We start from the raw sequence: 72,089 nt of genomic DNA, 5'->3' as shown, positions 1-72,089 counted from the left end.
CCTTTTCTAACGTAATTATTAAACCTAAACATTTCCATTCTCCTCACCAACCATAGGCAAGAAGGAGAGCTGCATCTGTGAGCTGTCCCAGGATGCTCACTGTGAACAAGCTGCAATGCTGGAACCCCAGACTCTAGGGTCAACCATTGCAATATTTCCATTCCTAGATAATCAAGGTCCTGTCTGATCTTAGTTTTTTTACTTTATGTATACCATGTGTCTGGAACTGTTTGGAAGCTTTTCTCAACTGTACATGAGCTTTAAGCTCTGGTCCTGAGTAGCAGAACATACTTACCAACATACTTAGGAATAGCTTTGATTCTGCTGTGTTCAATCATAGCAAAAAAGTATGAGAAAGGTTTTTATATATTTGTTAAGAATTACTCCATGCAATATGCCAGTTTCAAATTCCTCTTTTTAGTATATTTTCCAAATTTTTGTTAAATTTGGTTTTAATTGCCTGTTCACAAAAGAATTACCTTGAGAAATACTGAAGTATGGTGGAGATAACTTCATGCTTTTTCTTCCTTTGTATACATAACGTACCACATAATAACTGAATACATAACGTACCACATAAAGTATAGTTCTGGTATAGGTAACTTTTGAGAGAACTGTGCACTTTTTGTAAGAGACATACCTAAACAAAACTTTGATTCCTGCCCTAAAATTCAATAAGCATTACTTCAATGACAGCTCCTAAGAACCTGCCTATCTTTTGTATTCTGAGAATAGTTGCTTTGTTATCTTTTGTTCACTCCCTCTTCCTGAATTATAAGACACAAGTTAGTTTTTGAAACTGCATTAACCAATGAGATATGTCAGCTAAACTCTATGTAGCTAGAAATTTTGGAGCTACTTTGTCTGTTTCATGTGGAAATGTTTTGAATTTGATGGGCTTCATTAGTGTTACAAAATGTTCATTATGGTTCATTCCTCTCCAGTTAGATATATGAAGAACGTCATATGAGATATGTGAGATGTGAGAGTTCTTCTTCCAGTTTGGTGACTAAACTTTACCAGAATTTAATCTAGGTAAAGTTTGTGAAAGATTGAGTACAAAATCTGTACTTAGTATTGCAGGAATAGTATTTTTTTGTATAATAATTCTTGTGTATTTTGGACATATTGAAGATGACCAGGACTATCTTCTCTTAAATTAGTAAAATTATTTCTTATTACTTCTTTCAGATGGGATTTAAGCTTTCCAGAAAATTTCACTTTTCATGGTTTTGTTGTTGTTTGAAATGGTGATTCCTTGGGCATTAACAGCAAAATCTCAGTTTTGAATATATGGTACTTTTAATGACATTTCAGGTTTGGCACATATGCACACACACCCCGCAAGCAAACTACCCTTCTGCCCCTAAAGAAGAGAAAAGCTAAGGAAGTCTTTCAGCATTTGCAGAATGGAATATTTTGGTATGCTTTTGCTTTACTACTTATAATTTTGATGTTTAATTATAGAAAACTGGAACGTGACACTTTCACTGTTTTGATACAAATAGAAAAACCTTCATACAAACTATTTCAACCAAAATTTTAAAAAATAGTCATTTGTAGGAAGTGTCACATTTAATTTTTTATCTTGAGAAAACTAACACATTCATAGAAATGTTTCAGGAAAACACTGGAAAATTCTTCGTGGCTCTACTGCTTTTCAGTGGGATAGTGACAACTTCCAACCACTGAGAATCATTCTCATTCCTCTTATTTAGTGTCGTGTAATCTGACGATTATCCAGCTACAAATTTCCCTTCCATTTGTAGCGTCAAAGAATGTTCCTTTCCGCATGGAAGAAAGGGAGTGAGCCAATTCCCTAGTACACCTTTCTTTGGACCAGGTCCACAATAGCAATTGTACAAAAATCATGTAGGAAGCAAATTTCGGTATGTGCCTCCACCCTTCTGATTATTTCTAGTTGTTCTGATATAGGTATTGACATGCATTCCTCAGGATTGTATTCTGTTGTGAGTGCTACTTTCCCTCGCTGCTCCTCTTGATGTTTAATACTTTGCTATTCACCAAAGCATACAACTCTTCTGCCACTACTGAGATTTTAACGTATACCTTTGAATCTCAAAAATGCAATAGATTTTCAACACTAACAAATTAGTGATCAGGATACAGAATCTTTCTGTCTTTCTCATTTTCATATGATTTTCTGACATCAATCCTTTCACTGACTTCACCAGTTTGTTCATTACATGACTTAGACTTAAGGAGTGAACAAGTCTAACCTTAAACTTTCTCATCTTCATTGATAGGACTGATATTCTCATTTGATTTTTTACCGATTAGTTTTGTTAAGTGCAGCTTTCCACAGAGCGTTCCTCCTCATCCCCTATGCTGTAAGTTGTAACCAGATTCAATCTATCAATTTTGAATTATTCCAGAAGCAGATGACATTGGTCTTCTGTATCATATGATTCTTGCTCATGTTACTGGTCATATTTCTCCCATGAAAACTCTCTTGATAATTCTTCTCATTAGTCAACCTGGTAAACAAATTACTGCAGGAAGCTTAAAAGCTTGGGTTGAAAGCCAGAACAGAAGCAAAAGATATCTTGTTTGAAAGTCACTATTTTCTCTTGAAAATATCTGCTCTTCTATCAGGTTGTCATTTGAGGCTGCTAGAAGTTTTTATTACTCAGGGTTAATTGCCTCTGGCACAATAATCTCAGATTTCTCCTGAGAATTACTGATAGCACACTCTTTCCTTCGGAAATAAAATTATTTTCCTGTCATGAGAAATGTGGCAACTTTTTAACATTTCTTTAAAAAAATAAAATAAATGGCATCAGGACCCATATTGCTCTGCCTCCTAGTTCTGTTTTTTCACCTCTCCTAATGATATTGTTTTTCTGTTACTTAGGTAAACCTTCTCCAGTTTGACATGCCAGTTGAAACTGTCATACATTAGTCCAATAAATATAGCTAGATCCTTTCTTGGGAGACTAGTCTTCAGCCCTTGTGTATGTGAACGTTGCACTGCAAAAAGACCTTGAGGTATTTTTAGTTCATCTGTTTGCGCAGTTCAGACATAGACTGTCTTTCTGAATACTCACGGAATCAGGAATGCTGTTTTGATGTAAGTCTGTATCCTGTAGTGTCTTTCTCATAGTATATTCGTTCACCAAAAGTCTCTGGGAAGTAGGCTGCTGAAAATCCATGGTCCTGTGTAACTGCTTGCAAATCTTTCCAAATAGTTAATGTATTTTAAATATATTACTGTAATATGACAGGTAAGGATAACATAATATATCAGGGTAACTAAGTTTTGTTTCTGGAAATACCCTTCCCAAAAGGAATGCTCCAGAAGGTGATATTTTTGTCAGTCAGTGACTCTTACATCAGCTGTGATGCAATTCTGGAATTTCAACTTCTGTGTTCATCCATGGAAGGGAAATGTGAGAATATCACGGTCCCAGGGCTGGCAGCGGTAAGACTGATACGTGTTTTGATTGACCATGGCTTCTGCCAGAGCCCTGTGTTCACAATTCCAGAGTATGTGGAGGACAGGATTGAGTTGTCACTGACAACCCCATCCTATTTGCAATTAGTAAACATGTTTCTTGTGCATTCCAATGATTTAGGAAAGGGAAAATGTATTTTGCCTTTGAACAAAATCCACTGAAGATTTTTCTGAAAAATGCTTGATTGGAAGTGTGACAAAGTGAAGACATTTGGAATTTTTCTGAAGAGATTTTCAGATGTTGGGCAGATGTTATTGTTTGCTGACCTAGGACTTTGCAGAACGACAGAAAATAATTTGATGCTCTAACAAAACATTGATTACACACACTAAATAGCGCTGGTAAAGTATTTCCCTTATGGCTTGCACTTCCAGGGTTATGGTTAAATGAGCACCCCATGTCATCAAACATACAGAAGGTGCCTTTGCCACTCTGAGGGGATGATCCCAGCATTTAAATAATGATTTACTGCTGCTTTTATTAGAACAATTATTGGTTATTTCAGACTTGAAATGGGCAGATTAAGCTCTGTGAACCTCAGCTGAACAGCTGAAACCTCACAACACTGGCAATTTTCAGTGATTAAAGTAATTTACTTTATCTATAAAATGTAAAGATATTTCATAATAGCCATACAGCAAGTACAGGGAGGTGTAGTTTTCCTGGAGATAATCAGACCTCAGGGGATAAAGGGTCCTGGCTGCACCTCATGCATTGCAAGACCCAGAGGGCTTTATTATCTGATGATTACCACACCCCCATTTCCATGTCTTTTTGCTTAATTAATCACAGTAACATTATTGCCCAACTTCAGACAACAAAAATAATGAGAGAGGCTTTAAAAGATTCAAAGACTAGAGGAAAAACAAGAGATCCCATAGGAAAGTACCCATAGTGAAACTGAGGTTTACAAATCACTGAGATCTATTAAAAATGATGCTTACATTTTGTAAAGTGCCTTCTTTAATATAAATATAATTATGTTTTAAATATTGTAAATGTGTATAGACAATATAAAACATATACTTGTTTTGATCAGAGGAGATGAGGTTTTATTTTTAGGAAAAAAAAAAATGTTAAAATATCCCAGCCATAACATTGAAAGTTATAGCCACTTGCTGTTTTATTTGGAAAGCTTGCCATATCCACTGTGTTGTTCTTTATTTGGTCCAAGTACAGTTCCACGTACATTCTTATTTCTTTTCTGCCTTTCTAAATGATCAACCAGTCATCCAGTTTATGGGCACATATCTAGAGTAAAGTCTTCAGGTATTACCTGTCAGAACTCACTTCTTCAGAAATCTGCACAGGCACATACGATTAAACTTGTACTATAATCTAATCTCTCCTATTAGTATATCCTTCTCTGCCACAATTGACAGTTGTTCTTACTGTACCTCAGTATAATTGTCTGTAAAATAGGTGCCTGATTTTTAAAAAGCTGTGTGAAACATAATCAGTTTACATGCTGATGCCCTTCCTTACACTTAGTAACATTAGCTTAGACTGTGGGCAGAAGTCTTTTATTGTATATCCAGTCCTATCAGAGAAGGTATTAACGCAAGATGCATATCACTGATCTGCTCCTGATTCTGCATTTAACAAACTCGTTGCTTTTCATAAGATTCATAAATATTTCTAATATTTTAGGTGAAATGGGGCCAACCTTTTAATAACCACAAGCTACTCATTTTGAAGTCATAAAACATGCAAGTCAAGGAGACAAGATTTTCTTGAGCTTTGAGATTTCCGGATTTTTTTTTTCTATTAGTCAAGATATACCCAATCTGCACAGCACAGCCACTGTAGCTGTATGCTTTCCAAAATGGAAGCTGATACAGGTAGAGGATTATGCTTCCAAACCTCTTTCAGAATTTCGGTTGTCAATGCTGAGGCATAGATAGTCTAAATGAGAAGACAAAATGAGTTTTGAAATGGCGCTTTCACCTTTTCACTCAAACGTAAGTATGTTTAGGTGCATATGTGTGGCTGGTCAACTCCTGGGGAGGCCTTGAGTTTGAGTAGAGCATGTGTTGACCTGCCTCATTTAGGGACCCAACAGTGTTCAACTAAGATGTGGTGGTCAGGAGGTAGGCTAGATTGTTTCTGATAACCATTCTTACAAACAACTAATTTTAAGTGGAGGCAGAGCCTTCTGTTTTGTAATTTACTGTGGTAATAGCAACTCCTTTCCTCTCATGGCAATGTTAAAACTGGCCTGTAATCCCATCAATGGAAGAATGCGTAAGGAGATTAGAAAATCTTTGTGTGCACTACAACAATATCCCTTTCTTTAGAAGTCTCTCATACAGTGTATTTAAAACTTCTGACCAATGTGTTTGAATTGTGCTCATTAATTTATCATCTTTGAGAGAAATAAAAGCCATACTTTGTTAGGGCAGTGGTCAGTAAGTATACCTATGGTGTTTATGATTCCTCTGCTGACAGATGGTTTCCTAATTTAAAACTCTGTGGTTTTTGGTGCCAAGGATCTCAGCAGTAGAAGCGAAAGATAAATAACATAGTAGGTATTTGATACTTAGTTCAAGTTGAGTCTTCCTTTAGTCTTCCCTGTTCGTTATTTGATATGTAGCAAGGAAAATATCCATCCACAGGAGAGATTTTGCAACGTTCTTGGCTCTGAAACCTGGTCTATGACATGATAACCCTTTCCCAGGCAAAGGTATCTGTGACTGTCTTAAGCTCTGTAATCAGAAAGGCGAGTTCTTGTTTTTAAGTCAGTTATATTGTTATGCTGGAGAGCAGCATGAACGAGGTAAGCCAAAATGAATGTCTAGCCATGAAAATCTGTAAGTGGTCCATCAGATCCTCTAACATCTACATATATTGTGTTGCATTTTGTAATTTTATCTCAAATCTAGATTTGATGGGCATCTAGAATTAAAAAAATCAATGAAGAAATGAACTAAATCAGAAGAATACTGCACACCTGTTTGAACTAGTAACTTTTAATCTTGCAGAAAAAAGGAAAAACTCCAAATTGCATACAAATAATGTTGTCAGAAGCTTTAATGTGTGCTGTAGAAAGCATGAAAAGCTTTGTAAGCTACTCGCATTAGACAGCTAGTGGATTCCAGTGTGTCATGGTTTAACCCCAGCCAGCACCACACAGCCGCCCACTTGCTCCCCGCCACCCAGTTGGATGGGGGAGAGAATCAGGGGGAAAAAAAGTAAAACTTGTGGGTTGAGATAAGAACAGTTTAATAGGACAGAAAGGAAGAAAATAATAATGATGATAATAATGACAATAATAACAATAAAACAATTGGAATATACAAAACAAGTGATGAAGAATGCAATTGCTCACCACTCACCAACTGATGCCTAGTTAGCTCCCGAGCAGCGATCCGCCCCACCCCTGGCCAACTCCCCTGTCCTGGGTTCGGCTGGGATAGAGTTCATTTTCACAGGAACCTGGGAGGGGGCACAGCCAGGACAGCTGACCTGAACTAGCCAAGGGGATATTCCATACCATGTGACATCATGCTCAGTATATAACTGGGGAGCGGGCTGGGGGGAGCTCTCGGCTCTCAGTGGGGGAAGCGGCAGAGTGTCGGGTTCCGGGTGATGAGCAGTTGCACTGTGCATCACTCATTTTGTATATTCTTTTATTAGTACCATTGTTGTTGTTGTAATTTCTCTTTTTGTGTTGTCCCAGTAAAGTGTCCTTATCTCAACTCACAACATTCCGTTTTTTTTCTTTTCTCCTTTCTGATTCTCCTTCCCATACCACTGGAGGGGGGTAGGAAGGAGTGAGCGAGCAGCTGTGGGGTTCTTTGTCACCGGCTGGGCTGAAACCGCGACATCCCCCCAGTTTATATACTGGGCATGACATCACATGGTACGGGATACCCCTTTGGCCAGTTTGGGTCAGCTGTCCTGGCTGTGTCTCCTCCCAACTTCTTGTGCCCCTCCAGCCTTCTTGCAGGCTGGGCATGAGAAGCTGAAAAATCCTTGACTTGTTGCTAGGTAGTGTTTAGACTAACTGAAAACATCAGTGTGTTATCACCATTCTTCTCATACTGAATCTAAAACATAACGCTGTACCAGCTACTAGGAAGAAAATGAACTCTATCCCAGCTGAAACGAGGACACAGTGAATACTACTGATTCAGTCTGTTAGAATAGAATCAAAAATTAAAAATAGAACAACAACAACAAAAAGCAACCAAAAAAAAACCCCAAAGGAAGGGAGAAGTTACAGTTTTGAGAAATACATGTACTAGTATTTTCAATGTCAAGTTCTTATACCATTCTTGTCTCAGTAACTTTCAAATGACTATAGTTTCTGACTTATACTTTCTAGTGATGTTTTTATTTTGAAATTTACTATCATTCGACTCCAGAACAAAACAATTTTCTTTAATTTCTCTTATTTCTGCAACAAATGTGTTCATTTTGAAATGTGACTTTTAAAATTTAAAATATTTATATATATTTTCACTGTGGAATATACCTCCCTGAACCCCTAAACCCACCAAGTTTATAGTTTTTCCATAGGAAACAGTATATAATTAAAATAATTTTGCCCCAAACAGCATTTTTGCATGGAAACAATTCCAGTTAAAGCTTTTTAAACACCTCTGATTTATGTGTTTAAGATCTATAGTTAATTTCCCAAGAGATCACCGATTTCTGAATCCTTGGTTCAGACGCAAACTATATGGGCATTTTTGCATTCCTCCCTCTGCAGGTGTCATTATGTCCCAAAACCTCTTTCAGAAAGCTCAAAGCACAGCTGGTACAAATCCTTTTCCCTTTCAAACTCTTTTAGTGATAAAATGTACTGAAGTCAGTATCTGAAAAAGTTCTGGGGTCCTAGGGAGAACATCTACAATGTTTTCTGTTTTCAGACAGGAAAATTGTTGATCTTGCACTGTAAGCCAGTATAATGGTCTGATAATGATATAATGCATTTGAAGAATTTCACATGGATTTTTTTCTCAAGTGATTGCTGAGCTGATGTTGAAAATATTAGGCATTTTCTAAAACTCCATCTGGATGGTCTCAAATGCTTGCTTGCTTAGCATTCAAAACCACAACTGAACATGTCCCACAGCTAAAGCTCCTACAGTCTTTCCCAATGCCTAGACATTGCTTGTGGAATTTATTCTTGAAAGGAAAATTATTCCTCCTGACAGTCGGCTACATGTGGAAGCAGATCCAGGTTGTTTTTGTGAACATAGGTTTTCCAGCAAACACAACAGAGTGGGCCAGAAGTCAGGAATCTGGTAAGACCGCGGTGCTGCCTACCTACCTCCGTCTGTAGTTCAGAGAGTGTTATGGCTTAGTCAAGGGGTGATAATAGACCAAATTAATTTAGGGGGCAGGACATGGGTTCAGAAGTGGGAAATTGGTGGAATCTGGGGGAACAATGGGAAGAAAGTATTTTTCCCCATAAATTTACAGAAGTGGAACCTTTGCGAATGAAGCTCTTTCAGAAATGTTGACTGGGTATAAACTATACATAGAACCCAAGAGCCCTGAAGTCCCCCCCCCGCCTTTTTTTTTTTTTCTTGGAATATAATTGATAGACCCACATGTCCACTTTCAGTGTGATAATTTAAAACCTAGTATCAGAAAACAGAGATGGGAAATGTGTGGAAATTCATACAATCACTGTTGCCGCATCCTTTTATAAAAGAGAGCGCCATGAAAGATATGCAAATTGACCATAATTATACTTTTGGATGGTTACTTAAATACCTGTCTCTTTCACACTACAGGCGCAAAGTTAGTATACCTCAGATATGGTAATAAAAACAAATGTCTGTGGTTTCTGGCAAAATAAAAGCTCCAGTAGTTTGCTGTGTGTACTATATACAACTCTTAGGCAATGTCATGGTGCCTACTGAGACAAGCTTGGATAAAGCTGCTACACTATAAAGATTAAGGCTATTTTATATTCTTTGATTTTTATTTTAATGCTCCCTGCATTTAAATTACTGTATTACTAATTTTAGCTGATATATTAATACATGTGCCTCAGCTATTTATACATACAATATGAAACCCAAGTAAAATACCAAACAGTGTGTATGATTCTGTAACTTAGTAACATACTGTTGTGGTTTAACCCCAGCCAGCAACTAAGCACCATGCAGCCGCTCGCTCACCCCCCACCCAGTGGGAGAGAATCAGGAAAAAAAAAGTAAAACCTGTGGGTTGAGATAAGAACAGTTTAGTAGGACAGAAAGGAAGAAAATAATAATGATGATAATAATCAATTGACAATAATAACAATAAAAGAATTGGAATGTACAAAACAAGCTATGCACGATGCAATTGCTCACCTCTCGCTAACCAGTGCCCAGTTAGCTCCCGAGCAGTGATCCACCCCACCCCTGGCCAACTCCCCCCAGTTTATATACTGGGCATGACATCATATGGTATGGAATACCCCTTTGGGCAGTTTGGGTCAGCTGTCCTGGCTGTGTCCCCTCCCAACTTCTTGTGCCCCTCCAGCCTTCTTGCTGGCTGGGCATGAGAAGCTGAAAATTCCTTGACTTAGTATAAACACTACCTAGCAACAACTGAAAACATCAGTGTGTTATCAACATTATTCTCATACTAAATCCAAACTATAACATTATACCAGCTACTAGGAAGAAAATTAACTCTATCCCAGCCAAGACCAGGGAATATATAATGTCTTTTCTATATAGTAGGTTTGTTCACAGGAATCAATAGGATTTGCAAAATATTTAACTTAAGAACTGACTTTAGACATAAAAAATCTCCTTAATTAAAGGTGACAGTTAACGAGAGCCTAAAATTCCCTCTAAACTTCAGATTTTGTCTCTTAAATCCAAAGTGACTGCTGTGCCTTACATATCCCAACTACTTTCAGTAGCATTGCTGAGAAAACAGTTTTAAATCTCTCTGTATTAATGGTGATAGAATCTGACCCTCTGTAAAAGAGAAATGAATTTTCATAAAAATTCGCAGATGGCGAGGATGTGAGGATTTCTGCCTTTTTACTAGCTGGTTTTGTGAAAGTGCATAGGAAACCATCCCTTTGATTTCAGGATATTCCATCACCGATGTGTAAGGTACTTGGAACAAGTAGTGGATTACTGAATTCAGGATTGTAGATTGAGTTTGAGCCTGTGCTCCTTGCACTCTCCAGAGACCTGAAAAGTTCAGATTTGAGCTTTTGGTTTTGATCTAACTTGTAATTGACCCTCCAGCATATATAACTTACTTGCAGCACAATATACCTATATTTTCTCTTTAGCTATATTCTTATTCTTCTGAAAGTACTTTATTACATATTTTCTTCCTAATCAGACATTCATTTAGTATATTTCTTCTGTGTCTCTCATATCCCCACCTTCCTCAAATTAATCACAGATCAGATTAATTGTACGTGGTAACCTGACACTCTTTATCTTAATTATCTTATCATTAAACCTAGTGATCTGAGAGAAGGTTTACCACCAGGTTTTAAACCTTTCTTGTATAGTGCAGAGTAATTCAGTCATCAAAGCTATCATTACACTTTTAAGCATTTTAATAATGTTTTTCTCAGTCTATTCAACTCTTAGATGAATATTATATCTTTTACCTTCTGGGCCTGATGACCTTGGATAAAGAATAAAATGGATAGGGATAGTCAGTAAAACTGAGCGGCTGAGTTACTCTACCATCGGTATATAAGTACTTAGTGCTATTTGGCTATATGTCTACTACTATTTACTTGAGTTTTCTTATAGATATGTTTTAATAGTTTAAAGGAGGAGATGAATGAGTGCCAAATAATTATCGAGGATTGGTTAGTTTGGAAGGTTTCCCACAGGTTTTTAAGAGTGATAGCTCTTTGGTAATAAACAGAAGTGGGAGTCCTGTTTAGATTCTCATACATAGCACAAAGTCCCTTCCCTGTGCTCCCAATGGGATCTATGTATAACTCTGGGTTTTTTCCTCCTCGCTCGTGCTGAAAAGCAGAGAAAATATCTAAAGAGGCTCAGGTGAAATTTATACCGTAGGAGTAGATTCTTCTGGAGCCCAGAAGAGAGAGTGATTACTACCAGCAGGGAGAGACTTTTGCCCACCCAAATTAGTATCTCATTTTGTAAAAGAAAGAGAAGGGAAAGGACTTTTTAGAGGATGAATGTGTTTGGGTACTTCTGAGCAGAATATCTGATGCCTTCTTTATTATCTTCATCTTATCAGTTAGAACTACTCATACAAGTTTAAGTTCTTGTTACTCATAGAGCCGAAACTGTGGTCTTGCTCTGCTCTTTTCATTGCAGCTCATTTTAGCAGCCCTTCTCATATCATACAAAAATCAAGGAATACATTTTCTGTAGTAAGCACAAAAGAGTTCACGTGATGGGTTTCTGTAGTGGTGAAATCAGAGCGTAAATCCTTGGAACCCCAACATAGTTATTTCCTCTCCCTGGCTTGTCTGGCTAAAACTTACCTAACTCTTGAGATTTCTGAACAGATAGCTAGGTCTGTAAAGGCATTTTTCAGGCAAAGTTACAATAATACCCTTAGGCATGTCCTAAGTGCTAACAGCACTGAAAAAAAATACAGGAATCCACAAAGCTCTGGATGGTCTAAGAGTGCAATAGGGAAGGCTATTTGGCAGGTAAGGCATTCTTTGGTGAAAGTATAGAATGCTGAACTGCAATAGTTAGATAGGTCTCTGTGGGCCATCAAGAACACATAAAGACTGCCAACATCTCTTATAGATCTTTTCACAGATCCTCTTACAATTCACAGTAAAGGGATCCTCTACCTGTCTTTCCTGAGGGGTCCAATTAAGGTAAGGATTTATTCAAGACTCATACTGACCCGGGGCTTGCACAGCGCAAATCTGAGAGGAACATGATGGTTCTTCCCTTTTATCTCAAGAGCACTCCCCATGTAAGAGTTTGCGCTAGCAGATAATCTGAAAAAGGATTTTCTAGTTGGGAATTCTCCCATTCACTGCTTTATAACTTGTTATACTTCACATAATTAGAGAGAGAGGGAAATGAACTTATTTCTTTCATCTCCTAATGGCTATCCAGACAAGTGTCCTCAGAACCTGAAAAGACATTTGAACCAGGATACTTTGCATGTCAGATGAATATTCCAAATGCTGGTCTATCAGGAGGATGTGCCTTTTGTTACCTCCTAAAAATAATTTATCTAGCTTTCCTTTCTGTATGCTGATGAACACACTTTTAGGCTGTGGAAAAGTAACTACTTCAGCTTGTATTTACCCTGAAGTAACCTTGTAGAGAGAGAGAGAGAGAGAGATACATATACACACATCTCATATTTACCTTAAATATGTCCCTTCTTTCTTATGCATTGCTTTATGATTGTTCCATAATTTTCTTGTGGAACTGCTGAGCTTCGTGAGGAATTCCAGAGTTTATAAGCTGTGAGAAATATGTAGAAACTACAATCCCAACTGTAGGTCCACTATTTATGGATTTGAATAAGACTGTCTACTTTGCAATTCTGCCTGAATCACTCTTGTGATTGCTGTCTGTAAATGTTTCACATCTCTTTTCAGTCATTTGTAAAGATACATGCATGTGAATGTTGATATACTTGTATTGGTGTCACAATGATTACTGCTAGATTGTGCTTATTTGTAAATTGGATAACCAGTGAACCTCAGAAAGCCAACAGATTATTCCTGACTGAGCTACAGAAACACAAGAACAATTTACTGTGAGCAGCCCCTCAGCGCTGTGACTGTGAATCTAAGCACAGGTGGAGGTAGGTGTTCATATCAGAGCACAATTTCCTGAGCTAAGCAAAAATGAGGCATGGATTTCCGGTGATCCATTTGTAGGAACACAAAAGGCCCAAAGTTTATCCTCAGTTAGATATCATCAAGACTTCAGAAACATTAGGAGCTATATATTACATAGGTGGATGCTTGCTAGTAATGCAACACTATTTTATTTTATTAATAATAGAACAGTAATAGAAGACTGAGCAACATTATAGTATAAACAAATACAGAGTATACCAGGAGATATGGATAAACAAAACAGAATTGTTGTGATAAAAGGAATTTATTTCTCCCAATGAATATTCAACTAAAATGTAGAGTTTGCAGTTTTGGTTTATTTCTGTTAGTTAAATGCAGATTTAATTAACTCTTCTTATAATGCTTTAGTATTCATATTCTTATTTTTACATTGCTAGATTTAAAGAATGAAGAGAGAACTTTGCAATTTGCAATTAATGACATTTGGTTTTATTAAAAATAAGTAGAGAGCCATATCAATAAAGAATAGACATTAAGATTATGAAGAAAATAATTTGTCAAAAGTCCTTGCCTGTAAGTAGGCTGTGCTTGGAGGTTTTATTGGCCATATTATCCTGGTTATTTAGGGAAAAACATATGATCTGCTCAAGGTAAATAGCTTGAAAGCATTTCCACCTGCAACTGAATCTGTTTATGTGTAGGTGTAGTTGGAGCCTGCCTTGGGCTTTCTGGGCTCGTTGCAGAGCCTGAGGCAGTGTCTTACATTGCACAATGTTACCGAACCAACTTATTAGTTACTACTGCAAGAACATTAGGGTAAACATATGTTAGTGAGGTAACTTTAATAAGGTAGCTACCTGTACCATGAATTTACTGAATACCAAGTTGTTCAGCTAGTTTGAAAGACTTGAGCATTCTTATGCATTTTTATTCCTGGAAATGAAAATTTGGGAAAAAACAAGGAATTGCAGAATGCAAATACCTATTAGACACCCGGTGTCTGGTCCTGGCAGCAGATGATCATTGGACTGAACTTTGTACCTACATGTGGGCACCTATGAACCAAAGGAGGCCTGCTAGGGCATGGAGGGATGTCATCACACAGCTACAGAGAGGTTGTCAGACATTAGATTTCACGGACTCCATTTTACACTGGAGTTATAGGTCACAATAAACTCCCTTACTGTGCTCTGTAAATATGACTTGACACCACTATGATACTATGAATTGTTAATAGAAGTCCATGTCTGTTTTGCCAGCAGGTAGTACACCAAAGAAAAATTACCATGAAATCCATATTTTGGGTAGACTTCTAGTTGTAATTCAAGCAAATAAAAAGATGTAGCTTATGTCCAAATCTGGTTATATGTGTTAATGTTACCATTGAATTAAAAAAATCTCTCATAACCAGAGTTAATCATTAAAGTTTATCCTTTTGTTGATACTTAAATTCATGTAACAAAAATCCTCAAAGTCTATGGAAAAATATGGCCAAAGGAAAAACTTATCTTCTCTCTATATTGCCACTATCAGTATGTCAAGGCAATAACCTGAAAGAGCCTATAGAATGTCTGTGCATTGTTTAGATTCTTCCTGAGCCTGATTTTTCTTCCTGTTTTAAGAGATTAGTAACACTCACATACACTAAGTATCTACTCTGGCATAATGACTGATATCAGAAAGATGATTCATAAGAATAGGTGTGCAATTAAGAGCAAATAATATTTTTCAGAGAGTCATAGAAAGATGATCCTCTTTTAGATACAGTCATGCACTCATAAGAAACTTGGTGGGGATGTTTAGATATATTAAGTCACCTAAAAGACTGCCCTGAAGTCCTACAAAGTCTCATAGTAAGTGTAAAAGTAGTGAACACTTCTAGTAGAAAATAACAGTGGAAATGCAGAAATATCAAGAGTGGATATTGCAGAAATATGAAAAGTTTTACAAAAGAAAAACAATTTTAAATATCCCCATGAAGGTTATATTTGAATGAGAAGAAAGAAAAAAAAACCCAGATGCCATTAAAAGCAATGGAAATAGGTGCATAGGTTCAGAGGCTCAGTTTTTAATCTCATTTAATTCTTCAGGTCCCTTTTTAAAGGTGTCCTTTATCATGATGTCAAAAATAATAATAAAATTTTTAAATACTTAGATTATACAGTTGCTTGGATGCATGCTTTTCATGCTCACTTATTTGCTTCCTAGAACAGCCCTCCCGTCTCTCTATTTTAAGCATTCTGGGGAAACTTCCACTCTGATGGTGTGACCATAAGGAATGAAATGCAATGGAATCCTTTTCTAAGCCTACAGTTCCTGTGCGTTATGACAAAGCATATGCTAATAGTGTTAGGGCTTATTGGAAGTTCTTAAAAAATACTGTCTGCTACAATTTTTGCAGCTGAAAGTTATATTCAAGCAGAGATAAATTGTTATATGCTCAGTCTAGTGCATGGAAATATATTCCTGGAATTAAAGTTTACCTAAACTATGCAAACCACTTTTTGCACGTAGTTACTTTTGAAGGTCTAAGCTAAGATTTCAAAGATGAGACAGATGCTGGAAAGGAAGCTGATCTACATACGCAAGTCCACTCTTAAAGTACTCTATGGTTCAAGAAAATGCCTCCTTTTCACTTGAATGCTTGGGAACAGTCTTTAAGTACGCAAACTAAATGAAGAGCAACACTATATTTTGCATCTGACTACTCAGTGAATCTACGTTCCTCATCTATAATGGGTAGCATTAACGCTTAAAACCAGCATGGCTGCTAAAATCGACCTCCACAAAATGTATTTATGGTTTAAAGTAATAGCACACAATGAAAAGCATCACAGTTTCATCATAATCCAAATCAGGTTTTAGCTGTTAATTTTCTAATATTTAAATAAAATCTGTCAATAGATCTTCTAGATGCTTTTGGAAGACCAAAACAAGTAGTTTAATTTGTCAATAAAACCCAGAAATAAATTAGCTCTGCAGCTAATTTAGTGAAAGAGAGAGACTTCTCTATTATTTCTTTTTAACAACTTTGACCACACTCAGTCTAGGGAGCTCCATACAAAAGATACACAGGACTGGAAAAAAATAACTGATTAAATTTTAACCAGCTGCTGGGCAGATAGTTTGCCTGAGGCACTTTTGTCAGTTTCAAAGGGTCCTTTTATTAATTTTGCATTTTGTATTTTGTTAGTGGAAAGAGCTAGCTCTGTTGGGACTGCCAAAAGCTATAGGCAGCGAATCTTACAGCAGCAGAGAGGAAGCTGTAGAGCATGCCAAGTAGATTTAGCACACTGAGCACTCTAAATTACATTTGTTTTATCAGTCCTAAAAATATATTAACTTCAGGTGTAAGTTCTTTGAATAAAGCCTTAAAGCTAGTACATCCAGTTCCTCCTCTGTTTATATAAGGCTTTTACTTTGTCTATAAAAATAAACCACTGTAGTCTTTGCCAAATATCTACCCATGTAATTTAAATCTTTTCTTCTTATCATCATTGGCACATTCTTTGTTGGTCTGTTTTCTCACTCACGTTGATCTTATGTTCTTACTGAAAAAAGTATTGAAAGTATTATCTAGATCCTCCCCACTTTACATGACATTCAGGTACAGCTTTTATGGTCAAAAATATTCAAGTCTAAGTGGAACCAATATTTAAATAAACATGTTCTGCTTTCGTTTGAATGGAGCCCAACACCCATATCAGCATGTGGAAAATGCTGCATGTAACATATTGCTCAGACAATTTGTGAGCAGAAGTTAGAACTCAGGGGTTAAATGAAAAACACAAACCTCCCTTGTGATGCTGGGAATTTCACAAGTTCCACTCAGGCAGCTTCAAACAGCATTAAACACAAAGGAAAAAAAGTATACCCTCAGGCTAGAATTTGCAGAAGACTTACCTGCAGTAGAATGGAGCTAAAATTAAGCCCAAAGACAAAGCATTTGGGTTTACATTTAGAAAATTGAATGGCAAAGTACGTATTTTTAGAATGTGTATTATACTCCTTTTCTAGTTTCATTGCATTTTTTAAGATAGCTTTTTTTTTCCCAAGCAAATTTCTTTATCCTAAATCAATATATGATGGTGTTACTACTGCATTATTTAATGTCTTCAACAACTATTTTTGTGTGCAATCCTGTGTTGGTTAACCTCATTGGTATCACTTACACATAAAGGAGTATGTTCTTGATGCCAATGAAGTTAGCAGTAAATCTGATAATAGCAAGATTGCCTTCATGGGAGAAAACTGAGCTTAAAGTAATTAAAAAAATCAATTATATCCTTGTCTTTTTCCACCTAATGTTTAGTCAGGTTTTGTGTAGTATTTTAAGAAATTTGTGTTTTGTGCTCTGGATTACCTCCTAGGTTTATCTATCATGTATAAGTAATCAGGCAATCTTTAAATTGTACCAGTTCCTCAGTCTGTAGATAGATGAAGTCCTACTCAGGAAAGTACCAAGTAAGAAAGAAAAAGAGATTATTTGCTGGGACAACTGAGACTGTCAACTCAACCGTGCTGTGTGAAAACATTGAAATTAATTATTTTCTGAGATTCAGTCTGAAGGTCCAGCTGTGGTTTGGTAAGTGCATAAATAAATGCTTAGCTTATCAGATACAATATTTCTGTGAAGTTCTAGGCTCTTGCTCAAGTATTTTATGGAACTAGGGACAAATAACTGAGAATTTACATTGTGTTCATAATGTGGAGTGATGCTAGAGTCTGCAGTGGTGGATGGAAACACCAAGGTGAGCTTGGATTCTGGAAGGCATATAGCTACAGTAATGGAGCGTCCTGCTCCTCCTACTCCTTAATAACTTGAGTCTGTTATGTAGATAACGGCTAACTCTCCTCTAAAATTAGGCAGCAGACTGGCTACTAGCCATACAAACTCACTCTGTAATCAGAATAGGTTCTTTCTTTGACATTATCATAACTCAATACTTTAACAGACAATTTTATCAATGAGATAATCTGAAAAAACAAAAGTCGGTTCTTTCTTTCATAACTGCATGTGCTCCATATCGCTTACAACAAGTGACAGTTGCTGATGACAAGAGCTAATTCTGTAGTCCCCATGGAGCATTGGGAATGCCAAGGAACATGGTATGTTGGCTTTTGAGTCAGCAGAGATTTATATACTGTGCTTAACTTTATGTTTTAGCTAAGTAATGCATACATCTTGCAGGTTCAGTATCATAATTTCTGCCACTGTGTAAACCCAATGGACCCTTTCATTTCCACTGAGGTTGTACCATTTAAAATCATGAGGGGATCATTCCCCATTTGTAACTGAGCAAGTAAGTCAGTAGAATTCCAGACTGTGGCAATGTTGGAAAACAAGCTGTTTTTTCATGTTTCCTGTCCTTCCTCTTTCTTGACTGTAGAGAAGTAGTTGTCTGATATTAGAATAGAATTTGCCATTTCAGTTAAGTGAAATGGTTTATTTCTATGTTGATTAATTGTTTGAGGGAAGTGTTATATTTTGGAGCAATGTTAATATTATGGTTGTGAAAACAATTCTGCAAATTTTCAGTCATATGCTAGCTTGTTTTCTCTCTGTGGTATGTTCTCTACTAAAGGATGCCAGATCATGGTCAAACTAATGTCAATTAAAATTCATCACAAGTGGGCAGCTTCATAAACTTGGAGCCATTATTACTGAAAGTGATGAGTGAGTCTGGACCTCTGATTTTGTATGTTCTCAATTCACATGAGGCTGATGTATGACGTACCCTATGGCAACAACAGGACATCTATTCAAATATTCTCATAAAACTGGTGCTGCTGGTCAGCCATCGTCCCCACCTCTCTGAAAGTATCTGAAAGGATGCTGCACCAGATTGCAATTACTTTCCACTCCGCATTGCTTTGAGCTGCCCGTATTATTTCTCATTGGCTATCATAGCTGTCACTGAATCTGACACTTCTATTGAAAAGAACCTAAGTTACTCTGTTTTTCACAAACAGAAAGCAGTAGTAGGAAGTGGCGGCACATGATTTGAAGAATGAAAATGGAGACTAATATGAAACTCCACCTCTTGTGACCCATATATTTCTTGCCTTGGAAATTCTTCTGTTTGCCTACCCCTCAAAATATTAATTGGGTGCAGAGTTCAAGATTCTCTCATTTTGTTCTCATGAAATGATAAGATGCATTGTCTTAACTGCTGTGAAGTCAGATCTTGGCATGATTCTTTCAATTTACTTCTGTGTTGGGTGATTAGCAAGGATTTTTTCCTTCCTTAAGTTTCCTTTCATGTACTGTGACATGCAGGTACACAAGCATTCAAGACTTAACATTTTTCTGTGATGTCCCATTTAAATTAGGTAAAATCACTCTAATGATTAAGGGAAGGGAACACAAAAGCAGCGTGAGCTTATCTGAAATGAATTCTTCTTTAGGTTTCAGTGAATACCGGCTGAAAAGTTGTTATAGTGTTTTATCTGACTCTACATGCAGAATAACATGGTTCATCGATATTTTATCACAGAAGAAATGTATGCCTCCTATTGTGCCTCAAGAATAAGCAGGCAGTTGGTTAAGCCTACTCTTTTCACCCCACTTTTGAAAGTGAACCATGCTGTAGTGCTGAAAATGCTTTCACTGCACCAGTGTGATGGTGCAAAAAGGTAGTTTTATGTGTCTTTGCTTACATCATCTTACAGTGCATTAGCTGACGTGAGGGAACCCAAAGTTTCAGGTGAGACAAAAGCTAAGATTTAACTAATTTTGCATTATTCCCCTCAGTGTGGCCAATGCGGAGGATTATGCAACAGCCAGATGGCCCATGGTGTTCATATTCTCCTTTGGCAGAACGCTGCAATCCTTTCACATAATTTTTCAGTTGCTCCTGATAAAGGTCCTGAACACACTGCTTTATGTCAAATAGCCTCTTTGCTGTCACACAATGCATCTAGGCATCTAAAGTACAGCATGATTTTTCAGTGCTAAAGCTATATTCTGCATGGTTTGGCAGGTTGTAATATCCATATATTTAATGCTGATGATTTAATCTAATGTTAAATTGAAAGCTCGAGGTTAAACTTTTAGAAAAGAAATAATTACCTTGCACGCGCACTAGTCAAATCATTCCCTCCCTAATCCTGAGTACTGGATTTACTTTGAACTAGGGATGGAGAACTCATTATGGAAAATTCTGAACCAGCTAGCAATTTGTGGTTCGAAAGTATCTCTAAAGTAGCCTGATGAACGAGATCATCAGAAGATAAGAGATACGTAAGAGACATTGATTTCTTTATGGTAGGCTACAGAACATATGGAATATTCACAACTCTCTGCCTTAGAAGGTAGAAAGGCTCAATCCGATAATTTTGATAAACAGTTGTGGGAGGTTGGTAGCCGAACACATTCATTGACCTCTATTTTTTAATCTCTGTGCCAAAAAGGAAATTTCAGATGTACAGTGGTCATTTTAGTAGAAAGTTTTTCTTTCGTGTAACAGTAAACCCATAAAAACTGTGGGGTTAATTTTAGTGGCACCTAGCAAAGCATGATTACTATTTACAGGTATGTTTTACTTTTCCTTCCCTCTTCTCTATCTCTAATACAGGATCAGGCACTGGGTTTGATATTATAACTTGCAGTATTGCTGCTATTGAGTGCATATGGATAGTTTGTTTTTAAATAAATGCAGTTAGACTTGCAATGAACAATATGAATTCCCTGACTTAAATATATTTAACATACAGTAGAAAGAGTAACAAGTAGTGTCGGTAGTTCCATTCTGTAGCCAGGCACAGGAGGAGTTTCTTATAACTCTCACCCCTACATTACAGTCAATCCACCTTTTCAATATTTAGAGAATTTGTATTAATTTTGATAACTGGCGTCTATAGAATGGCTTTCAGGCAATTGCTTCAAATTCACTTCTGCTTCATGAAGTAATTACAGTCACTTAGCCAAGTCCTACACTTGTTTATAGTCTGTCTAGTCCTTATGAATTAAATGGACCTTTTCTATATGTTGTGCAGGTATGTTTATAACAGAAGTAAAGACTTGGGGTTTTTATAAGAAGAAACCTAGTAACCATTCTTTAATAAGTATTTTGTTATAAAAAGGCTTGTTTTTCTTTGATACTAGTGGCCAACTAGAGCTAATCAGTGTGAAATTTCATGTAAGTATAGTATTTATGGTGCTTACATTTTCAGCGTAGCTTGGGAGTTTGATTCAGATTTTTTTTTTTAACAGTTTATTTAATAGTACCAGTTTGAAATTTTTCCCTGCTGAGACTTTCCTTTGGCAGCTCAGCTTTCCAGTGTTGGCTGATTTTGTCAATCTACATGATCTTTGTGTGGACTGAACTGCTGCTTACTGGTGTGCTTTGCTTTTTTGATTGTTGTTAGCTTTGTTTTCTATTATTTTTTGGTCATTAGCTTTTTGTTTGTTAGGAAAGAGAGAAAAAATTGACAGGGACTTATGATAATAAAACTTTGGAAATAAAGGTACAGAACCAACTTTTCCATTCTTGAAGTTCTGAGATAAGTTTTTTTGTTTTGTTTTCTTTTAAGTAAGAAATTGTGGGAAAGAGGAAAATACTGGAAATTGCAAATGCATCTTAATTCGTAGATTGTAGTCACATTGCCTACTGGTGTGTTATTACTGTTTCTATAATTTCCTTAGGGGTATACTAAAGAATTTCTGTTAAACTTCCCCCCCCCCCCCCCCCAACTCAGAAAATTATAATAAAAAACCAAGAGCAAACATTTCCCACTCCAGACTTGTTGCCTAGTGCAATGTTACATATTCTTTAAAAAAAATTGCCTACTTGATTACTACAGAGGTGTGTCATCAGTCATACCATTGACAAGAGTTGTAGTGCAGACAGAAAAACTGCATTAAGAACCGAACTTTGGTAGTTGTAGGTTGTTTTTTTTTTTTAATAAAGAAAAATATTTTAAAATTAAATTCAAAATAAAAAATGGAGAAGTATAAAATCTTTAGTTTGTGGGCTACATAACATCCTGTCAGTGCCAGAGGTCTGCTTTTCTTAAACAGAAAAAAATAAAATCAGTGTGAAAACTGTGAGAAGTTAAAAAGGCAGTTTGAATCCAGATGAATGAAGTATATGCAGTGGAAGAAATAATAGGAAAAGAAGACCAAACTCAGTGAAACAAAAAGGCTAAGGATAGGTGAAAAAAATCCAAGATGTAAAAGGATGTTATTAAGGTAGTAGTGGAACAAGAACTTTAGAGATAAAGTTAAATATATATTAATTAACAAATTAGCCTGACATTGCACTTGGGCATTTGGGGCCCAGTCAGTATGGAATTAAAAAATGATAGAATTTAATTAATATTAGGCAAGGTGGTACAATATGTATGGTTCTTAATAAAAGTCTTATGGCACAATATTCTTAACATTCTGAAAAGCATATTAATCCTGCTTTTTTTTTGTTTATTTAAAGTTCAGAAAGTCTGAAATAGATTCAGACTGTTTAATACATCTGAAAATCGCAAGGATGGAGTCGTCATTATTTAAAGTTGTTTCCCATGGGCAAAAGGTGAATCGCAATTTCTTGGTTTGTATCAGTAGACTGGAAAAAAAAATCCTTGTGAAGTTTGCAGCTGAATGAAATGGAATATTAAATCATATCACAGATAAATCTGTTTTACAAACTAGTCTGAGTATTCTTGCTAAGCGGGTTCATTTGGACTATGTGTGTTTAACACAGCTGAACACAAGGTCTTATGTCTAGGAATTCAGGTATGTTAGTTGTACTTATGGAACAGGAAACCTTATTATAAGGTAATAATATTGACTAAAGTAATAATATTGAACTTTAGGGCAGTGATTGCCCAAGTTTTGGTTTTTTTATAGTTCATTCACTATTTTTAGAAGTAATTTTTCGTTGGGATTTAAATACTTCCAGCAGCCCAACAGAAAGGGCTACTGCAAATCTGGTCAGCACTCAGAAAACTAGAACTCTGTGGGTGGGACAGGTAGCAAATACAGACTTCAAATGTTGCTCCACAACAAGGTACTTCTACTCAATGTCTCTTTCCTGTGGCCTCACTTGACCAATGTGGGTGACAGTTTCAAAGTTTAGTAACACTGTTGAATGGTGTCAACACCGAAAATTCAAATCTTTGCTGTTAATTTGGTTTTGTGTAAGCATATAAAGCACAGTACATACAGCCTCCAAGTATACATGCTGACTTTGAAAGCTATGCTGTTTTAATTGAAGCTTTAATATGCCACTTTCTGTTGCTGCTTGCAATTCCTGCAAGAGGAAAAGGCTCAAAATCTATGTTGTTATTATGCATTTCAGATATACATTCTCATATGCGCTTGTCCTTCTATATATGAAGATTTCCATGTAAATGAAGATGGAAGTGTGTGAATGTCCTTTAAATGTCTCTTTTTTATATAAAATCAATATGAAAGATTAAAATTAAAGAGTTGCAAACCCAATCATCTTAATTCACTAAATTTAGTTTAAGTTAATCTTATATTTTCTACTTATTCAAAAAGGTTCATCTTAAATTCTCCATAATCAATTACTGATTTTCACCTTTTGCTGCTAAAAGTGTCCTGCTTAGATGTATTAATCTTCTGTAAATACAGAGCTGTTCTGGCTGTACTTTATGTTCATTTTACAGATTTCAAATAGAAGTTTCATGTAATGGTGAGCCTGGGACAAAATATCCTGCAGGTTGGATCAAATCTGGGAGAGTGATAGGTGGAAAGTGTTTTACAAAGAAGCAGGTACCCGTGCAGGTCACTACAAGTGAGTTAGCTGTTGAAGTGGATGATTATCAAAATGTCCTCTTCTTAGAGGGGGAAGAATGGTTATTTCAGATAGTGCCTGGAAAGAGAGTGGAAATAAGGAATGGTGGCCAGGAACAAAAAAACAACAAAAAAGTTTTTTTCAAAATTAGCTATGAGTTAAGGTGCAATGTTTGAATAGGAATCAATCACACCTCATCTCAGCACTTGGATGACTGAAGTCTGATTTCTATGACTAAAATAGTGTTGTAAATCCTAAACATTAAAGAAAATGCCCACTGGAAAAACAGAAACCAGCCAGATGTCTAAAACTAAGATAAGAACAAAACCAAATGAAAAAAAGTAATGGTTCTTTACAAAATTGAGCAATTGAACAACTTGGGGGATTGGAGTTATGGACTTTTTAGTTTTATTTTCTCTTTCACAAAGAAACTCGCCCATAATGAATAGCACTGATTTAACAAAAGTTAATGAGTGGAGTGGATAAAAGCTAGAGATGTCTATTTTGCATTACAAAACATTTTAATGTTGGGTTTTTTTTTTTTTTCTGGTTTGGAGTAAAACCAAATTAAACATTTAATGTTTCAGAACTTTTCATTATATGAGGATATAATCTAGAAAAAAAGGCTGCATTTTTTTTGAAAATAAAATTCCCCCCTGTGTGTATTTTTCAGTTGTGCCTTACCTTTATTATGCCTTCAAGATTTTATGGCATATAACAAGAATCAAAATATTAAATTAATTACTATATTTATATAGATCTCATTTAAGGACAACTGTTTTTCATTGAATGCTATTTGGAACATCTTACTATTTACATTCGTGTATCTTGTGTTACATTGGAACGTTTTGATGGTGATTAACATACGTGAGTGGCAAGTTTTCAAGATAACTGAAGAAAGTTTTACATGGCAGCATGTGCTTAAATATTTCAGACTAAAACTTTCTAAATATTGAAAATTATTATTTTTTAATATAAACAAATAAAATGTTTCCCTTGGGAAAAATCACAAAAATATATGGGAAAATAAGTATAAGTCAAAATCTGTAAAAATGTTATCGGGGAAAAAAGCTTTAGTTGGCATCAGTGGAATTTCCTGACTGAAATTTCCAGTGCATAGTTAGGACAAAAGTAATTTGTATTTGGATGCCTCTAGTATCAATGGATGTTCTCTTTGGAATGTTCCCTGTGTAGAAAAATGTTTAAAATGTTCACATAAACCAAGAAAAATGGTGCCTTATAGCTCAGTGGAGAAGTTATGGTCCTGGCACAACCCTCAGTAAAATACCATTTTTACATTACTCACTGAAGTGCTAAATTCCAGTTTTAAGAGGTACCATCATTTCAACCTCTGTGTAGATAGCAAAAAGCTAATCACATGAGTTAAAAGTATTGGAAAATTAATATCTGGCTGCACAAATCATAAATATCTTGACATCATAAGTTTAATGTTTTCCATAATCAATCCAATGGCCTAGATTATTTACCTTATGAGTCCCGCAAGGAAAAGAAAGCTGAAATACCTGTATCATAATATTTCTCATAACTGATTGATGTTTGCCTTGGGAATTACATGATGTTCAGTGTATTTATTTTTTGCTACTTCTAATGCTTGGTAGAACTTTCCATAAAAGATAAATGTACTCTTGGTCCCCTAAGCAATACAGAAGGAGTAGCTAATATGTGTGTGTTACAATAGTGTATAGTCATCCAGATGTATGCTATGTTTTCTATTTTCCAAATGAGTTTTCAGAGTCAATTGGGTTAACAGGAGAGCTAATATTTCAAGAAGAGTTTAAACAAACTGGTTTGTTAATTTTTCCCTGGGGATCAAAAGCGGGAAATAGGGAAGTGGCTAATAAGAGCAACCTAGAGCTAGTGATATTGTGCTGATAGAAGGAACTGAATTAACTTAAATGTGTCACATTGATTTAAGACGTCTGTGATGTATTATAAAATGTGTTCTTGCCCTGCATATACCATTGGAAAACAAACCACGCATTTTATTAATGTAGTATCTTAAGACCTTGGTAAAAACTTAGCCAAGGCAAACTTATCTTTACTGTCTTGTGTGTATTTGCTTTAAGATGAAAAGACTTGAAAATATAAAAGAATTTGTAGGAAATGGGTAAAATACATAAAAGACTGCTCTGATTCTTTCTGATCTATAGAACTTCCAGTGTTTCCCAATGCTTCCTTGTGCATCTTTTTCTGAATGAGGGCGGTGTTTGAAAAAGGGACCCAGGGGAGCACCGTTTCTGCAGTTGTTTGGTCCCCTCTGGAGAAAAAAGCATAAGTACATGGGCAGGGAAAGGTCCCTGTGTGCTTCACCTCCTCCCTAGGACATGGTACACTGTAGAGCTTCTTTGCACTACAGGTTGGATGCAGCCAAAGAGAACCCACACTATGTTGCTTCCAAGCCCATGGATAGACTCTGATGGACTCTGGCAACATGCCCCAGAGAGTCCAAAATATGTGTGGTTGTCACTCAGCATGAGTAAGGTTAATGGGCATAGGCTTGTGACGAAATACAGGGGAAAAAAACAGGAGAAAGAAAAAATTCCATAGTGCTGCTTTTCTTCTAATTCAGTTATAAAGCAATAGCCTGATCTCCCATTTACTTTTAGATCTTATTGTCACAAATATACATACTAAATGTATGAGTAAAATGTTACCAAACCATGATTAAAACCCTTATTTCTGTTCTATTTTGCATTATACTAAGAATAGGAAAGCAAAATTAAGTGGCCATGTTGACCCTCACTTCTTCCCATAGCTTACAGTTTTTTAGAGCCCTGTTTTTAAGTGTCACATTATCTGTGACTTATTTACTATTTTTATAATTGTCCTTTTCAGTCCTTTCGCAGTGAGAGTTGTGTTCATTTAGAGAAGAATAAAAACATGACAGCAGATCTAGACTAATTTCTTCCCAGCTACTTTACTTCTCTCATGAGCTCGGTGTTACTTACCGACCAAGGAAGGACTAGCCAGTAAATTATCCTGAATTATCTGATGTGCCAGGATGGATGTGGAAGTTGCAGAAATGATGGCCAGATTCGTATGGGAGGACCTACAACAGGCATGAAAAGATTTGCAGCATAAATCTTTCAAAAATAATGTCAGGTACCATTGATAACTAAGCAAGAAGGCAGGAAGGAGGGGCTAAGAGAGTCATTGCTGGGCACTGCAAAATAGTGTCCTGTTTGGATGTCCTGCAAATCACATATAATATTTTTAAACAGTAGTATCCAAGAGCCTCCTACACTATTCCTTTCCCTCCTCTTAGGAGCAAAGGCTGATAGTAGAGTTAACATGCTAAAATGGGGAAACCGACGGCCATCATAGTTGTACTGTCTGGCCTATGGTGATCAACAGAGCTAGAATTTGAATGCTTTCTTCAATGCACCGAGCCGAATGGTCCATTCCTCAAAGCTATGAGTGAATTAATTGGCTCATCTCCACAGTTACAAGGCTATTGTTCCCCATTTGGTCATTGTCATGTTTATATTTCTGCTCAAGAAATCTTTCAGTTCAGACTGTTGGTTTGTTTTAAGTTCCATGGCGGCTCATAAATGTTACAGTACTCACATTTAGGCTTCCGAGAAAGCAAAGTAAGCATTGTTTCACTTAATGCAAATCGAAAGTACCCAAGGGGAAAATAAATATGTTCTATGGACTTGGAAAAGTTATGTCACATGTTTCGACAAAGACAGAAAAACAGTAAGTCAAGGCTGAGTATGGCAGGCCAGAGTGAGTATGGCATCAAAACTGGTATTTTAAAGAAACTTAGGTTGGTTTTTTTTCTCCTTAATACCATTTGCCTCTTCTCTACTTTTATTTTATATGTATTATCCTTTCAGCATGCAGTTTAAGTTAGCTACTGAACACAGTTCTTGCCTACTGCTGCTATAGGCTGCCACCTACCACAAGGCTGAAGGTCTTTTCAAATGCTAGTTTAAAACTGAATACATTAGATTGGACCAAATATAGTGTAATATCAGAAAGCGGAGACAGAGTGTTTTTCACTGAGTCTTTTTATGTGTGCTCTTCTCACTCATTACTTCAGTGCCTCTTTTCCTTTAGCTTTTGTTATGCCTACATAAACACAGGAACCTCAAATATGGAAAGCAAATTCAAACAAAAATCTCTTCCATCTTGGGATTAGGCATGGCATTTGCCACAAGACTTGCATTCTGCTGTGTTGTATCCTTTTCCTCAACCATAAGTTGGTCTTACCTGTTGAGACTGTATGCTTTTTGACAGTCTTTTTGCTTCTCTCTGTTAGTAAAGCCTAGCTTTTGGGATTACCACTTAGTCTGTAGTAGACCTTAGGCATTGCCATAGTAAGTACAATTACAATCAGGAACAAATTATTCTCATTTTTGTTTTGTCACCGGTTAAGAGTTTAGGTGCAGTAATATATTACAATAGTGGGGATGCTGTTACTTCATTTATACCTTTCTTTGTCTCATTCTCATTTTGGTGAAATTAACTGCAGAAAAAGCCAGAAAGCTTCTTTGACTCCTTTATTTGGACCTGTGTGCTGAAAAGCAGGACAGGATTATAATTTTAATAGTGCATTTTATAGTGTTTTCAAAGCTCTTCTTGGACATTGGAAGGAATCTTTTCCATACATGCCTAATAACACACCTAGTTAAAATATTCATTTCACTCATATTCAGTGAATTTGTCTGACACTTTTAATCCTTTGGGGAATTTCTTAACAAAAGTTTTGCAAGTAGGTTTGAAACAAATAGCTTTCCTAATTTTAATATACGTGCCTTCAAGGCCCTTAGGAGTTATTTACATCAAACAATGATATGGGCTTTGCTGTATAGCCTGAAAAAAAACCCAAAACCAAACTGTATCCGACGCAGGATCTAACCTCTCTTACATCTCACCACCTGGCTTACAAGGTTGTATATCTTTCAGCTGAATCACTTATGACAAGAGAAGCTGTTAAAGTTTCTTTGGCAGGTTGTTTAGATGTAGCTGCCAATGAAAAGACATTAATAAGTTAGCTATTGCAGCTGTGCTTGGATGTACCCAAGGCAGTTTCAATTTTACTATTATTCAGAAAATCTGGCAATTCATATTGTTCCTCCTGTTTTTGCTCTTTTGCTCGGCTCTTCAGGTTCATCTGGTTCCAGAGTTAGCTTTCATTTCTGTTTATTTTAGGGACAGCCTTTAGTGAAGTGTGACAGGGAGCTGTTTATGGTGTGGTGTTGAGTGATGGGCTCATCAGATGTCAAGCTGTAACAGTGCAGAGTGACAGCAATACTTCCCAAGCCAGACTTATACTACCCAGAGATGGCTCAACAAACACACTTGTGCCTTGGATCTTCTGTAATTCTAACAGCTTGTTTTTCTGTCTTGCCCAGCTGAAGAAGGTGATAGTGCTTTGTGTATGTGTGATGAATGATGCAAGTTAAGCATATCCATTAGGTCATATTTCAGTAACAGAAAGTCAGGGTAATATCTGCTGAAGTCAGTGTAATGTTTATATACATAAGTTAACTACTTTTGTCTGAGTTACGACTTTTTTTTTTTTTTTTTTTTTGTGACTAAGTACTGCTTTAAATATCCTGCTACAGAATGCAGAGATCCCATGAAGTAAAAAGTTGGCACTGGTCAGCACTGTTTTGTCATGAATGTTTGTGAGAGCTTTTGCATTGTCCGTCGGAATGAGTAATTATTAAGAGATGCGTTAATCACCTATATCTAGTGATACATTTGGAGAAATGTAACAAAAGCAGAAAAATATGAGAAATATGTCAGCATGATTTATCTGCAGACGCAGAAACAGTTCAGTGAAGCTTTTAAATACCTGCACCGAAAACTTCTCTAGAAAGGATGTACTGCTTATTCATAATCATTTGACTAGAAAAATGCAAGACACCATTTACATGATAGTCTTGGAAAGCTGTTTCTTTGTCTTTATCATCCTTTTCCCTGGCAGGGTTGTTCTCCTACAAGTTGTATTCCTATACTCTGTCCAATTTAATTCTGCCACCTTGATGACTGCTGGAAAATGCATTGCAGCATTGACTTACCCAGAATGGCAGTTAGTACAAAGCAAACACAGTGAGCTCTATTAGCTCAATTTCTAGTAGTCAGGGACAATATCAACTGACCAACCTCGTTTTGCCCAGTGTAATAATTTTTTCGTATCTTCCCTTACTGTCCTACATGCCTCCTTTCTCCTAGCTGCTCTGCTGCATCTGCTTCTAGTCTCACTTGCTGAGATAAAAACAAAGTTATGGAATGGGAAGAAAAAACCAAGATTCCTAGAATCATCCAGGTATCATAGAAACAGACATAGCTCTTTCATGTTTACAAAAACCTCCCCATACTTTTCATGCTATAAGGAGTTAAATTTCAGATCTAATAAATGCACACAGCAAGCACAGAGTTTGAGCATCAGTACATGCACTGTAGAACTTAATGATTTACTTAAAATGTGCTGTTAATGGCCTGATACTAGCTTTTTGAGTAATTCAATTTTGGAAGGATGTAGGAGTTTTTACTGCAAAAATCAGACTTTATTATTTGATGTGTTTTACTTTCCAGTTTAGGCTGTAAGAAATGTTTATAATAAAATTTGAAGCCTGAAGATTTTAATTATACACTGAAAAATCAGGTTAAGTGCAAGCAAATATTTACAGAGTTTCACAGGTTTCTTTGTTTCTGGTCCCATTTAAGATGAAGTACTGAAACATTTGCATCTTGCTATCAAATCAAGTCTCTGATGCAGTAAAATGCTTAACTGCAGAAGTTCAGGGGACAAGTCATGTCATACTGCCTAGACACGTGTCAGGTTGAAGTAAGGTGTGCTGTTTGGCTCCTGGCAAATGATACCAATCTCTGGAGATCATTGTATGTAGCTGGGTACACGGTTTTACCTCCTTGGTAAGAATCACTGTGAAGAGTTGCCACTTCTTATTGTGCAGTGCTATTACTGTACCTATGAACAATTCTTCCTAGGATTTTACCAGTTAAAAGTTCCAGACATACCCCTAATATTTCCTAAAACTGCTTTCAAAGGTTAATAAATAAAACTGGAAAGTTTTCTTTAGCTGGATGTGCTTTTTAGTTGATTTTTGTTGTTGTTTTTCAATATGCTTTCTTTATGTTATCCTGAATGGTATCATTTTTCTTTTAAAGAATTCTGAGCACAATATTTGATAGTTTTATCATATTAATTTCAAAGAGAATGCTAAAATAGGACAGGACAAAACACGAATGTTCTCTTCTGCCTCAGAAATAAAAGTAATAAAGGTCTAAGGGCACTCTACTAATATTCTGATAACAAAGATTGAAGCCTTATTAATATTGACTTCATCTGTGGTTATACAGCATTTGACACACTTATCTTGACAAATTACTATTAAATGGAAAAGTCTTCTGTACAGATGTTTCTATGCCCGCCTGTCTATTAGCCTGGCTATTTATATATTCTGCTGTGCATCTTTGTGATGGATTTCAAAAGAGCTATATTGAGTATTTTTGCCTAACTACAGTAGGTTCCAGGAAATGTTATCCCATGGCTACTTGTCCTCAGTGTGTGACAGATGATACAAATCACCACAGTATGCCCTCCATTAACTTGAAACATTTCCCGTGATGTCCTCTGGAAAGACTTGGTGCATCAGAAAATTAATGTATAAAGATTGTACCTGTTGCAACATTCTTCTTCACTAAGAAGTCTTTATAGGTCAAAAGAAAATAGATTTAAATGCTCCCTACTCAACTATAGTACTTAAAGTGCTACATAGTCAACCCCTGGTAGGTGCCTTTTACACCCTTCTGAGTGCCTTTCTTAAATCGACCTAAGACTGATTCTCCTTGAAATTTTTTCATGTTATTGTAGTTGGGAATAGCAGACTGCAATCATTGGTGGTATTTTGTGGTTAAAACTACCTGTAAAAAAATGTTCAGAAAGCAGTATTTTTACAGGAAATATAATTGGGTTGAAGATGGTTTTCTGCCGAAGTTCACAAGGTACGATTGCTAAACGCAATTATTTGATAAGACGCATAAGAGAATAGGCAAATATCTAAAAATAAGTTCAAAGAAGTAAAGAATCAGAAGAAAGTATGAAATATTAATTGAGATTTTTACACAAATGGAATGAAAAATATTAATCAACATAAAGCATCCCAAATAAATACTCAAAAATGTTTGCAAGGAGATAATTTGTCACAAAAATCAGACAGATGATACAAAAAATTCCTGTTTGTTTTTATTCAAAGGCACCGCGCATGGAATCATCTAATTACTTGAAGCAACTGCAGCACAGCACATTTGAACATTATTTTCCTCCATCTTTTTTTTTTTTTTACCAAAAGCATGAAATACTCTTGATACACTCACAGTTCTTTTCTGGTGCCTTGTTGTTTGTATGCTTCAAACAAAGATCATAGTTCCTTTGTGTTAGGTTTTACAGAGACATGAAAAACGAATGTAGTGTCTCGCCGAAGATGTTGCAATTTTATCACATAATGAGAACAAGAGTAAAAGAAAAATTTGGAGATAAACAGATAATTTTTGGAGTCTTACTGGGAACTCTGGAAGAAATATGGGAACTGTAGAAGATAAACTAGGAGTAAACAGTAAGTAGGTATTCTTATGTGCAAATACTTAAGATAGTAATTGCAACATAGGAACCATCTAAAATAGATCTAATTTATTTGTGTAAGTATATTGTTACTCACCATACAATATATGAAAAAATAAGCTGAGAATTATACTATGCATAAAAAAACTGGTCCTAGGTCAGCATCTGAATCACTGTCGGCTATCTTAAAGATGAATCTCACAAAAAGAGCAGAAGAATTTGAAGGAACACTATTGCAACTGAAGGAAAAAAAATTCTAAATGTAGATTGGTTTTTGGAGTCTCAAGTTGAGATTTGCTGCTGCCAAATCATAGAAGCAGCCACATTTTTCACTTGTAAACTGAGCAAATTTGAGCAGTAAGTGAGTAGGAGACACATATATAACCCCATGATAATATTTGAAAGAGAATAGCTTTGCTTTAATGGGAACTAGTTGATATAGCTGGGAGAAAATATCCTCGTCAGTATTTCAAATGTAGGACCTAGAGAGACTACTCTGTCTCATGGTAAGAGTTAATGGTCTTTATTTTCTTACTCTGTTCATTCTGATATTCTGGGGTTTGGCTAACATATGTACCTTCATGTGTACATACATACATACATATCTATCTCATAATAAATACATGTCAAATTTCATTATCCTTTCAAAGAAATGCAGAGCAGGAATACCTTCTTAAGTTGACTTTGTTAAGAAACAGGATATTTAAGTTCTGAGTCCTTAATTAACTCTGTTTTCTTAGGCAGTAGTTATTTGGGAATTGGTGACAGTCCTACTCAACACAGAGTCAAAACTTCTTTCCTTCCTGGGCCTGACGTGATGAGAGAATGAAGGTCACTGTGCTAGGACAACAGGTCCAGTCCCGCTTCTGCTTTTGTGAACTTGGCAGTTCACTCCTCACTGGTCCTCGCTGCCCAAGGTCAGGTTTCCTGTCAGTGCGGGACGGAGTAGAAAATTCCTTCCATCCTTTCTTTATCAGCTTTTAAAACACTTTTGATAACAGACCACTTCAGACCATTTCTTCCAGCACAGAATTGACATAGCTTCCTGCCCGGATCCCATATAGTCTTTACCAGTCTCATCACAGAACTGTCATTCCTTATTGCAGTAATTTCTCTCCAGCCCAAAGAAAAGGAGGCAAAATTAATTCTGCTTTACCCTTGTTGCCCACCTCAGAGGAGAAATTGAGAAGATAAATCCACAGGAGGGAGAGAAACTCGAAACATGAGTAAGAAGTGTGGGGGCTAAAAAAGGACCTGGGAGTTTTTCCAGGTGCATATTCCTGTGCACAGTTGCAGTACGTTTGTTTAAAGCACAAAGATAATTTTATAGCAGTCCTTAAAGTAAGAAGTCATCCCATATAAAGGCAGTTGTCTATGCTGAACAGTAATATACAGCACAGCCATAATTTGGCTCATCAGTACTGTATCAAAAAGTCTCCATAATTGCTACAATATGCACTTTGCACAATTTCAATGTATTGAATTTTTGTCATTTATTCTTAAACTAATCCTCCTTTAAATGTTCCCTTTCTGCTGATGTGAAATGAAGAATTCTTTAGTTAACACCATTAGCTTTTCATGGTATCTAAATCTCTCCTGCCATGAGCATCAATACTACAGTGCTGCTGTCTCCAAGCAGTTCTGCATCAGTGCTTTTAGATGGAACATGACAGATACAGTAATGTTCTCCATGTAAATTGCTCTCTACATACAGGCAACAAGCAAAATAACATGGAACATTCATTGCCCTGTGACTGCAAAAATTACAGCTGTATTCATTGTATGCTGGGTCAAATGCCTGAGCCAATCATAATATACAGCAGTCTTAGTGAATTTTAAAAGACACGTTCTAAGCAACAATGCACTACCTTGCTCCCATGGGATTCCTGGAAAAAAGGATTTCAGTTGTAGACAAATAGCTGCTTCTTTTTTTCTAATAGCATGGAACTGAAAACTAGCTAAACAACTTTGGGTTACAAACTGGTTTTTAAGCCAATGGTCTTGATTGTTACTGATGGCTATAATGCACAATAAATATACTGACTTAGCTATTCTGCTTAATTTTATGCATATATCCAAATCTAAATAAGTAAATGTAATTCAACGAAATACATAAACTTATTGCAGAACCAAGTGTTACATTCTCTGTAGAGCTGCAGTCATTCACTCCGGCCTTCTGGCTTATAAATCCAGCTAAAGCTGATAATGTTGTCATTTGCCATTTAAACTCAATTCTTTCCTTGTTGGAAGCAATGGGTAGTTTTGCTACATATGTTAATGACAATATAATTCTCCCCCCCCCGCCCCTTTTTTAATGATGCAATGGCGTCCATTATTCCTCCTTAATTTCTAATGAAAATCTGTAAAGAATACCTTGTTCTATAGGAAAGGATGTGTTTTAAAGACATTGTCTCTTTTTAAAAAAAGCTGTATTATATATTGTGCATTAAATGTACTACAAAAAGAGGGATATTCTTGGTGTGTTTGTATGGTGTGTAGCGTTACTTCCTTATACAGATTTCTTTTTGTTACATATCAGTTTATCAGGAAAATCCAATTGAAGTTGCTGTTATGTTTAAGAAAATTAAGACAGTTATGAAACGTAGAACATACATTTAACGTTACTGAGCAGAACAAAGCATTTTATAAAAACTTACTGAAACTCAGTTAATGTAAAAATACTTAGCATACTGTGTGTAGTTTAAGTACTGCCAACTAATAATCAAGCAGTTTAGTAGTAAAGTTCTTATAATCTCAATCTGCAAACAAGTTGTGAAAGAAAAGGCCTGCTTCAGTTATCAGACAATTTGACAGTGCAGCTTAGTGATAACCCTCTGTGAAGTGACATCTCTTGTCTTTATGAAACTGTATTCTTGTCAGATGAATTCTGACAAGAACCTTTGCCTATGATCAGTCAAGGTTCTTTGTGGGAACATTGGACTATCTGGCGCAGAGCAACACAGGAATCAGACCTGCTGGCCTTCAGAATATTTATTTTCTATATGCAGGGAAATGGCGGGATCTGAAAAGGAAGGAAAGAATGCTTATTTGTACATTTTTAAAAGATTTCATTAATGGAGGGCACATTTCTGTATCTGTCAATTACTTTTCCAATTTTCTACCTCCCCCTCTCCTTCAGATGATCACTCTGGTTCCTCATTCTCTTTCAAAAGTTTTTGTGTGATTCCACTGTGCTCTGATTGTCAGTCTGCCTGCTACTCCCATTTTTTTAAAACCTGCCATATTTTCCTGAAGAACTCCCATTTGACAGTGTTCTAGCTGGCAATTTTCAGTCTCACTTCTGCTTTCCAGTATGTCACACTACTTTGACCGGGATTATCAATGTCCTTTCATACTTTAGCATGTTATTGCCCTCACTATCTCAGTTATCTCTTACTCTTCATCTCTGTCCCTCAGCTTTCATGAGTCTCTCCTTTCTTCATTGTTGTACTTTATCAACTTTCCTAGCAGCTGCTGCTTCTGAAAATGTTTGTAATGTTGGTAACTTTGAAATGTTTTTCTTTGTTTATTGATGTTTTTCAAGTTTCAGAACTAAGATCCCTTCTTTTTTTCTATCTCTGTATGACATTGTTTGATCCCAAAATTTTGGCTGCATCTCTAATGTAGAGTTCCTAACCATATACCAGGCATTTTTGCTGCTCAAATCTTCCAGAGCTAATCATTTTGCAAATACATTCTCTGACATATCTGCCTGCATTTTAGATGAGCACTCTAGAAATGACTGTCACAATTTAAAGTGTCGCTGCTGCTCTAATCCAGAAAAGGGTAAAGATACTTTGAAGATTTAAATGATGGGAGATAGCAACAGAAGAGTCAGCCTTGTACTCAATCAATCAGAGATGGCAACAGCGTAAGTCTTTGTGAGTATGAAAATAAATAGCTCCTCTTTGACATAGTAGAGAAGAGCAAATTGGTAGCAAGATGGAACACAATGGACATGATCCAATTTAAGCATATATACTAGCATAACATTTATAGCCACTTCCTGAACTGATGCAGGAGGGCAAGTTTTTTGTTTAAGACTATACAAAAAGTGTAGCAGTCAAATCATGTGGAAGTCATATCCTAGCAGTCAAGACCAATGAAATTTTACCTGAGTGGATGGATTAGAGATTACTTTCTTCGTGCTGCTGTAGAAAAAGAATGTGAAATATTTAGCCATTACTTGTACAGGTGGACCTACAAAAAGGTGAAACTGGAGATCTGTCCTGGCTGTTGACTGGAGTGATAGGGAGGATGTCATAGTGATCCACAGAGGACATACTGCAAAGAGCTTATGGGGAGGATAAGAGCCCTCTTGGATATGCTGAGCTTTTCCTAATGGCTAAAATGTTGTGTGAAAGCGCTAACAAGTCTGAAACAGAATTGTGGTTAAAAGCTACTTGTTCTGCATGTGTGATGTCTGTATGACATTGACTTTTGTATTTCTGGTGTTCAAAGTAAGGCGTAGAGCTACTGGAGAAGGTCTGACAAATCAAAGGTGGGATGAATTTTGATTATGGTGAGGTCATCCGAGACATTGATAAGAACAGGTTAAACTAGATGAAACAGGCTAAAACATGGGCTAGAACTGGGGAAGAGGAACTTTTAGGTACTGTGAACTGGTCGTTTGGTGAAAACAAAGTCGGACAGGAGAAGGAGACATGGTAGCAGTTACGGAAATCCAAGCTTATTTTTAAAGAGGACAGGTCCCTCATTTTTATCACGAGGGACATGGTTAGAAGGGAAGGATGTTTTTTTTGTTGGGAGGCTTTATTTTCTAAATGCAACTTAAATTGCAATCTAAAGCTAGCATAAAGTTTACTGCTGCACAGTAACTTTTAAAAAGATTTCTGCTCCAGTCAAAAGCATGCTTATGATTTATGCAATCACAGAATGCATTTACATTATGTGTTTATTTTAGTATGCCAAGTCAACAGGCTATGTGTCAGGCACAAACAGTAGGTAGAAGATACCTATCTAACCTGTGTATTGTAAAACGTCACCTTACAGGAACTTCAGAGCTATGTATTCATACCAACAGACCGAATGAAACAAAAGTCTTCTGTAGTTCTTCTTCTGACTTCTGTTCCTTGGAGGTAAGCACAGCTACCAGAAGCGGAAGGAAAAGGAAGAGCCAAACCCCAGCTGTCTGGTGTCATCTAAGCTGTTTGTGCATTTCCTCTTTGATGATCTTGGCAATGGCAACTAACCAGCTGGGCCGTGTGTCAGCTTTTTTCCCGGGAATGGAGGGGAGGAGGAACATTCATACACATACGCTCTTGTCTCTGGTCTCTTTTGGGAAGCAGCAATTAACAGCTGAGAGGTTATTAAAAATTTCTTCCTAAATTACATCTTATCTATGGCTTGCTCCTTTCTAAACAGTGTAACAAACCTTAATGAGTGGCAGGGCTCATTTTAAGACCATAAGACTAGAGGCAACAATTTCATGAGGAAACAAATTAAATCATACTCCTGAACCTCCGGCCTAGGTCATGTAGGGCTAGCTTTAAATGTGGGCTGGCTCGTTCAGATAGCAAACACCATGAAACCATGATAGCACCTACCACAGGTTTACCACCTGAATAATCATTCAGCTTTGTGAGTTCTGGAGCTGTTAACTACTTTGTTATCAGTCACCCAAATAAGCTTACAGATTGCATACCTGCTGTGTTTACCCAAGAACCGGTCACATCTGTGATGGCAGCGTAAATATGACTTTTGACTGAGGTCATGTTTGGTTTTTTTTATTGAAAAGAAAAAGCTGTAGCTGTAAACCCTTAAGACTTGGACACTTCACTGAGACTTCTGTTAATGTGCTGCTTTTCATTTCACGTTGTTTATAGGCTCATAAGGTTGTGGCTCCAAATTTTTTAATTCCTATCTTAGTAATATAAGTTTTATGACTTTATGCAGTTCTGAGAAATTCAGAATGGCAATAACTTTCCCAGTGAACAGTTTTGTGCAAACTTTGTATCAAAATTTCTCAAGGCCATATAGGAATGTCCAGTAGCAGTCACTCGACACATCTTCTTCTATTTCCAAGAAATAAACATTACCGATCAAGTAAACAAAATGTTTTTCTTTCCTTTTATCTTTTGAATATAGAAATAGAAAATAATATGTAGGACTGCATGAAATAGTAGATACTATAATCAATCTATTTGTACATCTCTTCTCCTTCTCTCATTTCTTAAACCCTAGTAAAGTTGTACCATTGCGTCTTATTCCTCAGTTGTGGTATACCTTCTAATCTATCAAATTAATCAGGCATCCTAAAGTTTTTTGTCAATTTATCTATCATGTCAGACAAGAAGCATTGGACTAGCATACACCCATCACACAGTGCACTAAAAATCAATGGAAAGTAACCCTGTTTACTGCAGCATTTTACACTGAGTGTAGTTAACATACTGTCATTCAGTAAACAAAGTACTTTGTAATGTAGAATATATTAATTTGCTATAAGGTATTTCAAAATAAGGTGACATATTTCAACACTTTTCTTAGTGCCAACATTACAAGTATGAAGAGACTGGTTTTTGATAGATTGAGCAGCACATAGCAAATCAGAAGTTACTTTTGGTGGTTGCTCCTTTAATGAGATGTATCACACAGCTTGGATAAATTATGTGCTGTGTGAAGCAACTTATCATGCCAGAATATACAGTATATTGTCATGGGCTTTTTTTCTTTTTTCTTTTTTTTTTTTTTTTCCTTTTTGATTCTCTGGTATTCTGATGAATTATTTGCAGCATTTCCCTTTCACTGCTGCTAGAATAATCAAGTTATGTTTCTTGAACATCAGTCTATCATTTTCATTGACTTCCTCCGTTGTCAAAGATATAGTGAGGAGGAAAAAAACCCCACTACTTAATTTCACAAGACATTCTTCTATTTCCTTTGCTCCTTTGTTTCTTTGCTTCCTCTGCTTTCTTTGTTACAGCTTTTAACTTAGAGAAGACTTTTAAGTTTCTCCACTTCAGTGTAAGCTAATGAAGTCTCATTATTTATTTATTTTTTAAATGAACTGTAGTTTCACCACTATAGTCCTCTGAGCTTTAGATGCTTTCTCGTCCATAGCATCAATTGATCATCTGCAGGATTATATTTTTCTCTACAGACAGAATATGTTTAAGAATTTTTGTGGGTTTTTTCATCTTTTTTTTTTTTTTTTTAAACTTTTGGCATCCAGAAAGCAACTGTTAAATTCTCATGTTATCACATTTAGCAGGACTTCAGGCATAATTACTGGAGAGTCCACAACCTATTTCAGCCTCAGTTTCCTAGTTTAACACAGTGGTAAAATTGTTTATAACCAGCTGCAGCTGAAAGTATACATCGCTACTTGAACAAAAAGGATTATGATGCATATGCAAAAAATTATTTATTTTAAATAAATAACATACCAAATTCACAAAGACCAACCTATAACAGGTTTCCTTACAACACAGTGTTTTTAAAGTGTTTTTTGCAGGTATGTTCATTTCAGAGGAAATTAATTTATGTTTCAAATTACTGAACTTTCCTGACCTCCTGGAACAGTTCTTACATCCAGCAGTAAAGACAAATGAATGTATTATTATTCCTTGCAAAAGTTTACTACACATCTTTCTGGAACATTTCTGAAGCTGAGTTCCTTCCAGCTTACCCAAGCCTTGTAAGAGCATCACGAAAAAACCAAGGTCACCTCTGTCTTCTTTGGGTGAGGTTTCTTAGAGTTCAGACTATGTTTGTATGATTCTACTGAATTTAGCAGGAGGTATTTCATTGAAATCTAATTACATATTTACTAGTCTGTGGGCATTATAGATGTTTTTCCCACGTTCATCTTCTATACCCTTTGGAAAACTTCTCTTTCTAAGAATTGCATTAGTATGTTCTAGCCTGACCAGATCAAAGTTTCACATTTTTATATCAGTAATTCTAACATTAAATGTTTTGGCTTTACTTATCTTGTAAATATTTAACTCCATTTATAAGACTGATGTTTATTTTCAGGTTGATAGTATAGTCTCATGCATACATTGTCACCCTTTCTTACGCAGTCGTCAAGATACGAACCTATTGTCAAAAACACAGATACAGACCCTAAATATAGCTGTGGCACTGTGATGATAATCTTTCCGACAGTTCAGGATATTTATCGATGGGCAAGTCAGGCGCGTATTGCTTTCATAGCCTTGCAGCTACTAAAGTCCAATTTTACATTTTTTTAGCATGGAGACAAAATTTAATCCCAAGGAACAGAACTTCCAAAATGGGACACAGCCCAAGAGGACAAGATTTCTGCATCAAATGTTAAGTATTAGACCACACAGTCCTGCCCACAGAAGAGTGTTAGTTCAGTAACATAATAAAAAAGCCTATGCCATCAAATGTGGAATTTCCTAGAGGACTTTCTGTATGTGGGCTTCTGGTATATAAACTAAGGGAAGCTATCACTGTTCAAACGATAGTCATGGCTACATAGATTTGGACCAAAACCACCAGGTTTCCTTTCTCCTATCTCTCACCCCAGTGAATCAGTATTTCCTAACATACTCATTTATTTCTGGAAAATCATGAGTATATTTGTGGGAAGGATAGAGTGATTGTATCTTTTTTCCTCCTCTCTTCTTTGTAATATTCTTTATAGAGCATGGCTTATTTTCCCCTGTGCTGGAAGCTCAGTATGGGTCTTAGAAGCTTCAAGAAAAAGGTGTTTCCATGGTTGGAACCCTTTGTATAACTTCCTGTAATTCTTTGTTGTTCCTTCAGGCAATTGAAGAGTATATTTGCAACAACGGCTCCAACAAAACATATTGGTTTTATTATTTTGTGTATGCTAGGACAGTTATGGATAACTCAGCATAACGTATTTCTTTAGTGTCACATACAGGACATTTTATACATGAATTTCTGTAGTTACGGCTCCATTAGCAAGTAGTGCAGTGCAGTAGGAGTGCATCTTCAGCACAAAACATTTGCTGCCTAGCACACAATGTACACTTTTATACATCTTTCAAAGTGGTTTACTTTGAATACCCATTAGCACCTGGAGCATGTTAGGTGTGCTCCTGGACCATGACTTTTGGTTTTGTTCTATTCAAAAGGAATTCAGATCTCTGCCTAACTTTACACCAAATACAGGGGGGGATGCTGTGCGTACATCGTACAACTCATTCTGTATTAACTCTGACCTCTATATGGGTCATGTAGATTAGTTTGCCTATTTCATCATTATGTTTTTAATGCTGACGTGACCATTTAGGATTCGAATTGGTCCATTTGTGTTAGAAATCTCGCCAATATGGACATACCTGGTTTTGTAGTGAGACTGAGGCCAACAAACTCTTTTGCTCTTGGCCATAAGGCTAATTTCAAATGTGACTGTTGTCTAGGCCACATTTTCTGACCCACAGTAAAAGTAACACACTTAAAAATGCCTCTAGAAATACTTTATTATAAACAACTGCTCCTTATACTCTACATGCAATTTCTTCTGTAATTATTTTTTCACTTTGTAAACCACAGATTAGACTAAAGATTATGATAAACTATAGCATCCTTAGTGAACAGAATAGAAAATTTAAGTAAGGCTCTGCGGTTAGACGAAAGATGCAGTTTGTTCAGTACACTACCTGATTCAGTACACTATCTGATTGAAATAAATTTTTACACACAGAGAATAAAGACAGGAAATATAGTGGGATTGTGATGGACACAATTCTGACCATACACTCAACATTTTGATATTAAAGTTCAAACTAAAGATACATTGATCTTATCCAAAATCCTCTGAAGTGAACTTCCAGTGATATCCATTTGTTTAGATCTACTTGATAATCTATATTTGTACAGCATAAATCATTGGCATGGCTTTAGTCTTTGTAAAAAGCACTAAAATTATGTACAGAGGGAAGTCTCATTATCTGACAGAGTGTAGAGTTAGCTAAATATTTTTGGAGCTACTAGAAAAACTATTACCCCCCGAAAGTTCTAATTTACAATATAATCTCTAAATATGCTTTTAATGAGCAAATCACAAATCACACTTAATGATCTTTGATACATGAGCACCTTTTGGTGATAGAAGAGACAAAAATTTTACAAATTTGAGCCAGCCAAATGTATTTTTATATGTGACTCAAAATATATTCATAAGGCAGCTAGAATTAAATTAAGTAGAATATAGCTTACAATTAAAAAGCAGAAAACCACTTTTAATATATATTCAAAATGATAAAATAATTGCTAAATTATGCAAATTTTATGATAGACCAGAAAAACAAGTAGATTTTTATTTAATTGCCACCTTTTGCTGATTCAAGTATGTTAATCACAGGGAGTCCTAATAGTTCTATCAGGCTTTACTAATGTATTCAAGTAAAATGAACAAAATAATTAAATGTCTAAATATTGATTTAAAGTGCTCCAAGTATTAATGAAGTTTTGCTCTCTACTTAACATGGGTTAAATTGTGGTTTGGATACCTTCATCCTTTTAGGTTGCTGCTCGAGACTGAGCAAACAGGATCTAAACGTGACACTGGCAATTTCTTCACCCCCGTGTAGAGAAAATGTATCCTCATTGGCATGGTTCTTGCAAGATTCTTATTACTTCTATTTCCTGATAACCTCTGTAGCTTGATGGACTACAATTTCCAAAAGCTTCTATGTATTGCATGATGGGTGTAAGCTTAGAAAAGGTTGTCACACATATGCTGTTCAGTGAGGCGGGTGAAGAGTGGAAAAGGAGGTTCTTGTTTGTGTTTGTTAAGCCTTCAACACTTGGACATGGCTCTGGGAGAAGGATAAGGTCTAAGGCTGCTTTCCCACCCTGGATAGCAAAAGACCATACACTGGAATGTTTTACCTTTGTGTGAGTGGGGTTAGGGAAGCTGTGCTACCTTCCAACTTAGCTCTGTGAACAAAATCCTCTTTTTCACTCACTCTTTTTATTGTTGGAATTTAAGTACTACAAAACCATTGGAGACTGTTGTGGGGGAGTGCTGTTGAGAGCAAGAGCTCTTAAACTCTCTCTGTCCTTCCCAGCTCATTTGACTTTATCTGATGTACGGCACCTGCTCTCTGATGTCCTATCTCCAACTCCAGTACGTGACTGTGACTAGTAGTAGTAGCACTTCCAGTGCAGCCAGTGTCCATGTCATTTTTTACTGTCTTTACTCCTGTGTTAAAATTACTCCTCTTCTATTCACGTAGCAGAGGATTTAATTATGGTGCCATTTTTGGAAGTCAAGTTAGAGAATCTGTTCTCTGGACACTGTGGCGCTTAGATGCTTAGGAACCAGTAGCCCCAGTGACATGCCTCCTTGAGATGGCAAGAACTGGGGGAACGTTGATGCTTTTTTATAGGCTACTCCCATGTGGCCTCACTCCAGTGCAAATTTTCTGCCTTTAGTGCAAGAATACTCCCATGTTATACTGGGATATCTCTACTACCACCTGATGTCCTGGCCCATGTTATCTCTACAACCAGTGAGAGGAACCAAGTTTTCATTGAAATATAGTAGTATGAAAGGGGTATTCCAATCTTACATTATATTGATAACTAAATACTAAAATATCCATAACAAATGTCATGCGTTGTGCTGTCACCTTTGACATGCAAGCACTTATGTTGCAGCAGAATCTTAAACGCCCACATTTCTACTTAGCTTGAACACCAGACTTCTTCCAAGCTAGATAATTTTGTATGAAGGTTCTGAAGGCTTAGGTTTTTTGTCTGCTTCACAGTGAAGAATGAATCTCATTTCGTCCTTCCTTGAGGAGTCAAGGATTAGTAACTGTCAATCCAGGGATGTTCCAAACTCTGTGTGTAACTTACAACTTCAGCAGAAAAATAAGATAATACACTCAGTGCAACCTCAGTCGTTAGCCCTTAATGATCTGTGCCTTGATCATGGCAAGATAGGCCCTGATTCAGAATAGCATTAACTCATGTCCTAGACATATGTGCACCCATTGCTAAACAAAATGTTGTTGCATGCAATTAGTTGGTCAGATAGGGCATTCCATAACTAAATGTGCATGTATGTGTGTTTGAATGTATATAAATAAATTCTGCAGGTGCAGCCCTGTCATTTTTGTATGTTCATCCTTTGATTTTATTGAGTTAATTGTTCAGAGGTGGGGAGCACACAGTCCTTCACCAATGGAATTATACTGGGAGTGTTTTTAAAAACATGATCCAAAAGTCTGATCTGGACCTCTCTAGAAGCACTGGCTATTTAGGAAATTTGGAATTTATATTAAAATATGAATTATTTTCATTCAAATTTCTATCTCTGTTTCCTTCAAACTCTGGCTGAAAACAGTGAAGAAAATTTTTTTTCTTCATGAAGATGGAAAGAAATGAAGCACAAATACCTGTGGCTAAAGTCATTATAGCAATTCTTTTTCATCACTTGTCCCTGTATTATATTTTTGTTTCTTTAACATTTTAACAGTTCCTGAAAAAATGAGTCTGGCTGAGGCCCATCGGGCCTGCTATTTTTCTTTTATTATTATTTTTATTGAATTATTGTCTAGAAGAGGCAACCGTAGGTTGTGGTAATGGTTTAGGAAGATGCTGCATGGAAACAGAACAGAAGTGTGGCTTCATCTCTAAACAGTTAAAATTGTGGTAGTAATGAGCAGTACTAATAACTGAAACATTTCTCAATTGAATCTGCATAGCCAATATATGAGGGCCCACTTCATCATTCAGGGATTTATCTTATAATTTTATCATAGTATGGATTAGAGAAACAAAACCAAAATTGCTTGAAAGCTACAGGAGAGACATTAACAGTAACCTTTATAGAGGAGAAGGAAGGGAGTCCAGAGTGCGAGCAAGCACAAAATATAAACTGGTTATAGACATAATTTTTGTGGAGGAGGGGTCTCTTTCTCTCTACCCCTGAGCTTCACACTGGGCCAAGATTTTGTTTATGATCAAAACACTCACTGACATTTAATATTTGCTACGTTAGTTTTCAAGTATACATAGATTCTAGGTAGAGCTGTTATTAGGTAAATGTCATCATTTCAGTTTTATAAACAAACAGGTTATTATAGAGTCCTGTGTTTTCCAACTTCCACTACACAATGTTCTTTTGTATGCCTCAGACAATGAGCTGACAGCTCCATGGAAATCTTTTACAACATTCAGTAGTCAAAAGTGTTATAGAGTTCACTAGAAGTAGAAGAATGCATAATGCATTGAAGCAATGTTTTAGGCATTTATATTAGACTTTTAATGGAAAAATTAAAAAGTAATGCTGCTTTGCATTGCAGTAACTGTACATCAACAGTATGTCTTTATTTCTGGCACATGAAGGGTAGTTTCCATAGCAGCAGCATCTGTAGCACTGAGCAACATGGAAATTGGATTTTTTCTCTTGTATTTCACAGATTAGAAAGGTTAAATGTATGGAAATAGGGGAAAGTAGATACTACAGAAATGCGATCTTTAAAACCTGCTTTTCCTTTCCAGAATTCTGAAATTGTAATGGAAGAAACAATTCTTGCACCTCATTCCTGTTTGTTTAAGTCTCATATATGGCTTAATAAATGTGTATAACAGCTATTTCTGTTTTTAACTGATGAAACTAGAAAATTGGAGAACTACCTCAGTCTACCTCCTGGTATGGTATCATTTATTAGCTGGCAATTCCTTTACTATTGGCCAAAAGTGAGTAATAATTAAGGCCTATATTACACTGAGACTGTATTTTTATATAGCATTCATTTCTGTACTGATAGCACTTCAGGTATGCTACAGATAAGAAATACTGTGTGCAAAAAATGTGTGCTATTTACTGAAATTGATGATGATTTTTCTATCAAATTCTTAAACTTAAAGCAGGAGGATACTTTGCTTTTGTTATGTGCACAGAACTTAAAAATGCAACTACATATTCTAAAGTACACATTTTTTTTTATTCTCCTAGACACAGAAACATAGTAGAAATATCTTCAGAACAGAAACAAAAAGACTGAAAGGTATTGCAGAGCTAACCCACTTTCTTGTAGGAAAGCTTAAATCAGAATCAGAACAAAAAAATCTTCGTCTGAGAATTGCTTCTCTCTAATTTAGCAGGAAGCAGCTCAGTAATTATTTTTCTTAATATGTAACAGTGAGATTTTTGTTTACATTATTATATTGTTTTTAAAGGGAGTGAAACAGTCACAGTTGCATAAAACACTTCTGAAGCTCCTTCTGGTGAAAGAATATGAAAGAACTTTATACAATCTATATATTGAAAATATTATTTAAAGCATTTATTATAAGGCAAACTTACTTCCTAAACAGTTTACCATAAATTGAAGAAGCAGCTGTATAGTATTGAGGAGTGGTATGTTAGGAAAAGTATACAATTCACCAGTGAGCAATTCTTTTCAGAATACTTTTGATTTTCATGTTTGGGCCAAATGCCCTGTGCAGATACTCCTCTGTGATTGTTATTATTTTAGCAGGGAATAGTAATTTAAAAATCATCTTTTTATTGGGAGTTTGGTTCCTAAGTCCTTTAAGCAATCTGAAAAGTGCTTTTAGTCACACTTTTACATTTTGGTTTGCATTTTGCAGTCCTTCCTACTGAATTGCTCTAAATGTTTAAGCAGCATCAAGTCTATAACCATCTTTTAATAGCATTACCTTGCAGCATTTAGAGATTTTAAGAAATAGCACACCTCCTGCAGAATTCATTCATAAAGAAAAGTTATTAGCTATATAAAAAATAAATATTCTTTATTTTTTCCATGTAGAAGTAGTACTTTTCTTAAAACACATCTTCAGCTGTTTGTCTTGTGAAGAAAATTTTGAGGAGCATCACAACAGATGGATAAATAAAGAGAGATTTTATAAGGACAGTGTGTTCTTAGGAACCTAAGATCTGCCAGGTACTGCTTTCCCAACAGATGTGCTCAAGTGTATAAGGGTCCAGAGTGTTAGAGATTTGCTGCCTGCATGTGAGCCTGGATGAAAGGACTTTAGCGATTTTCCTTGTCTTTAAACTTGCATTGCTGCATTACTCCTGATCGCAGCACTTTATTTTCTTGAACATTCCTGAGAAGTTATATACACATTTAAGATAAAATAAAATATGAATTGCAAGATTTCATGTTTGCTTTTAAACCCAACAGCTGTTCTGTAGTCTTAGCCTTCATTATCAGAGCAAGGAATTTTGTTGGGTTGCATAGTGTCAAGAAGACAACATGAGTTTCCAATGCTGTGTAGCCCTGATATTTTTTCTCTATTTAGTTTATTACAGACTTTCTACTTACCCCTTGTTTTGTGCAAATAGCTTATCATCCAGAAGAGAATGAAGAAATATACTTATTTGTTAGTCTGAGTTCCTGCTATGATTTATAACTGACGTGGTTTAACCCCAGCCAGCAACTAAGCACCACGCAGCTGCTCACTCCCTCCCTCCCCACCCAGTGGGATGGGGGAGAAAATCAGGAAAAGAAGTAAAACTCGTGGGTTGAGATAAGAACAGTTTAATAAAACAGGAAAGAAGAAACTAATAATGATAATGATAACACTAATAAAATGACAACAGCAATAATGAAAGGATTGGAATGTACAAATGATGCGCAGTGCAATTGCTCACCACCCGCCGACCGGCACCCCGCTAGTCCCTGAGCCGTGATCCCCCGCCCCCACTCCCCCCAGTTCCTATACTAGATGGGACGTCCCATGGTATGGAATACCCCGTTGGCCAGTTTGGGTCAGCTGCCCTGGCTGTGTCCTGTGCCAACTTCTTGTGCCCCTCCAGCTTTCTCACTGGCTGGACATGAGAAGCTGAAAAATCCTTGACTTTAGACTAAACACTACTGAGCAACAACTGAAAACATCAGTGTTATCAACATTCTTCACATACCGAACTCAAAACACAGCACTGTACCAGCTACTAGGAAGACAGTTAACTCTATCCCAGCTGAAACCAGGACAATAACCAAACGCTTCATGGCAAAAATGTATGCCCAAGCCTAATATGAAGTTTGACTGACTCTTCATTTGAATAAAATTATTTTTTGACACATCAGTTGTAGCTAATAAAACTAATAGTTCAATACCTTGTGGAACAAACCTCAACACTTGTCTGCCTGTTTTAAAGATAGGAGACTTCTGTAGAGCTTGTTTAGTGCATATTGGTATATGCACAGAATCAAGCATTCCAGTCAGTGAATGGCATATACTCTGTGTATCTGAGGCATGGGAGAAAAGGCTTTACCCATCTGAGGATGATTTAGACAGTATCTTCAGTGTTTAGTAAATTTCTATTTATATTATTATTTCTTTTACAGGAATTCATGGGCCAAGAGGGAAGAATGAGTTTTAATTCCATTTTAAAGACCATGGTTTGAATCTTAGATTATATTAGGAATGTTTAAATAAAATTATATTAAGTAAAAGAGTTCTATCATTACTATCGTCTTTGCTCTCCCTCCTTTTTTCCAAGCTGTCTTCATGTATGAAGCTGATAACTGAGTATGTCAAAAGATATTTGCATCCATTTTTCAGCTTACAATACTTGCAGGTAAGGTATCATTCCCAAATCCCTAGAAATGGTTTACTAATGCAGAATCTGAATATAATATGGCAACTTTAGATTATGACTATCGTATTTTTCTTCATGCTTCATCATCCATATACTTGCAAAAATATACACTTAGGACATAATGTGGCAATGTTATCCCCAATTAGCGCATCAATAACTTACCAACACAAGTAAAGATAAGGAGTGAAGTTTTATGAGTGGTTATTAGACCCTGGCCTTTTATGACAAACGTAAGATAACACTTCAGTCTTGTTCTAAATTACACTTCTGGTGGATAGTCATGGCTCCAGAAAGCATGTATGTGATCAAAAAAGTGGTTGTGTGTTTTACTTTTCTTCCATCATCTCCATTCCTTCCTGGATTTGGCATTATCCCTGTGCAGAACAGGGAAGAGCTTCTGGCAAAGGCTCCTGTTTCGAATGATTGTACTGCTTCAGATCAAACAAGTCTAGTAATTCTGACCTGGGTGGTCACATGTACCAGATGCTTTAATGAAATGCTGTAAGGACAGAGGAAGTGCATAGCAATAACTCCCCACTTTTCCCCTCTCAGCTTCTGGCAATCTGCAGTGGAGCTCAGTATTATAGCTGTATCTTTTTGTTTAATACTCTTTAATAAATGCTTCTTTCATGAATTTGCCTAATAGCTTTTCAAAACCATTTATATTTTCCAATTCCACAATATCCTTTGGTGATGAGTTTCAGAGTTTAATTACATGTTATATAGAAAAGTGCTAAGTTGTATTTGTTTAAAATTTGCAGCTGAAAATTCCATGGGATACTTCTCACTTCTTACATTGAGTGATAATTTCCAATTCCCTTCTGCATGTAATTCGTACTTATATGTATCTCTACGGTATTCCCTCTTAGCCGTTTCCTTGCAAGATAGTCCATTTAATTTCTTTTCAAATGGAAATCATTTTTGATCTCTGATAATCCTCTTATCCTTCTTGCATCTTCCTTAGTGCTACTGTATCCTTCTTGAGATGGGGTGACCAGAATTGCATGAATGCCATGGATTTCTTTAATAGCAATAAGGTTTTCTGTCCTAAGCTCTTAATGCTATCCAAATAATTCCTAATGTTCTATTTGTCTTTTTAGCTGCTGCTGAGCAGAGCTGACATTTTCATAGAGGTATCATTGCAAGATCTGCAATGATTTCAAGATCTCTTTCCTGAGTGGTTATAGCTAAATTAGCATCCATCACAGGGTAGGCATAGTTAGGCTTCCCCCCCCCCCCCCCTTGTCTGTATGTATCACTTTGAATTTATCAAATTGAATTCTATCAAACAGTTTATCATGCCGTTGCTCCATATTGTGAGATACTCGTGCAACTCTTTGCTATCACTTTTTTCTTTCTTCTTTTTCTTTTTGTTATTGTATTTTGAGTAATGTTTTTACTATCGGAAAATACCTAATTTCGCAGGTCCTTTCCAGATCTTTCTGGAGAAGCATACATCACCATAGGATTCCACTGGCAACTCTTGTACATTGTGAAAACTGACTATTGAGTTCTGTCTTTCACGGTCTCTGAAATGTATGGATACATAGATACCTACTTTCCACTTATTAATGCTTTCCTCTTAACGCCTTTAAGAAAGAGCCTTTGTGAGGACCTTTGTCATAAGGTTGTTAGAAATTCGAGTGTATAGTATATATCAACTGGATTACTCCTATCAAACATGCTCATCGACTCCTTCAAAAAACTAATAGATTTGTGAGGCTTGACTTTAATCTACAAAAATGTCTTGACTGTTGCCCATTGTATCTTATTTATCTCCTTGTCTTCTTATTCTACTTTTTATTATATTTCCACCAACATGTCTATTGTAGAAATCAGATTTACTGCTCTATAGCTCCCTAGAATCTCCTGGAACTTTTATGGAGAATTTGCTTCACATTTATTACCTTTCATTTCTTTGTTATTTGGGCTGATTTACGTTAATCACCAAAATATATGAAATTCATACTTGCATTTCTTTAGAACTCTTGGATGAATTCTCTCTGTTCAGGACAATTTACTATGTTCATTTCATGATTTTTTCCTATTACCTCTTCTACTGGCTCTTCAGTTTCAGACAAATCCTCTGATGCATTCCTCATAAAAAAGGCTCCTTTTAGGGCAACCTCTCCAGTTCCTCCCTTTTGCATTTTGGTGCAAATAGTTACTTTAACTCTTCTGCTCTAGCCTAATGTTCCTTAACTGTTCTTATTACACTTCTCATGTATAAGTCCTAAAGGACCTTTAATAACATTTTGTCTGAGAGGAATTTGAAATAATTCTATTAACAATTCTAGTAGCTTACATGCATTGTTTCCTATTTTCCTCTGACCATTCTAGGAATTTCTATAGATGTAAGACTTTGATGAATTTCCTTTTTTCCCCTTAAACGTCTATGATGATGTTACCTAAATAAATAGTCTCCCTGACATCCTTAAAATTTTTGTCCTTTTCACTGCTCCTTTTAATAAGGAGATTTCCTTTTAACAAACTTCTTCACTTTTACACAGCTTTCCTTTCTGAAATAAGTAACTGCTGCAATAGAATTTTTTGTTTGGATATTTTGCTGTTCCTTTAGATCAGAAAAACTTTCCCTTTCACAGCCTTCTAGGCAACACATAGGAGACCAAACTAATGCAGATTCAGTCTCACAATCACATATAAAAAATATTCATAATGATTCCCTTTGGAATATGTCATGACTTCTGAAGTATCTACTAACTTCTGATTCTGAATCTCTACTGTATTGCAAGTTCTTTATATCCATGAAAATGAATACCTAACAGTAGCAATTTATTTGACAATGTTTAAAGCTCATTTTCCACATAAGGTGGTAGACAGCATAGAAAGAAAAGCCCTAAATTTATTAAAAGAAAAAAATACTTATTATGACTGGAAATGTGTTACATTAATAAAAAAGGCTTAAATGACTGTCACTGTCACTGTTCAGTTTACATCTTGCACAGAACCATTGCTGAATAACAGACTATACTGGTCCTGTATATTATTGTTATCTATTTTGAGGGGAAAAATATAACCATGTTCAATTCTGTTAGAACGTCTGGTTTATGAAATTTTGGGCTTATCTGGAATATAATTAAAACATTATTTTGTTACTCTTTGGATAGAAAAGTACTTAATTTCTGATTCTTTTTGTACATAAATATATGTCTTTCTGGAGGGGTGGAATTTTATGGATCACCTTCTGTTGCTTTTTGGTATTTTTTGTACATAAGCTTCACAAAAAGTTACACTTTTTACTTGTGTATTTACTTATTCCATCTGAAGATCTAATGCACTGGCTTCTTTCTGTCTTTAATTGTATTTATTCTGTGGGCCATTTATTTAATCTTTGCATTTCAGATAACGGAATAGTACCAGTATTAAAGATTTTATGCTATATAATTTTGTGTCATGATTTCAGAGGAAAAAAACCCTAAACTGCTGAGGATGAAAAAGGAGCACAAATGTAGACAGCTGTATCAATGACAAATGTTTTGGAAGCCTCTTAAAACTTACCTGTAATATTTGAAAGTCCTCTTTTCTTTCAAGGGAGTTCAGTACATTTAGAAAATGTCAAAGAGATTTGTGAATATAATTGTAGTTGTTTATATTTTTTCCTCTCTCCAGATTTAAATAAGCAGGTTTACCATATACATGTAGGTATATGATTCACTGAACTCCCTTCACGCACCCCTCTCATCTCCTTTCTTTTCCCATCTTTAATGGATGTGAGAAAAGTGGGTGTTGGGTAAGAGAAATTATGAATTTGGAAAATGAAAAGGTTTATTGGATGAAGAGAGGACTGATTAATTTATTCAGGAAAGATTGTTGATGTGATCAGGGAAAACAAATGAATCGTATGAAGAGTAAGGGCAGGCAAAGATAGTGTCTGAAGGGTGGCCTAGAGCGCGGAGTGCTGAATAAGCAAATGAGTGTTTGACTAATCCAAGAGTTAGGCATTGTGTAGCAGTAAGCATGTAGTTCTCTGTGATTCTGCCACTTTTGCTTTTATTTTTTGGCTAACGTTGATACAGCATGTGCATATGTGCATGCTCACATGCGTATTTGCAATGAAGAAGATGAAAAAGGGTGAAGGAATGTGTTAGCAGAAGTTTGTTTCTGTGTCCCCATTCAAGAGTAGATACGGAAGTGCTGATGCCGTGTTTGTATGGTTACAGATACAGTTATTGTGGCTGTTAGTGTTCATGCAAAGATGGGTTACCGGGCATTTTTCTGAGCTGCTAAACTTTCTTGACAATTCTGAAATGTCAACAGGCATTTTAAATTCTTAGTGAAAATTTAAAGGAGATTTAATGGAAAGCATTCTTGTAAAGCATTTTCTAAAGGCAAAACCCCAAAATAACCCAGAAGTATCACATTTTTATTTTTACCCCCACCTAATGTGACACTTCTTAATTTCCTTTTGGCAAGCCAGTTGTAATCTTTAGCTGGTAACTAATTTGGTCATAAAATACTGACCCAGATTTTTCTGGATAATTAACAAGTTGGGCAAATCAGCAGAAGCAGGTGTAGTATATTTTCAGTACCAGTGGAGAAAAGCAGTTAGCTGGTGTTTTAATTCTCATTTCCAGTAATGAACTATATAACATTCTGGCTGGCTAATGCAATTAGCATTGTCTCCTCCTCCCCTTACTTCCTCACTTAAAAAAAAAAAAAAAAAAGGAAACTCAAAACAGGAATTTATAAAAGGCCAAGAATTACTGACCATTTTTGCACTGTTCTTACAATCATGTTATTAACCTCCTAGATTGAGCCTTTTGTAGAACAATAATAAAAGAATTATACAAATATGTATCATGTTACAAGCTGAGACAGAAAACAATGTTTCCATTCTTCAAGCAATTAATTATTGTGATTAATGTATTCCCCCTTCTCTAAGCACAATTCTGCCAGACAGAGCCAGCCCATTGACATATTGTAGAATTATAATGCATATCTAATTAAAGGTGACCTGAAAAGGCAGGGTGTTTAGCCTTCCCTGTCAGGACCAAGAAACTGTTAATCAGAAAGTGCTTGCTTTCCACACCACCCCACCCCTCCCTTTTTTTATTTTTGTGCTAATTTCAAATCTTCTCCCTGCATCAGTGAGCAGATGAGATCTTCAGCCAGCTTTCATCTTTCAGAAAAATGAATAGTGCAGAAAGAACATTATCAAATGAGCTGTTGAAGAAGTCAGTGAATATGTCATTGAGTGTGACTGCTTCCAGAATGAATTTAGATTTATCTCTGTTATCTCCCCTCTCCCGACTCACTCTCTACACTCTGTTTGCACTCAGTCCACATGTCAAGCAGGGTGGGTCATAATGAATCATGAGGGACAGTTACTTGTAGTATAGTGACAGGTCCAATTGTGATACAACTTGTTCTGGAATTAAGTTTGTTAACATTATAAATTGTCTCATTTGACCAGAGGTTTAAACACCTAGAAGCTTTTATGCATGCAATTTCTTAAAGTATTTCATTTCCATTAGGCATCTGCTGCTTTACAGTATTCCACAAATGAAATTGTTTCATCACATCAATAGCTGTGCAAAACAACTGTGACAACAAGACGACTGTTTTTGCCCCCATCTTGCAAACAAGTATCGTTCAAATCAATACACTCTGGCAACTGGATAACACCAAGAGAAGATATTATTTAAACTCCATTTTTAAGCACATCTCCAAATGCTTATGCTGATGCAAAATTCTGATACATGCCAAGGAATTTTCATACTGTCCTGTTCAGTTTCTGTAGAATAACCCACTGAGTTAGCAACATCTTAAGTAGAAAACCAATAAATATTTTCATTTTTCTTTTCAAAGACAGCAGTTATAGTTTTTTCTCTATGTGATGCAAAGTTGTTGTCATAATAAAGATTATTTTTTGCATGTGATGGCAAATAGTATGATTGAATTGCAATATTTTACCCACAGGGAGAAAAAGAAAGACTAATATTTTTCTTTTCATATATTGTCAGTATTACCATGTAACAGAATGTGATATCAAAAAACCTGCGAAGTCAGCACACCTTCTGAAACATTTGTTGTATGCTGTAAACCCTTTGGGTATTTAACTAGTTACTTCATACTTGTGATCATACTTGACTAGGCTAGTCCTACACAACAAATATGTCTTAGATGCTTTCCAGTTGAAATTAATAAGTAGTATCACTGAGGTTTAAGAATATATTTTACAGTTAATTTATCAAAATCACCAGAATAACTGGTTGGTGCACCTGATTTTTTTATTTTCTTTTTTTACTCATAAACCTCTTTCATGTTCAGAAGTCAGGGAAGTTTCTGCAAAGTTGTTTTCTTGTTTTTTCCATGGGTTTGCTGTTTGGCAGGGGGAGATTGGCACTGTAAGATGCATATTTTTCCTCAGATGTCTGCGAGTGCATGAGTACACATATGCACATACACACATGTGCTATGCTCTTTTTTTTTTTTTTTTTTCATACACACACAGAGTCCAGACATCCCCTGGAAGAGCCTGATCAGTTGTGACATGGCCATTTATGCTTATACATACACCTTAGGCTGGAGAAGGTGTTTGGATAGTAGTCTGTCATAGAAATAAGCAGAAGTCCTGAGGAAGTATTTTAGTGTGAAATACTCACACCTTGGAGTTTGCTTCCCTTGTCAACCTTTGAAATAACTAAGGCAGACTAGTTGTTTGCTATGAAAATGCCTATGAAAAATCATGTACCAGTCCCACTGGGTGCCAGAATAGGAATTTTTTGGTTCAGTTAGTGGCCTGTGTCATGCATAACCTGTAAAGCTATTTGTCATTGTATTTCATGCTCTAACGTTAAGTACTAAAAATATGGTGACCCAGTAGTAATTGCTATTGGTCCTGTCAGTTGTCTTCAGCTGACATCAGTCAGAGCTGCAGAACTGTCCATGCTGTTGTGGTAGAAATAAGGACTGCATATCAAAACTTGAGTACTCACACTAGCTGGAGATGGCAATGTTATCACATAACCTACTGATCAATCCAAGTTTATCCTGCAACTCTGATAGCAAGCATATATTGTCTGAAAAGAATTATTGAAGAACAATTCACTTTTTTTTAGTTTTGAAATTTTTTTCTGTTATTATGTCTGGGTCCCAATGCTTACATATTGGTGTTATTGATTAAAGGATTACAGACATATAAGAAGGTAATGAAAATCAAATGCTAAACAGTGAATTGAAGAAGGGTAGCAAACAAAACCCATCATAAAACCAGGCCAAGTTTTGGTCCTAAAATGTATCATTGTGATGGGAGAGCTACAAAGAAGCACAAGTGAAAATACTGTCATTTTTCTCATTAACAATATGATGTATTTACAGTTCTTTATATTTTTAGCAGTTCCAAATGATATTGCTTTTTTTTTTTATTCAGGGCTGTAGTTGCAAAAATTATTTACAGCCTCTGAACAAGGAAAACATTAAGTTTTTGCTTAGGAATTGCTGTTTTGCAGGAGAGAAACTGAGGCCTGGGTCAACTAAACAATTTTCTAAATGACACAGAGGAAATCCATGTCAGAACTGAGAGCCGAAATTCCTCCTCGACCTTGTCCATTGCCTTTATTAAAAAGTAATTTTCCCTTCTACCTGACCCTCCCCCGTGCTTCTAAGTCTGTGAATAACTAAGGAACGTAACAGAATTGGTAAGCTAAATATGCTGAACATTATTCATCATAGTATCCCCAACCTTTAGACACAAGCAACTGCCACTTGTGTATTCTTCTGAAGCATTGATAGCTGTGTAAGAAACTCCTGACATAGGTGAATTTCTACACAGATTATCTTCAAGCATTAGGAATTCTAATCTTCGTTATTTCTAAACTTGGAAAAGCTGATTTCCAACTTATAGCATGCAAAGAAAAATGTATGTTTTCTTTCCTCTTCAAAATGATCAGAAGGTAGCTCTAACATTAAGCCATCCACAAGGAACATGTTTGTCACTTTGGTCACAGTGTTAAATATCAGTTTCTTCTTTCATATAAGTACTTTGGTTTAGGCTATACGTATGTCTGCATATATACATACGTGTATATATATTTGTACATACATTGTTGACAGTCTTACTTTTAAACTTTCCCCAGCAAAATACTTCTAACTGATGAACAAGGACCATCCCCTACCATGCATTGCTGCCTGATTTTTTGCTTGCTCTTCATTTGTCTAAGCCAGGTTACTGCTACTATTTGCCTTGAGGTTTTGAGGATCTCTTTATTTATTTCTGTCTTTTAATAATCTTTTTCCCCCATAGTAAATTCAAATATGCTTTGGGGAGGCTAAGTTTTCTGATGTACAAAGCAGCGTATAACCCTTCAGTCTTCACTGAGTTTATGTGCAGGTAAGATTCCTATTAATTTCAGTGGGATTTTTGCTTGATTAAGGACTAAAGATTTCAGGATTCCATCCCCCCAGCCTCAGAAAACATCAAGTAAAATGTTTATTTTAATTATGCTAGAAATAAAGCCTGCAGGTAGTAAACTATCACAAGCACTGATAAATCACAGAACTGGAGTAAAGTGTTTGAATAGATCAGGAGACACTTAAATAAGAATTAGATGTTGTTTGTATGAGCCCTGGAGTCACCAGCAGTATCTTCCTTTCATCAGATAGTGCTACAATTGATTGTTTTGAAGGTCTTCTAGCTTTATGGTACAAATGAGACATTTTATGCAAACAATTTTGCCTAAATTTAAGAGACATAGGCCATGAAAGTTTGACACTGAAGAATGGTAAGATTTTTGTTGCTTGTAAAATATCTTACTTGCATAATTATTGATATGACACGAAATAGTTAATAAAGACATCTCCAAGGTAAGTTATACCCCTGTTAAAACATAAACCCCAAGTTTTGTTGATAATTCCAGAATTCTATTGCAGAACAGTTCATCCCAAATACTAAAGGTTAAATCCCAGAAGAGATTTAAAAAAATATTTGTCATTTTCCTTATTGTTTGATGGGGAAATCTTCAAAATACTGACACAAAACCAAGAAAATGCTGAAATTTTGCCTTGTCTTTTAAATCTCTGCTGTGGGGGAAATAAACATCAAGAAAATTTTTGGTTAACTGTTCCAGTGTGTACACACTCCAGACACAACCCCTTTTATATGAACTCTTATGCCGCTATTATTCCTGTGTAGAAACTTGTTACCCAAATGATGGACCTATTCAGGTCAAGCAGTGATTTCATGGAACATGAAGCATGTACAACTTGGCCTGTGTAATGCTGATTGAATCTGGGTTGGAGTCTCATTTCTTCATGTAATGTGTACTACTTCCATCATCATCAGATGCCTTAAATCAGCGTGGAATTAACACAATAAAGTACTTTAGCAAAGACTAAGCCTTCCCAATGCTTTAAGCTTAGGAATCGTCCATTTGAATACTGCATGCCAGTTGATACTTCAGTTCATATATAAGACAGTGAGCGTTCATAGCTTGAAGTAGCATTCAGCTCCAGTAAGGGCTGCAGAATCAGGTCCTCTGTTATTGGCAACAAAAACGGAAAAAAAGAGGAGTGGGTTTTGATTTCAGTTATGTGCATAGAAATCTCAGTAATTCTATTTAATTTAGAGAAGTCACTCCAGATTTACACCAGTGCTACTGAAAATTAAAATCTGGCCCATTGTCTTTGCAAAATACACCAAGTCAATATCAGTTCATTACAGAGAGGGAGAGAGAAAGGGAATGAGAGAGAAAACAAGGATTTCGTTAGCAATGCATTCTGTAGTATAAAAGATAAAAAGGAATATCCAATTAACACACCACTATAATTGCTTGCAGACATTCTTTTTTATTTAAAGATGAAATAGCTAAGAGTTCTCATCAAAACTAGGGTCACAGCCTACATATTAAATGAAAGAAATTGATTGGGCTTTATTACACCCTGACTACTGCAAATGTGCCTCAATCACTGATTGCTATAAATTTATTCTTATAAACTACTAATTGCCCAAGTCATAATGGTAACAATGGTATAATGAAATTATCTTGATCAAGCTGATGCACAAATTTTGCTTGACAACATGAGCAGTGTGAGAAAAAAGGAAAGAAGACATGCATACAAATACATAATGTTTCATTAAAATTAAAACCAATGTTAAAACAACTGTTCTCTGAAGTATACAAAGTTCTGTATTAGAAGGGCTTCCTTTAGAAAAATCATTTAAGAAGACAGGCATTTACATTTATAATAAAATGATCTTGCATTTTTTATTTGTCTTGAAAATTAATGACTTACTTAATCACATTTGATCAAAGAAGATAAGTTGATGTAGTCATGTGTTTCTGATTGCATTAAGCCTGATCCAGAGTGGCATGATGGATATTTAATAGTCTTGCTGTCCCTCTGTATCTTGTCACCATTTCTTGATTTGCATGGATACTGTAGAGTACACCACAGCACAAAACTGTACTTTTAATAGAACAGACTAAGTTTAGAAAAAAGGAAATTCTATTGGAGCTTACATGGTGGAGCTTTTAGAAGCAAGTTATCCACCATCAAAATATTTTTCTTTAACAGGCAAAACCCTTACTTAACTCTCTACATAGCTTGAATAATTTTCTCCTTTTAAAAACACATTTTGCTTCTATGCTGCCTATTAAAAGATATTGCTATAATAGGTTTCAAGGACAATGCAGAGAGAAGTATGTAGAAACAAAGATAGCCATCCAGAAAATGCAGGAAATTTCTAGAAGCTAGAATACAGAGCATTGCATAAAATGTGAAAATTGGTGCTACGTGTATTGAGCTAATAGCTGTTTCTACAAGTGTTGGCTGAGCCATTCAGAGGGAATTTTGGTACGTATGAGAAATTATTTCTGAGTAGTTCAAATGTAGTCCCAACTGTTTCAGAATTAATCTCACCAAAAATTTTATTTAAATTCCTGCCTAGTTCTTTCTCACTAGAGTATTTCATCAGTATGAAAATTGTCTTTTTTTCATGAGCACGTCTTGCTTTACTCTCTCAAAATGTAGGTCCAAACTTTTATACAAGGGTATAATATTTTCATTCTTGAAAATAAATTGCTCCTAAAATTGGTATAGTTGACACAATCCTATGGGAACATAAAAGCTCAGAGAAAACCAAGCTGGAAGGATTTCAGGATGCCCTTTAGCTTAGCGAGCAACCCCCACCAAGCTGGGCAGTGTATTCGATAGGCTGCCCCACATTTTAAGTTTGTGACTGTTGCAGCCTGTGTTCTAGTGTGAGAAAGCTTTTTGCTAACGGCTAACCTAAATCCATCTTGCTGCGATTTATACGTAGTGACGCTTACTCCACCTGTAAGCATTGTGGAAAATGGTTTATTCCTTTGGTCTCTGCAGTATCTTTTACGTAGGGGACGCGTGTGGCTCTGCCTCTCCCCTCTTCTTTACGCATCCCGCTCTTCCCGCTTCCTTCATGCTGGTTTTTAAGCCCTCATACGATGAGAGGGCCAACGTGCAGGAGTTTAAGACAGAAAAAACAAACCCGTCAGCCTCGTAGGAACAACTTTTCTCGAGGGGAGCACGCCTGCAGCACCTGGCAGGGCTGGGGCAGGGGTTACCCCGGGCACAGCCCCTTTTCCACCCCCGCCGGGGGAGCAGACAAGCTGCCGCCCGGGGCTGGGCCTGCTGGAGGCGCGCTGAGGAAACGGCGTCGCCCGCGGCGCCTCGCCGGCACTGCCCGGCCGCTCCCTCAGGCAGCTGGCAGCCGCCGCCTGCCGCAGCCCTGCCTGGAAGCTTCGCGAATCCTCGCGGCGCCTCAGAGCGGCCCCGCGGCAGGGCGGGGGGGGGGAGGAGGAGGTCGCGAGCCCAACGGTCGCCCGTCCCCTCAACGGTCGGTCAGCAGGTGAGCGGCGGCCGCTCCTAAGGCTGCGGCCGCTTCAGCCGCTAGCCCCGAGGCGGGCGCAGAGCCCGCTGGCAGATCGCAGACAGGTAAAAGATAAGACGTTAAACAAATTTAATGTTCGGGAGTGAAGGAAAAGGTCTCTTGCTTTTATTTTTTTCATTTTGTGCGTGTGTTTCCCCCACGTCCCAGTTTAGGGCTCCTCTACCTTTCAGTAAGGGTTTCCTAAATACGTGACTTCCACCAGGTTTCTTCACTGCAGATGATTTCTAACACGTGGTGGTGGTAGCTCTGTGGAAAACCATAACTCAGTTCTTGTACTAACCTAGAATTTATCGATTTAAAATGGCTTTTGCACGTGAACATCCAGCTGCCGGGAGTTTCTTGAATAGCAGTACCTACTTTTTTGAACTGTTTGTCCATCTCCATCCACCTTGTATTAGCTGAATTTTGCCCAAAGCCTTCACCAGCTGTTAATACCTTTCCTGTAAGGTAGATGCATTATCTTGTTACCCTGAAGGGCTTGATTGGAAGGAGGTTTTTTAGGATTGACTGGATTTTTCTCTCTTGCAAATTGAGTTTGTTTGCTTGTTTGTTTTTCTCTATGAGTAAAGTAAATACAGGTAACATTTTGGGGCAAAAAAAATTGTTCAAATTATTGATGCAATAAATGTATTGTTAATTCTGTGGCACTAATTCTATTCTAACCAAATGTGTGGTAGTAATGAATAAGATCTTACTGAATCCTACTTGTGTGTTTAGTGAAGTATTGGCATTCTGCTGTGGTGTTAATGCAGTTGTACATAGGGATTTTTGTTTATTTGTTTTAAGAAAAACAAACCCTTGGATTACTCTTTGTGGCTGCTCAGGAGAGAGATCAAGGGTTACAGAACAGGGAAACTTAAAATTAATTTCTGTCACTACATACAGTTTCTATATGTTGGTGAGACAGCCTGTATGTAACAGTCTCTAGGTTACACATTCCATGTGTATATGCAATGCCAACATGTATAGTTTAATGTTCATGTTAGACAAGTTTTTGTGTTTCTCATCATAAGTGTTCTGCAGTTACATGATCAGTGGATACCAAGTAATGTAAGTACTGTGAATATTGATAGTTACTATATGCTATTGCTGTCCTTTTATTAATATTTTGCTTTAGATTGCTTTATTAGTATTATTTAATCTGAGTGGGTGACATTGCTTTAGCTTTTTCTTAGACACTGTTAGATGGGACTTTCTGAAAAAATACATTTTCAGACCTGGAAGCCAGTTTTAATTTTTTTTTTTCCTCCATTGGTTTTTCCTTATCATTATGTTGCTGATTTTAGTTGCTGTTTTAAGGTTGAATTGTCCTATGACCAGCTAGCATTTTGAAAGGTATGTGTATCTACAAGTGGGCATGTTTATAGATTCAGACTATATATGAGAGAGAATCTGGCCTGTACAGGACATAGCTGGCCTAAAAATGGCAAACCTCAGAACTGATGTCAGAGAACAAGAAACAATGTAACGATACTTACAAGAGAATGGTGGGGGTGTTTCTGAAATGTTAAGATCAGGATTTTAATCTATCACCTATTGAATATTATTATTATAGTCAGTGAATGATACTTGGAATGCTATGCTGTGTAATATTACTATTAGTTCTGGAATTTGTAGAACAAGAGTACAAAAGTTGGGTTTTCAAAATGGCCTGTTCATATAACGCTATAACACTTGTTCTTTGTCTTACTCATCCATTCCTTTATCTATCCATCTCCGTATCTATCATGAAATGACAATCCTAACTTACTTTAAACTCTCCAAAGGTATATTCTTAAATTTTAATGTTGGAAAAGCTTCATGATGACTAGTACTTTGGCTTAATGTGGTATAGCTTCTGACAGCTGCTGCTGTAAGAAAAGCAAAGGATGACTGCATTACTGTCAGTTTCTGTCAGATTCTGGTTGCCAAACTCTTGCAGGGATGATGACAGTGAACCAAACAAGAGTGACAAAAGGAGTCAAAGTTGTGATTTTGTATAAGAAAAAGTGGACACTTAAATAGCATTTTCATTTTGTTCTACATGTGGACTTCTTTGTGGCATGGCACTTGCTCCCATTTTTTTAATCATTTGCTCTTCAGACTCATACCTGCTTTTGGGACTCTCAAAAATAAAAAACCCCAACTGTTAACAAGCACAGAGTAGGTCAGAGTATGAACAGAAGAATAGTTGTAACTGTGGAATGTACTTGAAAGAGAAGGCAGTCTTGGAGGTGTGACCTCCAAGTACACTGAAACCTGTCTGGACAGCAGCTTGCAGTTGTAGGTGCGATGAAAAATGTGACCTTATTTTCAAGCCAAATAAAACTGGGGGGCATATATTAAATTAATAAGCTATCTCCTCATGAAACACCACTGAATTTTCTTTTTCAAGCTGTTTTCTGTATCTTCATTTATCCAAAGATTGTCTCCTGGATGAACTTCTGAATAAAAGAGCTAGTATACTTCTGTGTGTTAGATAGAACAATAGCTGCAAGTGCCATTTAAACACAGGACCGTTATCTGTCTTCGATTTATTTCCAAGCTTTCCCACTCTATGATAACAAAGTAGCAGAGCAAAGGCATTGAAGCAACCTGGTTTTACATGTTACTACTTTTTTATAGTGAAGTATAATAGTGTGACATTGCCTCATTTTGCAACTAACTGCAAATTTGTCTAAGTGCCAGTGATTGCCAAGATTAAGGGTGAAGCTGAGACTGTTGCCTGGATCCTGGTAACAGAAGTCTAAAGGATGCAGTGAACTTTCCTTGCCTGATTGTCTTTCCCTGCTTTCCCCAGTGTCCTCTACTCCCTGTTCTTTCCATCTGTTCTTGACCCTACAGCTGTGATGAATGGGCTGAGTGGGGGATAATGACATATATATGTTTTGTTGACTTGGAGCCTAAAACAGCTTTTGCTGTGCTTACTTGCTGTGTGAGGGTTCTGCAATGCTAGGTGAGTTTCTGCAATTGACAGAAATACAGTTAAGCTGCAAAAAAGCTCTATGCATCGTGTTAGCCTTTTTATGGATAGATAAGTCAGGAGGGAGTAAGTGGGAATGAAGATAAATCAGTGGGCAAGTACTGTGACTAGTAATAGGAAACAGATACTGTTTTGATAGTTATTTCCTGTATTATCCATGCTAAGATAACACCATTAGTTCAGTACTCTATCAAATGCTATTGAGAGTTGGTAGCTATGGCTTATTTTCTAAATTTATATGAGAACATTACTAGACTAAATCCACTGTATGTTTTGTATTTTGTGTCATTGTTCTTCAAAGCTGAGATTCACTATTTCCTACATGTTCTCTGGTATCGTCAGCTGAAACGTGCTGTAGCAATCACAGGAGAGAATACTGTGACAGATTGCAAAACACTGTTGTTTATGTTTCAAGTTCCATTAGGAATGAGCTGTTTTAAAAATTGTATCAACTGTGGTATTTCAAATTCTGGGAAGTGTTTTTTCAAAGGGCCTTGTACTGGGGGATAATAAAAGATTTGTTTAGTTTGCTTAGTAAGTTTGCTTAGTTTTGAACTAGAGAGAATTTTATAATGCTGAAAGTGGAGCCTAGGTGAACCACGAGTCTGATCCAGCTTGATGATGTCTGTGTTCCTAGTTCTACAGCAGCATTCAAATATCTTTAGAAACAGGGATTTACTGAGAATATTTCTTGTTATTTATTCTAGGAAAAACAAAGCTATTGTTTTTCCCAGTATGTACTTTTTTTGAGCAATGTAGTTTCAGAGTGTTGTTTTGTATTCCTAGAAAGGATACATGTAGTGCTGGCTGAGTTCCGTGGAAACCTTGCCCATGCTGGACTCTTTATTCACCTCCCCCCCCCCCCCCCCCCCCCCCCCCCCCGCTCCTTTTTTTTATGACCAACTTTGGTTTATCAGAGGTCAGAATTTGCAATCAAAGCCTGACTGCATACAACAGAAAGATCATCCTTCAACAGTCTTCCTTAATCGTGATACTTATACTTAGGCTTCTCTGTAGCAACAAAAGCCTATGTGTGATGAATGGTTAGTTTGTTTTATTTTACTCTCTTTGATTATTGTAGTCACAGAATAGCTGGTCAGAAGACCTGTGCTTTAATTTCATTTGGAGTTTTTATATTATCTTAGTGTCTTATAAATGAGTTATGTGCTTGTATGTTAGAACTATGATGAAGCTTTGTGGTATGATTTTTATAATCAGACCATTAAATGTAGGGTACTATATGAGTACAAAGCATGCCATGGGTATTATTTCAAAGATAGATACTCTCACTTCTAAACTTTCTTCAAGCTTAAAATAGGTGCTTCTAGTCCTAAAACAAGAGCATGATCTAAGGTCACAGAGTAATTAACTCTTGGACACAATTCATTGGCGTTAGAAGGGTATTCTTCAGTTGTTTTGTGATGCAGAACAAATGCTTCATTAATCAGAAACATATCAACCTGAGATTGAAAACTAATAAAATCAAGTGCTATGACTCGACATTGCTGGGGACATCACTTAATACACATATTTCTTCATGCAATTTTCAGTATAAGTATCTGGATTTTTTTCTTTAATGTGAGGATTTTAGAAGACTTTTTTAATAACACAAGACTTGTGAGAAGATAAAAAGAGACCAAAGCTATCTTCAAAAACAGGAAAAGAAGAGACGAGGATTTTTCTATAAAACATCTAGACTTTTCATTTCTCACAGAAATTGTGACTATTATAGTCTCTTCAGTACTGTGGGGAAAAAATAAAGACAGTTATAAAAGGCCATAATGAGCTACATAAATGCTGGTTACATTTTTTTTTTACTCCAGTGAAAATTCTCCATGTACACCAGTTCTGAATGTTTTGTTATCTTTTTTTTGTCTGAAAGTAAGGATGAAAAAATTAGACTGAGACATACTTCCTCTTAGTGGGGTAGAATTTGAGGAGCAGATCACTTGAGGAAGTCAGCTCCTTGGTTACCTTGCTATTAGCCGTGGGCTCTGAACAGACATGGTTTAGAGTGTGATGAATCATCTTTTTTTTTTTTTTTTTTTTAATCCTTTGATGCCTGAGGTTTTTCTGAGGCAGATAATTTCATTCATTGCATTTTGTGATTTCACTGTGTTTTGTAATTTTAGCATGCATGACAGTTTTAAGGAAGAAAAGAACAAGTATAGCTAGCAAGGGGAAGAGTCTACATATTCTTCATTTGGAAAATTCTTAAAACTACTTAATTTTTCTCTCTGTATTAAACATGTTAACATATCTGGACCTGAATTACTATTTAAAGTGCTTTTTTGTTCGGGTTGCTGTTTATTTTTTTTTTTAAGAAATTGTTGATAATTAAGCCACTTTAAAAGTAGAATTTTCTCAACTGCAGCAGTAGTGTTGGGAGAAAAAAACAGAGACTGAACAAAAAGTCGTAAGACCAGCTATCATAAGTGAGTGTTGGCCTAGAGCACTACAAAATCACATTATGTTGTTTTATGTTTTGTTTGTTGCCACTTTGCCATTTTGATGACTATCTTTTGAATATGTTACCATTCAAATATATCACCACAGCACAAACCACTATTTGTGACCTCCCTTGACATTACCATCTCACTAATTTCTGTGTTTCTTTACTGTACTCCGTATACTTTCAAAGAGCAGATTGTTATTGCTGTCACTGTCACATTGTTTTCCATTTTTTCCTGGCTAGAACAGTGGCAGAAACAGATTAGCTATAATGTTTTATAAGTGGATGCACGGTTAAGATATCTTATAAAATAAATATTTAAGCTTTCCATCTGTTTCAACTATCTGAATTTTTCTTTTGCTATTTATTACCTGAGTTTAAAAGATTTAAAACTCAAAAATATTGGTAGAAGCTTCTAGCAGTTTCTAGAATTTGCTTTAAAAATGTGTTTGACCTAGAAGGAAAAATATTGCAAAGACGTGCCAGTACTTTTCTTTGCAAACCTTTGTAATGTAGAGGCTATCTCTTGAATAATAATAAATGGTTGAAAGCAGAGCCAACCCAAACTTCAAGGGTTTGGTTTTTGAAAAATTCAATTCTAAACTTCAAAAAATGTGCTGAAATTCTATCACCAATTTTCTACCTTTTCTTTTTTTAAAGTCACACAGGAATTTTTTTTTAGTCTTCAAAAATTATTTAGGACAGAGCTATGTAACAGTCCTTCTGAGCCTCAAACCCATTAGGCGTGGGTCTGGGAATTTAGTCTGATGTATTTGGAAGCATGAGACCATGTGTTGCAGAACCTGACTGGTCAGAGTTAATTTTATTTAAAATTACAGCAGGCATCTTTCCAACTCAAGTGGCTGCTGCTCTTGCCTTTCTTAGGCAAGTGTGAGATCACTCTTAAAAGGGCTGCTCTAAGAAAATGTCATCTCAGAGATTGGTGGGATGCTTACCTTAAATGTCATTGTCAGACCTAAAATTTCAGTTGACTCGGAAATTAGAGATATGTGATCTTTGCTGTCATTAGTTCAGTTATTTCTCTGCAGAACAGAATACTGAGGTTTATGGAGAGACAGGAGCTTCTAATCCTTTGTGAAGATTTTATAAAAGTATTGGAGGAGTTATTTCTTTGGACTTGATAGGTTGTCTGAAAATTTCCTTATGTAATAGACAGAATGGATAACTTTTAGGTGAGATTTCAGACTTGTGATTTCCTAATGAAAGGTAAAGAGATCTCTGAAACTCTCGACCAAGGTGCTGTAAAAACTAATAGAAAGGGTATGGGTTATAAAGGCTTGTGCAGGTGCTTCTTATAGAACCCCACTGCAAGGAAGTTATGAAAAGAAGTGGAGTAAAAAGTACATGACAAACACTAGAAAGGAATTTTTATTTGTACCACATAGTGATAGGATACATTTTTTAAAAATGTGGGGGAAGAGAAAATATAAAAAGAGAACCAGAGTATTCTATGACTAAATGTAATTTAAGGGGAGAAAGAGTCCTTGAAACAGAAGGGCCAAGAGGCAAGATGTGTTAATTTTGTTGGTGTATGCTGCAAATTGTAACAGAGCATTGATATCATGATTACTCATGATGATGTTTCTTTTTTTTGCTATTGGTATCTAGTCTAGCAGCCTCAGTACTAACACCATCTCTGATTCCTAAATGACAAATAAATTCACTTCAGTTCATCAGCACAAAGATCTAGGGTGAAGCTGGACTAATTTCACTCAATTCTTAGACAATCTTGGGCTCAAGTTATATGTCCAGCACTTAGAAGAAGTCTGAACTCTGATCTGCTCCCACCAGCTTAAGAATCTTCAAAAATACCAACTCAACTGTCCAGGGGGAATGTCCGTTACATCTTTTGTCTTACATAGTCACTCCTTTGTGCAAAGAACTTCACAAGCAAGCAGTTTTGTTCTTTATATTGTGATCTATCCCTCCATCCTCTTAATCTCTCTCTCAGTGCCGAACCTAGTCATCATGTGCTTCAATAGTTTTAACAGTCCATAAATTATAGACAATAAAATGCCTTGCATTTTCCCACCCACCCATTTGCCCCCTTTGTGTCCTTCATTGCCTTCATGTTCTGTTCTTTGCTTCCTTCTGCATAGACAACTCTGTCTCAGTGGGTTTTATTTCTGTTTTTCAGGCTTTGACTCTTCAATGTGCAAATTTCACTAAGCTAAACCTCTGTAGGGCTGAGTCGGCATTTAGTGTCATTTGTCAATTTCATTGATCGCTTTCTTACCAACAGTATGAAGGGAGACTTGCAGCGTCAGCAGCTAGCAACTGGCCTTTTCTAGGATTATGCTCTAAGAACCTCCAAATTAAACATAAAGAGCTTTCTGATTTCTCTGCAGTGGGACTTTCAAAATGAATTAAAAAAAGTCTCTTAACTCTCTTGCTTCATTCAACTGTAATTTTTCTTATTAATTCCTTCTCATTTTTCAAAAGATGACTCTCCTGTGGAAAAGAAAATTGTGCTTTACATGTTTAAATAATTTTACATTTTATTCTATTTCTTGTTATAACTCTACATCCATGAGTCAAACAAGAAAGCACTTCACATACTAGAGTATGTCCCTGCTCCAGTTTTCAGAGGGGCATGATCTAAGTTTAAAGATGTATTTTCACTACTTTCTCTCTCTGCCCACCCTGTCTTTCTCCCTCTCCCCCGCTGCCCTTCTTTTACTTGCATCATCTCTGTAATCGATATAGGAGACTGCGTATTTTTTGAGAGAGAGACCAAATGGTTGAGTAGGGCATAAATATGGTTCCTTCTCAACTATTTGACAAGGAAACTATTTTATTTCAACTGAAGAAAAAGTTTATAGCATTTTGACTGCTACAAACTCTCTCTAAACTGAATTTATTTTCTTAAAGGATCCAAATTTTTTTAAGCACGAAATCTTTCCTAAATAGTTCTTCAATGAGTATTTCTATGGGACCTGGTTTGAACAGCCCTTTTCATTCTTCTCTGTCCCTTCTTTCTCTCCCCATATATATGCTCTAGACTCTTATCTCTTGTCAGGAAGCAGATCTGCAGATTCTCCATGGAAGTGTCATCAATTTGTCACAGATAGAGGAGTTAAAGATTTGCACAATGGACAGTCAACTAGCTGTATCTTATATTTTTCACTTCCTGAGTATTACCGCATCAACAATTCCATGTGAAGCAAATGCAATTGTTTGTACACAGGACATAGACCCTGTGCATTCCCTTCTCCTCCCTATTGCTCTCTCTTCTTCCTTTTGCTATTTAATGAGACTCGTACATGAAAAGGGGTGGAGTTAAGATCTGGGATTGTGCGAGTGTTATTTATATGCCTAATTTTGTACAATGTAGTGATAACTCCAAAAAATGTATTCCGTTGTATTCCCTTGGCAATTATATTTTAAATTATTTAAATGCTCACTTAGAGAGTAATTTCCAGTGGTGTTCTCTCTGAAGACACCATAACCATCAAGCCTGCAACCCTTTTTTCAGGCACTTGAATGTAAACATAATGGTTTTCACTACTGAATTCAACAGTCATGAAGATTCTGTGCTTCATGGGTGATCAGAAGACCTTATTGGTCTCTTTCCTTTTCCTCATATAATACAGATCTCTTCTGGAGGATCATTCTGGCAAAGCTTGTTTAGCTTATCGATGCTCACTTACCAGGCTCATGATCGATAAATGTGCTGATAGTGCTGCTGTTGTGGAAGATGAGTTAATTGAAGTGGTTGTTCTAGTAACAAATGAGTACAGGAGTCATATATGGTGTAGCATCTCACTGAATTTGCTGACTGATATCTAAACTCCTTTTCTTCCAAATTGAATTGTAGTTTGCAATATAAAAATCAAAAGAAAAATTAGTTTTAGTTTAAAGATGACAAAAACCGCCTTTCACTCTGTGACGTTGATCATCAGTATTTGCAAAGAAAAAGAACACAGATGCAGGGAAATGTTACCGTGTTATTTAATTTTTATAAAAACTTTAGCTACTGCCTTTTTTAGTGTGGTTTTGGAAAGAAGGTTGGGGTTTTTTTGTGTGTTTATGTAGATTGTCTGTTATGCTCTTTACATGAGCAATAATGTGTGAGCATCTTCCAAAGTGCCTATACCTCTACAAGATTTAAATACTATTTAATCTACATTTTGAAGGTTTGTATATCCACTTTTGTCATTGTGCTTCTAGATATCACAAAAATAGAAATGTAACAACAATAATACTAATTATATAATTTCACTCTTCCAAATGGCAAAGGAAACTAGTTATTAAAAGTTGCATATATTTAAAAGAAAGATTATGTACTTTTTTTGCTGTTTGGTGTCTCAGCAGACTTGGGAAGGAAAGATAGGGAAAAAGCAAAACTGAATGTTGATTGTAATCAGGATAGCTCTCAGGATCCTGAACTCTAAGTCTGAAGTTCATATACTAGATCTAGCTTCTATAAAACGCTTTGTTTACCTCAGCTCAGTACTTGTTACAATGGAACCTAGCACCTTTGGAAGCTGAGAGCACAGAGGAAATTTGAAGGGAGTTGTGGTGCTCAGTCTGTATGAAAATGATACCATATACTACTCTAAGTTAAATGTGAGATCACTTTGTCACAAAATAGGATGGTTGTAAGTAATAACTGCTTGCTAAAATTCCAAATTAAGGCACACATTTTCTTTTTTAATACTGAAAATAGAGTCCTCTTGAATCCATAGAAAACCAAAACAGATATTTGAAATGCAAATCTGGGAGTCCCATAATTTATTTTTCCCAAACGTAGCCTCTTTGTGAGAGACTTATAGGTACTTGTTTCCCAGGTGAATTCTACAGTATTTTATTCAGGCTGTTGAAGGTTTTCACATATTTAGTTTGTCATTTACTGTATATTTCTGTGACAATATTTCTTTCATTAAATGAATGTCCTAATCAGAAAAAACATTTGATGTAGTGTCCAAATTATTGATAATATTTGTTTATTCACCATTCTGGCTAGACCAGAATGTCTCCTTGACTATACATCTAGCTTACTACCTTACTAAACCCCATCTCTATACCTTTCCTGAATGATAAGCGGACATCCCTGCTGTGTGATTATGACTTGAAGTTGTAAGGAGTTGATTTTTTGACCCTCCTCAGGGTGTTGGGGAGGAATGTTTGGGTTTTCTACTGCTGCTAAAAATTAATGAAAATACAAAATTATGTGTTCCAAATATTGTTGTTTTTGTGAATGACTTTCTGCTAAGGAAAAGTTAGCACAGCTCTTAAGTGCTAAATTAACAGGAAACTTACCTTCAGTTTAACAAGGAAATTTGATCTCTTTTTCATAGACCTTTGGCTTGTGTACTATGGATATTATACACCCGTGCCTTGTGCTCTTAGGCATTGAATGTTGTCTGATCTGACTCAGCAGAGTCACAGAAACAAGAAAATAATCTGCTTTTACAATAATTTACTAAACATGTGATTAATATTAATCATAATTCATTGTAAAGGGCCAGATTATGGCTAGATCTTGTGAATACCAAACAGCAGTAGAACTGAAGTGCCTACAAGAAAAAGGTCATAGGAAAAAGGACACCTTTGGGAGAGCCAGTGTAGGAAAAAAACCCAACAACCAAACAAAAACCATAAACAACCCCCAAACACCTCAGTT

Source organism: Aquila chrysaetos, chromosome 16 (genome assembly GCF_900496995.4).
Source record: "Aquila chrysaetos chrysaetos chromosome 16, bAquChr1.4, whole genome shotgun sequence".
NCBI lineage: Eukaryota > Metazoa > Chordata > Aves > Accipitriformes > Accipitridae > Aquila > Aquila chrysaetos.
Note: the sequence above shows the minus strand (reverse complement) of the source record.